General features: G+C 38.5%; 7 protein-coding genes across 7 annotated transcripts; 3 read left to right on the plus strand and 4 right to left on the minus strand.

Annotated features, from left to right (window-relative positions):
• Positions 1-223: 223 nt before the first annotated feature.
• Positions 224-7,090, minus strand: LOC149030364 (putative trehalase). The gene is made up of 11 exons (XM_089142660.1): positions 6,393-7,090; positions 5,695-5,814; positions 5,005-5,120; positions 4,757-4,857; positions 4,555-4,664; positions 3,801-3,873; positions 3,524-3,691; positions 3,347-3,434; positions 2,923-3,022; positions 2,622-2,835; positions 224-1,825 (listed from the first exon to the last, which is right to left on the minus strand). The coding sequence occupies exons 1-11, from the start codon at positions 6,926-6,928 to the stop codon at positions 1,739-1,741; spliced, it is 1,713 nt and encodes a 570-aa protein (XP_088998786.1). The 5' UTR covers positions 6,929-7,090; the 3' UTR covers positions 224-1,738.
• Positions 7,091-9,398: 2,308 nt separating this feature from the next.
• On the minus strand, positions 9,399-15,709 carry LOC149030365 (putative trehalase). Its single transcript, XM_089142659.1, has 12 exons — positions 14,930-15,709; positions 14,447-14,566; positions 13,757-13,872; positions 13,506-13,606; positions 13,305-13,414; positions 12,516-12,588; positions 12,243-12,410; positions 12,066-12,153; positions 11,639-11,738; positions 11,338-11,551; positions 10,432-10,519; positions 9,399-9,915 (listed from the first exon to the last, which is right to left on the minus strand). The coding sequence occupies exons 1-11, from the start codon at positions 15,541-15,543 to the stop codon at positions 10,433-10,435; spliced, it is 1,791 nt and encodes a 596-aa protein (XP_088998785.1). The 5' UTR covers positions 15,544-15,709; the 3' UTR covers positions 9,399-9,915; position 10,432.
• Positions 15,710-22,772: 7,063 nt separating this feature from the next.
• Positions 22,773-26,481, plus strand: LOC149030366 (uncharacterized). The gene has a single exon (XM_089142662.1). The coding sequence runs from the start codon at positions 23,008-23,010 to the stop codon at positions 23,236-23,238; it is 231 nt and encodes a 76-aa protein (XP_088998788.1). The 5' UTR covers positions 22,773-23,007; the 3' UTR covers positions 23,239-26,481.
• Positions 26,482-27,378: 897 nt separating this feature from the next.
• LOC149030367 (Tetratricopeptide repeat (TPR)-like superfamily protein) lies at positions 27,379-33,073 on the plus strand. The gene is made up of 4 exons (XM_089142661.1): positions 27,379-27,577; positions 28,002-28,126; positions 28,286-28,532; positions 32,429-33,073. The coding sequence occupies exons 1-4, from the start codon at positions 27,439-27,441 to the stop codon at positions 32,650-32,652; spliced, it is 735 nt and encodes a 244-aa protein (XP_088998787.1). The 5' UTR covers positions 27,379-27,438; the 3' UTR covers positions 32,653-33,073.
• Positions 33,074-34,639: 1,566 nt separating this feature from the next.
• LOC149030368 (putative alkaline/neutral invertase F) lies at positions 34,640-39,976 on the minus strand. The gene is made up of 4 exons (XM_089142663.1): positions 39,265-39,976; positions 37,492-37,929; positions 36,803-37,361; positions 34,640-35,684 (listed from the first exon to the last, which is right to left on the minus strand). Exons 1-4 carry the CDS (start codon positions 39,733-39,735, stop codon positions 35,386-35,388), a joined length of 1,767 nt encoding a protein of 588 aa, XP_088998789.1. The 5' UTR covers positions 39,736-39,976; the 3' UTR covers positions 34,640-35,385.
• A 6,369-nt stretch (positions 39,977-46,345) lies between these two features.
• LOC149030369 (acyl-CoA-binding domain-containing protein 1-like) lies at positions 46,346-60,816 on the plus strand. The gene is made up of 6 exons (XM_089142664.1): positions 46,346-47,179; positions 50,305-50,410; positions 50,512-50,621; positions 53,279-53,370; positions 57,164-57,261; positions 60,042-60,816. The coding sequence occupies exons 1-6, from the start codon at positions 46,674-46,676 to the stop codon at positions 60,222-60,224; spliced, it is 1,095 nt and encodes a 364-aa protein (XP_088998790.1). The 5' UTR covers positions 46,346-46,673; the 3' UTR covers positions 60,225-60,816.
• A 2,094-nt stretch (positions 60,817-62,910) lies between these two features.
• LOC149030370 (luminal-binding protein 5) lies at positions 62,911-67,300 on the minus strand. The gene is made up of 8 exons (XM_089142665.1): positions 67,110-67,300; positions 66,189-66,456; positions 65,832-66,046; positions 65,499-65,741; positions 64,472-64,951; positions 64,208-64,362; positions 63,884-63,966; positions 62,911-63,788 (listed from the first exon to the last, which is right to left on the minus strand). The coding sequence occupies exons 1-8, from the start codon at positions 67,165-67,167 to the stop codon at positions 63,284-63,286; spliced, it is 2,007 nt and encodes a 668-aa protein (XP_088998791.1). The 5' UTR covers positions 67,168-67,300; the 3' UTR covers positions 62,911-63,283.
• Positions 67,301-70,444: the final 3,144 nt, after the last annotated feature.

The raw sequence follows: 70,444 nt of genomic DNA on the forward strand, positions 1-70,444 counted from the left end.
CCAAAGAAAACATTCCATCTTGGAACATTAACTCCTCAATACGAGGATCTGCATTCTCTGGAGTCTTATTTAATCATTGGAGATGACTTCCTGTCCCCAAAAGTGGCCCACTCTCACATCTTTTTGATCCATAGGAATCTAGTTCGGTAGCAGTGGACCAAGTAGCACGCAAACAGATTTTGGAGTAACACCATTCCATATTTTATGAATAAACCATACATTCTGCATTCATCAAAGTAAGAAAGCCAATGGAAGCCCTTGGTGATAGACTTAAAAAAAAAACATTAGTAATTTTCATCTGGACCCTTGAGGTTTGATCTAGGTCGCTTTTAATCCAATTTGATTTTTCTTTTGCATATGGCTCCCCTGTGGTTTCAATAAATGATTAAATAAGACAAGCCTAACAGAAACTCTTGGTTTAATAATTTTTGTGATGAAAATACCCTTTAAGCTATTAGGCAAAATTTCAATTGATTATGTACATAAGGCAAAACTATGTCAGTAATTGGCTGTATCATTTCAATTGATTATGTAGTATGGTTCTATCATATTCATGTTTCGTAGTCGTAATGCTGCTTTTGTTCAGCTAACCTTCGATATCGATTGGCATGAATTTCTATTGAATTCTTGTCATTCTGAAGACGCTGGATCATAGCCATTGCTTCCCTGGCTGCAGTTGTTGCTTCTCTCCTTGCTTACTCCAGCCTCAAAGAAGCAGCACTGGCATGATCCTTTTCAATGCCCGTATGTCTTCTTCTACAGAAGCTCTGCCTCCTCCTGATTCAAATTCTGAAGATAACCCCCTTCTTGCTGAGCAAAACCCATAGACGAGAACAATTGATTTCTCCAAGATTTAAGAGAGAAATTTAATCAAGAAAGAATATCCGCATTGACCAAGTTGCAAAACCTTCACAGCCAAATCCAACATTGTAAACAAGGCCAACAAAATGCCTAAACTTGGATAAACCCAAGACCGGTTTTACGAGAATAATGATTAATAGACCACAGATTCTCCACCAGAAATCTGAAGATAATCCTCAATCTATTGAAAAGAATGAACGTATAAGACTTGGGCAGCAAAGAAATCCAAGTCACAACAAAGAAAAGCAAAGCCTCAAAAGAAGTTTATTTGAAATCCTCGAAAAAAAGGGTATCTTCAGAATATGAATTAGAGGAGGCAAAGCTTATGTAGTAGAAGAAGACATATTGGCATTGAAAAGGTTATTCAAGATTGAAAATGATCGTGCCAATGCTGCTTCTTTGGAGTTGGAGTAAGCAAGGACAGAAGCAGCAATTGCAGCCAGGGAAGCAATGGCTATAATCCAACGTCTTCAGAATGGCAAGAATTCAATAGGAATTCAGGCCAATCGATATCGAAGGTTAGTTGAAAAGAGGCAGCATTATGATCACGAAACATGAATATGATAGAACCGTACTACAAAATCAATTGAAATGCAACAGCCAATTACTGACGCAGTTATCGAGTTATTTACAGAATCAATTGAAATTTTGCCTAATAGCTTAAAGAGTATTTTTGTCACAATAATTATTAAATTAACGGTCTTTGTTAAGCTTGTCCTTATTTAATCATTTTTTAAACCCACACGGGAGCCATATGCAAAAAAAAACTTAAACTTGATTAAAAGTGACCTAGACCAAACCTCAGGGGGTCCAAATGAAAATTACCCAAAAAACATTTTAGATCTTATTCTTGTGCTAATAAATTGCATTTCGTAGCTCATTGCCAATCCATTTTTTGTTCTTCAGGCCATCCAAATTGTTCTAAAAATGCTAACACCACTCCATTGGTCCAGCCAAAGCCCGTCTGCAACATAAATAACCATTAAATATATCTTAGGCTCTTTTTGGTATCAATTCTCATTATCAATTATGCATATTTAAAGAAATATGTACAATCATTCATTATTGGTTAAGAAAGAAAAATGATTTGGTGAATTTTGTCAAAAATAAGTTATGGAATGAAAAATAAGTTTGGTGTAAAAAAAAAAAAATTTGTTAGGAAATGATAGTGAACTAGTTAGAAAAGAGGGAAAAAGTATGGCTTTTATTTAAAAAAATGTATATTAACTATTTTATCCTCATCTTGACTATAAAATTTGAAGTAAACCTAAGCACAAATGAAGAGAATGAAATTTTCACCATAATCCATAATAGACAAAAAAATCTATTATGGACTTTGGAGGTTTTTTTTTTTTAAATAATAAAAATAAAACTGATAATAGATGCCAAACAATTTAAAATAATGAAAATTTCTCATAAGTGAGAATGATAATTGATATAAAAACAGAGCCTTAATCAGTTCCAAGAATTTAGCACATAAATCCACTGATCTGGGGGAGGGAGAGAATTTTCTAAGAAGGAACCAATATCATAGCATCTTAAAACAAACTTTATATCGGACTCCCTATGTGAATTCCAAATTACACACACACAAAAAAAAAAATCTTTTAGAAATCAAATAATTTAGTGGTAATTGCTTTATAACTTGTAATTGATCATCAAAGCAGGATGACTACCGTTTACCTACAGATATACCCTTCAAGGTGTTTCTCTATAAAGCATGGATTTTCAAATGAACAGCAAAGTGAATGAATTGTTACCTGAGCTACGTATTCACCACCCCCTCCAATCTCACCACAGGTTTCCACATCATATTTTTCAATCATTTTGCCAGTTTTCTTGTAAGCAGCATAGTTTGTCCTGAGCCACCTAAGAGCAATGTCTTTTGCCATGGACCATGCTTCTTTTGATCCAGAATTTGCTAGACCTTCTACAATCATGTGTTGAGTTGGGGCCCAGCCATTTGGAAAATCCCTGTTGTTTTTACTTATATCAGAACAAAGAAAAGAAAGCTATCTCCGATCTATTCATGATTGAACGACACATCCAAAACCCACATACCATTGTTGTCCTGAATTTGTTAAGGAAGTAGCAATCCCAGCAGCACAAAGCAAACCGGAACTCTGGAGACTTTTCAGAACCCTTTCCACCAATTCTCCATCTTCACAATCAAGTAAGATATCACTCAAAAAGATCATGTAACAAATAAGTCACTATGTTGTTGGTCTGTATGTGACTTTTTTTCCTGGCATGTGGTAGGTTATGGAAAGAGGTATGTAGAAAAGGGTAAATTACTCTGCTGCATTCTGTTCTATGATCTCTGGCTTAATAAAAAGTTAGAATGAGCAACAGGAAAACAGAGCCGGGTTGTCTATAAGCCAACAATTATAAGATGATTACACAATATTCTGACAGGATGAAGTACTACTGCAAATAGCATATCTGGAAGTCAGTTGAAAATAGAGTAAACTAAGAGAAAGCGAACCTGAGTTAAATGATTCAATCCATATGGGAATGAAGTTTGAGACAAAGCTATTCTGATTCTGGTTCTGAATCTCCCATCCAGAAACCTCCTGAAAAAAGCATCAATACAAAGGAAATCAAGAGAAATAAAAAAATTGATTGTTTACAACTGTCTTAATCTCTTATTATGTTACTTTACTTCACAAGTTTGGTTGTTTATGAGCCAGTAATCAAGCCACTGGCCCTTCTCTTCATTCCAAAAGATGGACTTAATAGCCTTCTTTCTTGCTCGAGAAGCCTCCAAGAAGCGTTCCGCAGTTTGATTTTCCCCTAGTATCCTTGCCATAAAAGCTATGTCTAGCTCCATCTGAGATAAAGGGATATATCACTTCATGTCATGTTGAGGCCATGCTGCATCATAAAAACATTTAGCATTTCAAATTGAAGCACTTCTGACAAAGTTTTTTCAGGCATACCTTGAGTATGTACGCATTGAGATCAACAGGTATGATTGCTGTTGTAACCAACGTTGTGAAATCGGATGTGTTCCTGCAGTGAAAATCCATAGGGTAAAAATATCTCCATAAATATTGATTTCTGATGCTGTAAAAGTTCCAGCAGCAGATGTCAACTCTGGTTGCCCCAAATGATACTTAGCAAGTTTTACTATTTCAATCAAATTAATATAACTATTCCTTCTGGATGGTCCGAACTTTTCTGCTACACTGCATTTGTCTTGAAATTGTTTTTACATCCAAAAAGTTGTAAACAACATCATTTTCATTGGACCCCATGAGTGTATTTATAGTTTATATGTGTGCCAACTATTTTTAATGAAGAAGATGTTACAGCTTCTAATGTTACAGCTTCTAACAGAAAAATCCTCATACATATTCTTGGTCATGCTGTATGCATCCATGCATCTCAATGGGACTGTAAGATGGTAAACCGCTCCTTGATGATCTCATATCAAAATATTATACTGATAGGGGAATCATAACTAACCGTAGTATCAAGCGTAGAACCATCGGTGACCAGAGGTATGAACGTAAAAATGTTTATTGACTAATCGTTAGAACTTTTAGGCCATGGTTCATCATTCGGGTGGACTAAATTCCAATAGTTGGCATAATAAGATAAGCCCCAAAAGATAATGATAGATGAAAAATATACACATTAAGAATATAGTAGATCACTCCACAGCTGAAAGGACAATGTGAAAAACTTTACCTCATCCATCTTGTACTGAAATCCCATCCAGATTCAGCTGCAGTTGCTACTTGGCGGTAAAGTTGCTGTTTCTCAGAATCATGCAAAAACTTCGAGGCATTTCTTTTGTCCTAAAAAATCAGACAATTTTTTTGGAAAAATAAGTCAACATTAACATCAACTTGTTGGCAAACGGTTAAAGATTAAACTAAAAAGAACATACTATAGTTAAAGATTCTGGTCTAGGTTTGTTCCACATTGCATAGTATCGACTTAAAGTGTGATTGCATGCTTGATCATCTTGAATGGTCACCTTGTGGATGCCTATCAGAAATTATTTCCAAGTTTTAGCTTAAATCACAAATAAAATGGTTCTAAGTTAATGCTACCAAATACCTAATCCTGAAAAATTAGGCAATGGAGGCAGTAACCTGAAACTAGTATATCAAAGGGAAACCAATTTCCAGGTACCTGTATTCCAGAAATCATGTTCTTTGAGAAGTGAAGGAAGTGCTCTTTCCAGAAGGTCCAAATCATTAGTTCTCATGTATATCTCCATTATCATAGAACTCAGGAGTGGGGGCTGGCTGCAGGCAGTACCATAATGCTGATAACTAAATCTTGAAGAAATAATGAGCAGCAAACAGAGCAAAACTTGAAGTATATACAGTAAACAGGATCCAGCCCCCAAAAGAAAAAGAGACAAGAAGGTCCATAACAGAAATTTGATAAAATGTTAAAACAAATATTCATTAATGTTCATCCAAAAAATATTCATTAGTGCGATAATCCACTTTATAGCTCAGAAACAGAGATCTTATGTAGGTCTATCTTGTAATCAGATGTTATTAAGTAATTCAGTGAAATTATGCAGATGATGCATAGTAACATAGCTGATTGGGTAGGATAATCATGCCAGCTAGGAGATGGATCCAGCATAAGAGATCCCTATGCCAAATATTCACAAAATTGGAAGATTTAGTCCTCTGTTTACCAGTATGCTTCTCAATTTTCATGTAGGAATAAACAAAACAGAGTAGATGATCTACAAATTGATTATCAACTCCTGATTCAATCAACTAACAGATCCTGATTAGGATGTTTTCTTTTGGAGTTACAAAGCTGAGAAAATAGGTAGAAGAGGAAATTAGGAAATCTTACCTTCGATTAGTATAATAAGCCCTTGCACCATTCAGGACATAACCGTATTTATCTAGTAGATAAAGAAGATTCAATGCAATTGACTTCGCGGTGGCATACATTTTGCAGACCAACAGACCCCTGCAGAACCAATAGATTATTTCTAAAAGATAGTGAATAATCTTTGAAGAGCATCTCATAATAATGAGAATAAACCACCGAACCATTACTCAGTTTTAGCAGGATAAACTAATGATAACCTAAAAACACCCTTCTCCAGTTTCAATAATGTCGTTTGGGGAAGAGTCACTTAGAGAACAAAAGATGGTAGCCATGTTTCTAAATGTTTACTTTGATTTGACTAAGCAAGCATTTTGATTTGAGCATCTCCAAGTTCCAACAGCTTTTTAGGATCGAGCTGTGCTGAGGCTGCCTTACGTTCGCCCGCTCAAACGGGTGCTTGCTGGCTATGTATAAGGAAATATTAATCGCACCTATCCACAAGTCTGGACTTTTGGAGCAACAAAACTACAGACTAATGGACTGTTCTAAAACTCACAATTCACATTTTCTCCAACAGAATTGAAACCAGTGATTTGAAGTGCAGTTGGGATATTCTAGGTCATAATTATAGTAGTAAACCTCTCGGAATAGCGATCCAGGAATAATGAAACTGGATAAAATGAACATTAAGTATAATTTGTGAGGAAAAATCAAACCTAACAACCCAGTAAGAATCCCAGTAGTAAACCTCTCTGAATCGCGATCCAGCAATAATGAATGGTTCAGGCAAAGGCAGAAGCGTATGTAATTCAGGATGTTCTTTGACCCCATCAGCAACTTTTCCGCTCAAATTCTTCCACAGTGAATGCACTTCCAGGGCCCATTTCCTCACCTCTGGATTTTCCACTTTGGGCAAAAACCCAATTGGCTCCTCCACGAAATCTGGAGGCTCGAAGTACAACATGTCGCTTCCGGCACTGTCCATATACGTCTCTATAAACCTCTGAAGATCCTGAACAGGAACCGTTCCGTTCTCCGTCCTCGGAAGCTTGTTGTAAGCATCCTCTGTAGTGGAAAGATTGAATTTGAGTGGCATATCAATGTAAAGCTTGGGATCGAAATTCGAATCGCCAAATGAAAGAAGAGCATCCGATTGTAAACGTTCAAGAAAGGCGATTAGTGGAATAGTGGCTTTTACTGGACCTGAATCGGAGAGGTTGCAGAGAGGCAAAGCTTCTGAAACTGTAGTCATGGCTGTAAAGAAGAACAAGAGGTGCCAGAAGATTACACCAGAGCTTTTAAAAAAGTTTCAATCCGATTGTAGTAAGGACTGAAGGAGAAGACAGCAGTGCATATAAATGCTAAACAATAAGGTGAAATTTAAATCATGATTTCAAACTTAAAAAGTATAAAATAAGCTTATAATGTTTTTGCTTTTTCGTCCTATTGTTTGGCATCTATGCACTGCTGCACAACAGAAAACTGTGCACACCAAATGATGTTTTTGAAGATCATTAACCAACATATTTTCCACGTCAGCGACAATGGACATAGCGAAGTTTCCGCCATTGAAACGGGAAACCTTTATATTTTTATTATTATTGTAGGCCCAATGAATCTGATTCTTTTTTTTATTTTTTTTTCTTTTTCTTTCCCAACAATGAATCTGATTCTACAAGCACATAGTCCATACCTTCTGCTAATCGCATTGCTAGTGCTTCAGCCATCAAAACTGGTCCCGCAATGTCACACTCCAATACCGCCAACATGGGTAAACTCTTGAAATCTTTAAGGATAAACCCGAGACCTGCGGCCCCATTCTGAGCTTTATATGATGCATCTGGGAAAGTTAGAAAATGTAATAGTTGGACCCACCTATCCATTTCCACAAACTCTTTCCTTCCTTTCCTTCTCCCTCACTCCACTCACATGGACCCAGTTTTTTTTTCCCACCCCACCTCTGCAAACAAACGCAGCCTTAAGGATAAACCCAAGACCTGCGGCCCCATTCTAAGCTTTATATGATACATCTGAATTGGAAAATTAATTTGGACCATGTAGTCCTTATAGGATGTAAAACCCATCGAATGTGACAATCCATTTATAAGTCACATCATAGAGTTGTGATTAAATTTTAAAAAAAATGATGTGACTTGTAAGATGTAGACGTCGTCCTTTTGATGTGGTTTTGAAACATGTTACACATCTACAAGTCATAAATGGACAGGATAGTAGTCCATCTAAATTGAGTTTGACATATGGGCTTGGGGGAGGAGTCCAGAGAAATAGGCCCATTTGAAGATCCTTCACCTCTTTTTTTTTTTGTAATGAAATCATATTTATAACGGCTGAGCCGAGGAAACAAGAGAACAAAGTGCCTAAAATCCAAGGATCGGATATAGGCCATTCAGTCGTAACCGTAATTGACTGGTCCCTCCTTGCTAGTTGGTCAGCAACATGGTTGCACCTTCTAGAAACATAAAATTCCTTCACTTGTGTCTCGCACTCTTGTGTCCACTATGCCTTGGGCTTCTAGAAATTCAATTGTAAATTTTAGTGCATGAGTGCCCACCTGAACTAGATTCCATTGATGTCTCGAAAAGCTATAATCATTTTGTGCTAGCCATAATCCCTAGCAAACATTAAAGCTTAGTGCCACCTTAAACCGAATGTTTGATCTGGTGCAAGGCTAGATCGATAGGAGCTGAGAAATCCAGGAAGAAAGATTAAAAGACCCATCTTCAGGTTTTCAGTGGCACAATAGGCTTGCAAACCATGTGCTTCTAACAAAATTGCAGTCAAAAAGAAGATGTTCAATAGTTTCCTCTTCCTTCCCACATCTCATGCAACTTGGATCAACATTGAAATTCCCCCTCTTCATCGTCGCACTAGTAGCTAGCCCTTGCCATCACCCTCCACATAAAAAACTTGATTTTCAGCATGATTGGAGATTTCCATAGTCCTATCCATACCACTTCTGGAAGAGAACTCTATGTTTGATGGTGAGATGATGATGATGGTTTATGAGTTTGAAGCCAATCTCATTCATTACAGAGTGCATGACAAACAAATTTGACCGAGAGAGTTCCATTTTTCGAGCCCATCCATATCAGGTCCTCTCTTGGAAATAAGCTCAGCTGTATCTATAAGATAATTGTCACACCCCACCCAACCGATCTAGGTTTGCGCCTCAAAAATGACTTGGATGGACCCATTAAGATTGGCCTAATTTGAGGTTCTAAACCCTAAGTCGAGATTAGGGTGTTGTTTTACATGTAATTCTAGGAGTCTAGATTCTCCATTCTGTTAGGGTAGAGGTTTGTAGTTTCCGTCACACCTCTTCACCATACATTAGGAGGGAGATCCACATGACTCACTAGAGGTCACTTCTAATTTATTTCATTAGAATTTAGGGGTTGGGTCCGTCTGCTAATAATGGTGGAAAAGTGTGAAGAAAACACAAATGAATAAATGATCTATATTATAATTCAAGGGGTTTTGCATTGCACCAATGACATTGAATTAGAAGTTTTTTATTATTTTTCCTGTTCAGATTTAGTTTAAAAGACATATTTGTACACAAGTAACACAAACATGTAATATATGTTTTTAATAGGTTGGAGGTTGTTATAACTTATAAGTTTCTTGTCCAAGAAATCTGTTTTATTTTTTTTTTGGGGGTGGGGGGCGGGACAAAGTGTAAATTATATTAAATTCTCCCATCAAAGACCATAGGTTAAAATGCCAACATTGGTGAGGAAATGCGGTAGGAACAGCCACCAAATATGACTCAGAAAATTTTCTAACACCTCTAGCTAGAAAATCAACAAAACTATTGTTCGACCTATTTACATAATAATTGAAGAACACTAAAATGAGTTATTAAACTTATTACATCTCCCAAAAGACTTGAACTAACCCAATCAACTGACTGAGCAAGTTCACTAAGGGCAAAGACAACAACTAAGCTGTCAGAAAATATAATTACATGGGAGAGTTGAAGGGAAAGAACTAAATAAACCGAATCTCTAATAGCTCCAGACACAAGTGCTAAAGCTGAGAAACCAAAACTTGCAACATATTTTGCCATCACAAAGCCGCTGCCAGGATCCCATTCCAAGCTTCCTCATCCATCGGACTTTGTACTCGAGTCCCATGATCGATCACAATATATTTTGTAGCACACATCCAGAGAATGAGGAGGGGTAATGGACCCAGTGGCCTTTGATGAAGAAGTTCCTGCAAAGTAGAAGATTTAACATACTCAATATCTTCCAAAAGCTTTGAAACCTTAGACATAGAATTACTCATAGAAGGATAGGTAACTGGTCTTCCTAAGAAGCTTAATGCTCTAACTCTTGATGATTGTCAACTTATCAATTGATTCACAATTGCAATGGTACTATTCAAGTTATTTATCTCTTCTTCCATGACCTTGATGTGCTATATATAATTGCACTAAGGATGCACCAGTTTTTAGTAGGAATACTCCACCCGACTTGAAATTTCAAATCCATGGATGGTAGGGTGAAAATGTGGTAAAATATTCATATAGCTTCAACCATGTTTTGAAAGAGGCTATTTTAATATAAAAAAAAAATAAAAAAAAGTGAGGTGAGAATTCTCCAAAAAAATTTCCACTAGGATGATCAAATAGCTCTTCCATTTTTTATTTTTGATGTAGAAACCATACATTCTGGCTGCGTTCAAAACATTTTAGATCTTATTCTTGTGTTAATAAATTGCATTTTGTACCTCACTGGCAGTCTATATTTTGTTCTTCAGGCCATCCAAATTGTTCTAAAAATGCTAACAACACTCCATTGGTCCAGCCAAAGCCCGTCTGCAACAGAAATAACCATCAAATAGATCTTAATCATTTCCAAGAAATTAATAACACATAAATCTACTGAATTTGGGGAAGGGAGAGAAGTTTTCTAAGAAGGAACCAATATTAAAGTCACCGAAAAAAGAAAAAAAAGATGTTGAAACATGTTTAAAACTTATGTATGGTATTTTAATTTAAGATTTTAAATGTATGTTTTATTGATGTCATTTTATCTTATGATTTCCATTAGTCCCACATTGGACAGAAATGAGCTAGTTATTGGGTTTATATATAGTAAGGACATATGTAATATATCTTTGAGGTTAAGGATCGCACTCACGGTGCAAACCTATGTGCAACGCGAACCAAGCTAAAACCCTAGTGTGACCCAACCATGGTTATAGCTATATATTAATTAATATTAATATTTTTTACAATGAATTTCCTCTTCCTCTTTCTCTCTCTCTCCCTGTTGTTTTTCTGTTAAGCAATGAACATAACCTGATTACTTGAAATAACCTTTATGGGGTGCAACCTTAAAGGTTTAGCTGACTGATCTTGGGGTGAACACACATTTGGTACTTGTATTGCCCGAATCGGGGTGTCTAAATACCTTAAAGAAAGTACCTCTAGTACGTTTTAGCTCTGACAAATTTCATGATTACAACAATCTTTCAAGTGTTTGTGGGAATTCCTTAGCAAGTTCTCAACAAAAAATCTTTTAGAAACCAAATAATTTAGTGGCACTAGCTTTACCTCCAGTTATACCCTATAAGGTGTTTCTCTAGAAAACATGGATTTTCAAATGAGCGACAAAGTGAATAAATTATTACCTGAGGTATGTATTCACCACCCCCTCCAATCTCACCACAGGTTTCCACATCATATTTTTCAATCATTGTGCCAGTTTTCTTGTAAGCAGCATAGTTTGTTCTGATCCACCTGAGAACAATGTCTTTTGCCAAGGACCATGCTTCCTTTGATCCAGACTTTGCTAGACCTTCTACAATTATGTGTTGAGTTGGGGCCCATCCATTAGGAAAATCCCTGTTGTTTTTACTTACATCAGAACAAAGAAAAGAAAGCTATCTCTGATCTATTCATGAGTGAACAACACATCCAAAACCCACATACCATTGTTGTCCTGAATTTGTTAAGGAAGTAGCAATCCCAGCAGCTCCAAGCAAACCGGAACTCTGGAGACTTTTCATAATCCTTTCCACCAAGGCTCCATCTTCACAATCAAGTATGAAATCACTCAAAAAGATCATGTTACAAATAAATCATTATGTTGTTGGTCTATATGTGAGTTTTTTTTCTTCTTTCTGGCATGTGGTAGATTATGGAAAGAGGAATGTAGTAAGTGTAAATTACTCGGCTGCATTTTGTTGTATGATCTCTGGCTTAATAAACAGTTATAATAAGCAACAGGAAAACAGAGACGGTTTGTGTATAAGCCTACATTTCTAAGATGATTAACACAATATTCTGACAGGATGAAGTACTACTGCAAATAGCATATCTGGAAAGTCAGTTGAAAATAAACTAAGAGAAAGCGAACCTGAGTTAAATGATTCAATCCATATGGGAATGAAGTTTGAGACAAAGTTATTATGATTCTGGTTCTGAATCTCCCATCCAGAAACTTCCTGAAAAAAAACATCAATACAAAGGAAATCAAGAGAAATTAAAAATGGACTGTTTAGAACTGTCTTAATCTCTTATTATGTTACTTTACTTCACAAGTTTGGTTGTTTATGAGCCAGTAATCAAACCACTGGCCCATCTCTTTGTTCCAAAACACAGACTTAATAGCCTTCTTTCTTGCTTGAGAAGCCTCCAAGAAGTGTTTTGCAGTTTGATTCTCCCCGGTTATCCTTGCCATAAAAGCTATGTCTTGCTCCATCTGAGACAAAGGGATTTTTTGGTTCATGTCATATTGAGGCTATACTGCCTGATACATTTAGCATTTCAAATGAAGCTCTTCTGACAAAGGTTTTTTGGGGCATACCTTGAGTATGTACACATTGAGATCAACAGGTATGATTTCTGTTGTAACCAATGTTGTGAGATCAGATGTGTTCCTGTAGCGAGAATCCATAATGTGTAAAAATATTATCCTTAAATATTGATTTCTGATGCTGTAAGATTTCCGGCAGCAGATGTCAACTCTGGTTGCCCCAAATGATACTTTGCAAGTTCTACTATTTTGATCAAATTAATATAACTATCCCTTCTGGATTTGGTCCAAATCTTTCTGCTATACTGCGTCTGTCTTGAAATTGTTTTACATCCAAGAAGTTATAAAGAACATCATTTCATTTATAAGCACTAAATTACATGTGTGCTAACTATTTCTAATGAAGGAGATGTTGCAACTTCTAACAGAAAAATCCTCGTACATATTCTTGGTCATGCTGTATGCATCCATGCATCTCAATGGGACTTTTAACATGGTAGACCACTCCTTGATGATCTCATATCAATTTATTTGACTGATAGGGGAATCAAAACTCATCAAATCAAGTGCAAAGCCATGGGGTGACCAGGGTATGAAAATTAATATATTTATGCCTAATAGTTAGAACTTTTAGGCTATGGTTCATCATTTGGGTGGACTAACTTCCAATAGTCAGCAAAATAAAATAAGTCCCAAAAGATATGATAGATGAAATACATACATACATACATATATATATATATATATATATATATATATATATATATATATATATAAATATATAATACATTTATATATTTGCACACACACACTAGATCAGGACAATGTGAAAAACTTTACCTCATCCATCTTGTACTGAAATCCCATCCAGATTCAGCTGTAGTTGCTAGTTGGCGGTAAAGTTGCTGTTTTTCAGACTCAAGCAAAAGCTTCGAGGCAGTTTCTTTGTCCTAAAAGATAAGACAATTTTTTTAAAAAATAAGTCAACATTGACATCAACTTGTTGGCAAACAGTTAAAGATTAAAACAAAAAGGACATACTATAGTTGAAGATTCTGGTCTAGGTTTGTTCCACATTGCGTAATATCGACTTAAAGTGTGATTGCATGCTTGATCATCTTGAATGGTCACCTTATGGATGCCTATCAGATATTATTTCCAAGTTTTAGCTAGAATCACCAATAAAATGGTTCTAAGTTACTGCAACCAAATATCTAATCCTGAAAACTTAGGCAATGGAGGCAGTAAGCTAGCTCAAACTAGTATATCAAAGGAAACCAATTTCCAGGTACCCGTATTCCAGAAGTGATGTTCTTTAAGCAGTGAAGGAAGTGCTCTTCCCACAAGGTCTGAATCATTAGTTCTCATGTATATCTCCATTATCATAGAACTCAGGAGTGGAGGCTGGCTGCAGGCAGTATCATAACACTGATAACTAAATCTTCAAGAAATAATGAGCAGCAAACAGAGCAAAACTTAAAGTATATACAATAAACAGGATCAAGCCCCCAAAAGAAAAAGAGTCAAGAAAACCCCTAAAAGAATTTTATAAAAGGTTAAAACAAATATTCATTAATGTCAAAATCTACTTTATAGCTCAGAAACAGAGATCCGATGTAGGTCTATCTTGTAATTGGATGTTATTAAGTAAGTCAGTGACATTATGCAGATGATGCATAATAATATAGCTGATTGGGTAGGACAGTTGGCAAAGCAGTACCTGCCACATGCATGCCAGCTAGGAGATGGATCCAGCATAAGAGATCCCTATGCCAAATATTCACAAAATTGAAGATTTAATCTTCTGTTTACCAATATACTTCTCAATTTTCATCTAGGAATAAACCAAACAGAGTGGATGATCTAAAAATTGATTCTCACCTCTTGATTGAATGTAGTAGCAGATACTGGATAAGGCTGTTGTTGTTCTAGAGTTAAGAAACCGAAAATTTAAGTAAAAGAGGAGAATTATGAAATCTTACCTTCTATTAGTATAATAAGCTCTTGCACCATTCAAGACATAACCATATTCATCTAGTAGATAAAGAAGATTCAAAGCAATTGACTTTGCAGTGGCATACATTTTGCTGGCCAACAAACCCCTGCAGAACCAAATAGATTATTTTTAAAGGATAATGAATCATTAGAAGTAAATTTAGGATTAACCTTTGAACCCTTTTCGAGTTTTTGCAGGATAAACTAAGACTAACCTAAAGAACCCTTTTTCCAGTTTCAATAATGACATTTACTGTGCTTCAATTAAGGGACCATTTTGATGTGGGCATCTCAAAATTCCCAGACCCACTGCTTCAGCAGAACTGAAACCAATGATTTGGGTTGCGATTAGGGATAAGGAAGCATGATTACAGCATTCAATTTCAATGTTGGAGAAATTTTATTGTTGATGTAAGTATTAATGAAACATCGAGGTGAGCATTAAGTATGATAATGAGGAGAAATCGAACCTGATAATCCAGTAAGAATCCCAGTAATAAACCTCTCGGAATCGCGATCCAGGAATAATGAATGGTTCAGGCAAAGGCAGAAGCGTATGTAATTCAGGGTGTTCCTTAACCCCATCTGCAACTTTTCTGCTCAGATTCTTCCACAGTGAATGCACTTCCAAGGCCCACTTCCTCACCTCCGGATTGTCCACTTTGGGCAAAAACCCAATTGGCTCGGCGACGAAATCTGGAGGCTCGAAGTACAATATGTCGCTTCCGGCACTGTCGAAGTAGGTTTCTATAAACCTCTGTAGATCCTGAACAGGAACTGTTCCGTTCTTCGTTCTCTGAAGCTTGTTATAAGCATCTTCTGTAGTGGAAAGATTGAATTTGAGTGGCAAATCAATGTAAAGCTTGGGATCGAAATTCGAAGCACCAAATGAAAGAAGAGCGTCTGATTGTAAACGTTCAAGAAAGGCGATTAGTGGAATAGTGGGTTTAACTGGACCTGAATCGGAGAGGTTGCAAAGAGGTAAAGCTTCTGAAACAGTATTCATGGCTGTACAGAAGAAGAAGAACAAGAGGCGCAAGAAGATCAAATTGGGGCTTTTTAAGAACCTTATAATCCCTGCCATGTTGGCTTTAGGAGAATCTTCCTTTTTTATGGATTTTCCGTTTATGGTTAGAAGGAATGTAGGAGAAGATTGTCAGCAATGGTGGCTGCTTATAAGGATGATCATCACCGAACATATCTTCCAGGTAAGGCGATGGTGTCATACCGAAATTTTTGGCCGTTGAGAGTTCAAAACATATTATAGAATTTGTTTTTGTTTCCCTATCCTAAACGATCAATTCCGGCAACAGGGGTGTCACTGTGTCAGTTTGCTCTAACGGCTCTGTCGTTCTAACCGTCAAATATTTTATTAATTCTTTATTAAAAAATCTATTAATTAAGTTTTTTTTTTTTTTTTTTTCTGTTTATTTTTTTTCTTCTCTATTTAAATCTCTCATTGAGTAATGATGAACCTTTATATATTGGGGATCAGAGGTGTTAGATAAGGTGGTATGCCTGGTTCTCGAGGGGTTCAAATTCTAACCTTCTACCAAGATCCGAACTTAATCGTATAGAAAGACGATGAACCCCACCAAGATCCAAATTCAAGATCACCTCCCTGTGTGAGAGGAGAAAAGTGTGCTTCTCCCCTAATACTTTTCCAGCACAACAAATGTGGAATTTATGTGGGTCCACTAGGGGTTTTGCCTCTAATATATTTCGTTAGAATCTAAAGGTGAGTTGCACCCTTATTGTATATGGGAGAAGCATATAGGAAGCATCATGGGCGAATAGTATTTAGAGGTCTTTATGGATGCCTAATTAAGTTGAGACAAAACTCGTGTTGCTTCCCTTAAATTGCTAAATTCCGTCTAACCCACAATTTATTAGTTTGTCAATTTCAATTAGTGCCCAATTAACTCTTAATATGAAATGACTAAATACCCTCTCAATGTTAAATTACTCAACTAACCTTGTGTCTTATCCCATACCTAATCCTTAGTTGGTTAACCCATCTTCTTCTTACACTTTGTTGGAACTTACTCACCCCCCTCCACATCTTCCTCCTACTGGAAATGACATGGGTGAACTCTACTAGGGTTTCTACTCACAGAAAACCCACTTGGGTGTATTGGGGCACACTAGTGTTGGGCACATATATGCCCAACTACGAAGAATAACACAAACAAAAACACACAAGGAATTTAATGTGGTTTGACAAATCTGCCTACATCCACTAGAGAGAGAAAAAATTTCAAATAATCTTAACAACCTCATACCACTCTCACACTTCACAAAATGCTACCGTTTTGCTTGCCCTTCATCCCGTCTTAGAATGGATCTCCGAGATAGACTCCCCAATCCTCTGTAAGAATTGATTGATCTATGTCATCCCACAAAAATTCTAATCCCATATAATTACAACTTTATATCCTCATACAAGTAATTGACTTAAAATTCTATTTCAATTTCCAATTATAAATTCAACTAAACTATAATACAAGATAGTCAAACCCAACAACTAGGGTTTGTAAAAAAAAAAAACTGGTTCAAGTAAGTCTTGATCACCAGATAATCTCTACATTATCTGAATTTTTTATTATATGGTCTAATTCCAATTTTAATGCTCCTACGTCACATTCAACTATTAATTCTTTTTATTTTTTAAGACATGATATTAAGAGAGAGAAACACGCAAAATATTATAGTCTAAAGTATCTAAAAATAAAATTAGGAATAAGAAAAAAGAAAGATTCTTGTTGAATGTCAGAATATTTGACTATAGAATTTGCTGAAAATTTTTATTCTCGATGGATATGGCAAACTGAATTTGTGAAATAGACTAATGTTTTATTGCTTAATATCGTCAATGACATATGACAGATTTTCCACAGTGATTGAGATCCATTGTTAACAATGTTGATCAGAGACAGATTGTCGCTTTTAATCAAAAGCTGTGATATTTGCATTTTATTAGCTCCCTAATGTATGAACAATTGCTAAGGCTTCTGCTACTAGGGCTTTACACATTCAACTACTACTTTAAAATATATATATAGTATATATAGTGGTCCTTAGAATCGTTATCACCAGATAATCTCTACATCTCTCAATAATGTCAACGTGGTGTGTGACATAAATATTTATGTAACCAATGAATCATTTATATATGAGCAGGTCTCGTGAGTGGAAATTTTATTGTATTACCAAAAACCTGATGTGGAAATTTTAACTAATTTTAGTTTCTCTCTTGTATTAAAATGGTACACTTCCTTTTCTTCACAATTAAATCTCGTTTTCTACATTGGAATGCATCATGATGTGAGTCATAATAGAAGTGATGATCTTCACCTTCTACCCTCCATTGGTCAATTCCAATTTGTCAAAATCTTGGATAGGAATGGATGGAGAATCATGATAATTACTTAAATCTGCTAAAAGTAGGCTCAGTCAACAACTTCAGAGTAACCAAGTGACATAACAAGTCAACATCAGTATCGAAAAGAACCACTGCAACATAGGTTTATCTATTTGTGATTAGGAAATACAAAATCACATACTTCAATCAAAGTGGGTTGCAGGAAGTGCTCCACTCGTAGTCCTAACAGTCCTACTGCCCAAATGCGTCTGGTCCAATCACAATCAACAAAAAAAATGCCAACTTGATTCACTACTTTGACCACACAATATACATACAGGGTTAGCCAAGCTCCACCTAGCCAATTGCTCCTTAACTAGAATTCTTGTATTTATCAAACGCCAAGAAGAAAAAAAAAAACAACAAACAACATTTTATACTTTGGGTGTATGTTGAACGGTGCCAAAAGGAGGTTAGTTTCATTGCTGGTTGTAACAATGCTAGTTGCGAATAAAGCTTGGATTGCTTCACTCAGCATAGGGCGTTGCTCTACTACCTCAGCAAGGGTAACCTATCTTGGTTGAAATTGGGACTGAAACTCGCACATCCTATGATCCACGGTAGTTTTTACCCAAGGGTCAAACCAAACGGATGTTTTCTTTGCGATCCTTACTTCCCTTATCACCATATCTACAAAACATGGGACGATCTTTCTTAGGCTATTCCACACCAAAGACCTAGTCTTATTATAAATGTTTGGGTAAAAAATGAAGGTTTTGGGAAAGTATTTTGCCTTAAGGCATTTGACCCACATAGAGTCACCTTCATTTAGCAACTGCACCCTTGCTTTAATAATAGGCTTTCGTTGAAATGGTTCACCTCCCTGTTCTTTAGGATGATAGCATTTCCCAACCAATAAAGTTAAATGTTTACCTAAGTCTGTATTTTCTAGTCAAAAGCATTGGCACATTGAATCCAATTTCTTGCATTTAGTCTTATGGAACAAAGAGTATTGCATATGGAATAAAGGCAAAGCTTAAACAACAAACCACGATAGCTCTTCAACAGATTGCACAGGGATAGCTCCACTTGCATAAGACAAAGATCTAGCCTTCCACCCAACTAACTTCGCATTTATCTTACAAAGCCTAGGTTCAAACTCCTTGGTTCTAACTTTTGAATGGAAAATGTTTGTTCTGATCGAGGTACATTGCTTTAGGGCTTATCTCTTTGATCCCTAAGATGGATAGCATTTTAGCCTTTTGATTCTATGGGACATTCCTACTAAATGAAGCTCCACTCTTTTCCAAACTAATGACCTATCCCATGCTACAAGAGAAAATGTCCAATATAGTTTTTATTATACATATATCCTCGACCGATGCACAATGAAACAGAAAAGTATCATCAGCAAAGAACAAGTGTGAAATCTCAGGAGCATTACAAGCAATTATCCCTTTTAATGCCTCAACTCTTCTAAAGGCATCTAAGAGTCTTGACAGAACCTCCATAATCAATAAAAACAGATATGGGTTAATAGAGCACCATTGATCTTGACAGAGTACAAGGTAGTGGAGATGAAGCATTGGATAAGGTCACAGTATTAGGTGTCAAAACCTAAACATTTAAGAATCTTGGTGATAGTGGGCCATTCTATTCTGTCATATACTTTGGACGTATCTAGTTTTATGCCACAAAACCTTGTTTGGCTTTTGTCTGACCCATAAAATGAAAGATCTCCTGAGCTATAAATATATTATTAGTAATTTGCCTAGACGAGACAAAAGCAACTTGATAGGGAGTTATGACTCATAATATTAGGGGTTTAAGCCCAAAGGACAAGCAATTTGGCCAGAATTTTATATGAGACATTGCATAGACTGATGGGCCCATAGTCAATGACACAAACAACATTTTCTTTCTTAGGTGAAACACAATAATGTGTGATTAATTCCAAAAGGTAAATTACATTTCTAAGAAAATATTGAACAAACATCACAACATCATTTTGAATAACATTCCACATCTTTTGGAAGAAATACTTGAAACCCATCAAACCTTGGAGCCTTAGATGCACCAATCGAGGACATAACACTTTTTATTTCAGAAATATTAGGAACATGTGACAAGTAAGAGTTTTAAACAATACTATTTACTGTAGGAAATAAGTCATCAATCAAGTTGAGTATGCTAGTGCTAGAGGAAGTATATAATTCACTCGTAAAGGAAGCAAAGCAAACAACAATTTCATCCATACAATTATCCCCATCCCAAGTGAATTCAATCTTTCTTTTCTTGACATGAATTTTAGTGGCCAAGTGGTAGAACCTCGTATTTCTATCACCATCGTTCACATAAGTTATTCTAGACTTTTGAAATCATAACATTTCTTGTGCATTGTAAAGCAAAGTTAACCAAGATTCCTTTTTGATTATAGGCCAACCAATCAAGTTCCAAAGATTATCCATTTGCTGACAGTTCAAATTGAAAATGGGTCACCAGTAATTTTTCCCACTTAAGGAAAGAGATCGGAGTTTCACCCCCACTTAAGTGGGTCACTGATAAAAAGCTCAAAAAACTATTTTGAAGTGGTACACTTCCCTTTCTTTACAATCAGATCTCATTTTATACATTGGCATGCATCATGATTTACATCATAATAGAATAAGTGATGGTCTTCACATTTTATCCTCCATCGGTCAATTCCAATTTCTCAAAATCTTGGTTAGGAATGGATTGAAACTCTTAATAATTACTTAAATTTGATCAAACTAGGCCCACTTTAACACCTTCTGAGTAACCAAGCAAAATTAGTTCCTGATATCAGTTTATCTCCCTCACAGAAAAATAATCTTCTCATTAGCTCATTCAATTTTTAGTACAATTTCACTGGTCCAAATTCTTGTGCTTCAACTGTTATTCCCCAGATTTTAGCTCATTCAATTTTTACAATTTTGTCATTCCATAATGACCAGATTTTCAAGAAGAAGAATTGATCTAAGAATGAAGTTATTTGTGTTGCAAGGGAAAGCACTTGATGAATTCATTGTAGTTAATATAATTCACTATTTTTGGCCATTTAAAAATTTAATGGATGATCTGATTCCCTACTATTTTTTTGGGTTAAAAGTTCAAACATTTCATTCATAATTGAAATAAAATATAGACACAAACACCGAACAAAAAGAAAAACAAGAAACTAAGGGATGGGTCGAGCCCAATAAACCCTCATAAATCTGGTTGTGACAACCACAAAGCCATAAACAACCTAATGGATATGATAAACATAACCACCACCACCGCCTGCGAGACACACCACAAAGAGGCGGACACCAACGCAGACAGAACCACGCCCCAAGGGCATACATACCACACGTCCCAAGGGCGAAAACTGAGCACGCCACAAGGGCTAACAAACCACACTCCCCAAGGGCTTACAATACATCCTTTTGATTCCCTACTAGAGATTGAGCCCATCCTGCAATACATCCTTTTGATCATATGGAAGAGATTTACTCAATTTATTTTAGTTTTTTTTTTTTTAATTTTATTTTAGTTTTATTACAGCTTCAAAAATTGGAGAAGTCCCTAGTTTATCACCATTGACAATGGTGAACGAGAATAACTGGCATTTCTGTGGCCGGGACCACGGGCGCGCGGTGACCCTCTGCAGGATAAATAGATAGATCAAGAAATCCATCTTTTTTGTTTCCGCCGAGGGCGCGCTGGGGGCCTTGTCGCAAATATATATATATATTTATTTTTTAATTTTTTTTTTTTGTTGGGCGTAGAGTCAAACCCTTCATTCAAAAGTTCCTTTTTTTTTTTTTTCCTTCTTCTGGTATTTGAGGTTCATATAGGCCACCTTGTGCACCTTGAATACATTCTCAAGGGGAAGACTGTGTCTGCAATGATCAAACCTATGACCTCTCCACTGAAAGATACAAATTTAATCACTCTACCAATAACCCCGCATTGGGTTTACTTGAGAAGTTTTGGTCATTACCAAATAAATAACCTTTTGATGGTACAAAATTTTTTATTTTACTTTAATTTCGAAGTGTATTGACTTTGGATTTCGTTTCAAAAAGTAAATAACTTATCAAATTTGTCATATTTTTTGATAAATCATGTCATTAATGATTTTCTTTATTTTTTCTGGTGAAAATAAATCAAACTCTAATTATTATTTTTATCGGTAGGATCAAAAACCAAATAAAAAAAATAACACGCGATAAATGAATTTTTTCATGAAAAAGGAAATTAAGAATGTTGCGATATTTTGACAAAAAATCGATATGTTGCTCAAAGGTGAACAAAACCAAGCATCAAAACGATCGCAACCAAAAGTAGCCAAAAAATCCTCAAAAAGTTATCGGGAAAATTGCCGAACCTTCAAAAATCGAAGCTTTCACTGCCAGCAATATGAGTTCTACTGCTGCAGCCTGCAAGTTCTGTTGGATGCCCAAAGAAAGGAAGACCATGGTTCGAAGCTTCCTCCTTCACCTTATCTGACTTCAACAACGAAAACGCCTCACATGTCACAACCTTCACTTCTACAACTTTACAATACTTCTCTGCAAAACAGAAAATGGAGTCCTTTGAAGCTCGGTTTGATCTCTACAATATCTTTTAAAGTTGTTTTTTTATGTCCGTTACTTCTCAGATCTGATTTCTACAAAATCTCTGTGTAATACAAAAAATGGAGGAGATGATTTGATGGAGGTTACACCGCCAAAAGTTTCCGAAATGTTAGCAAAATGTTGTGTTGTTGGCAATTTTTGGCCGACATTTTGAACCATGGTTTGCAGGGTCCGACAACCGACACTGATACGTTCAACCGATTCCAAATGGATCGCTTGATTTATGGCCTGGTCTGATTAAATCGGTCCGACAAAAGAATCAAATGAGACACCGCTAATGAACCGGTCACCACGTCTTTGTTATCTTCCACGATTTTCGGCTTCAGCTGTGATTTTTTCGACCTTTTGCCTTCTGTTCTTGTCTGCGCTTTTGGGCAATTCGCCTAGGGCTACAAAGCCTTTCTTTCTCTTCCCTACCTCTAGGGTTGGAAGAGAACAACTACGTCTCTCCCCACCCTAGCTCCAAAATCTTTCCTCTGGTTACTGGTCAAATCTCAGTAGAGAAAGAAATAATCTTGAGATCAATCAATATTGTTGAAAAAAGATGGAGAATTGCAGCTTCATATCTTGTGAAAAGCTCGATCGGATGGCGAATTGGGTTGGTACGAATGTGGCGTCGGCGTTCTTCGCATCGCTGGAGCGTTGTGCTTGCATTAATCTTAGCACCACTGATATCGAAGACGAGGAAGAAGCTCATGATCGCCCATTGATGCTCACCAAGCCGGTCGTTCACGACTACCCTGAGACCAACGATGTCGATAAGTTTCCCGTTTGATCTTTACGTCCGCCGAATGGTGTTGGTACTTATCCCCCCGTTTCCGCTGTCATTTCGATGTGTCTCGTTGTGTTTTGTTTGGAAAACGATTATCTCTTGGTGATGCTAGTGTACCGTACTGTACTGTGTGGATCTTGTTCCTTCCGCCTTTTGTAGAAATTTGGGCTGTTAGTGTTTCGTAATTGTATGTTTCGTAATGGGTATTGGGGATTCGTATTCATAGCTAACGTGCTGAATTGACGAATTCCGTATCAATTTGTTTGTCGTGCTTTTGTAATTGATGGCGAATACCCTGAAATTTAAGCAAATCGTGTTGCATTTTGTTCATTGTTTAGCATTGCAGACGATGGATTCACGTGATCCTCTGATTCTTTGTGAGGTCATACTAAAGTCATTCTTGGTATCATTGTCTATATATTAGTTAGATGGTCGGAAAATCTCTTATGAGGACTTCACTTGTTTGGGTAGTAAGAGTTTAATTGTTTTCTTGCCTTTGCTCATGTGGATTTTTAAATATTCCTACCAGACTACCAGCTTCTAAGTTTTTCAAAATGATGAATCTGTTTAAATCATTATGTGCTTGCATTGATTTTGGTCATTCTTGCTTTGGTTGTCCACAGAAAGGTTAATAACTTAACAGCATCAGCATTAGGTAATTGAAACAGGTTAAACGTATGCTTTTGCCTCATTCCTCAGCATCTCTTTTTAGTTATGATTCATAGTTTTCTTCTTTTGATATCCAAGTATGATGTGCTCTTTGTTTCCTTTATTCACCCTCAAGTTTGAAGAATATTGGAAGATGGGATTAGTTGATAAAAAGAAGAAAAAAAATTGTTTGCTCCTTTTCAACGGAGGATCTGTTGTAGGCTTCCAGATTATTTCACTAAAGATCCCTTGGGGGTTTTTTGGGGATATGATTTTCGGAATGGTTTTGAAGTGAAAAAAATTGTTCGTGCTGGGTTGTGGCCATGATTAAAGCACAATACCAAGGGGTTCAGTGCTAGGAAGCATACTGCCTGCAGAAGTGGATGATAACTCAGGATCAAGACAGGAGGCCCTGAAATTGTCAATGATTTAGAAGTGGCAAGTGGGAAAAACATTACTCCTCTAGGGGTTGGATTTATCATATAAAGTATGTGAATATGGACGCTTTTCAAGCCCATATTTCTAGAAAAGCATGGATCAACTTGTAAGGGAGTGTCTTTCAATTTTTCGAATATTTGCAAAAGAGTGTGTGTTGTGTGTGTGTGTGTGTGTGTGTGTGTGTGTTTTCTTTTAATGAGTACACATTGTACATGCCATCTTTTTATAAATGCCTTTGGTTGGTTAACACAATGTTTGTTGAAACAATTACTCAAAACTCAATGCATTTAGATGGCTTCAGGAAGCATAGGTAGTTGGCCAGCCAAAATATCATGCTGCTGAATGTATTTCGAAAGCCTTATCCTAGTGATGTAGGATGGCGGAAGGTGGCAGCACTATCTACTTTTTTGGAACTTGCAAGATTGAGGATTTTTGTTAACGTTGTGTGAATTATATAAGACACATCCCTAATGCTATAAGTCCGAATGAAGCTGATGATGTATTAAAATGGGGCTCTGGCATGGAACGTTCAAATGCATTTTCTCCTAGTGTATTATGTTGTGTTTCTTCAAATTGAAGATTTTAGAATTAAGGATTGCTTGGTTAATGTTGTAAATGAGCTGGTGGAGTTCTTTGGCTTTAATACTTGATTTGGTTCGAGAAACATTTTGCTGTCTAAGATAATGACATCCTTACATCAAAAACCGACAATAGATCAGTCATTCATGGGCCTTTTAAATTTCCATTGGACTGGTGATCTAAATGATTATGAAAAGGAGTTAGAGCAGAGTAGTTTTGGGGACACTGTTGTATGGGAATAGTTTGATGATGCTATGGTATTAGCAGATCAGCTTGTTGGACTCTGGTATATGTAAGGGGGTGACAATGCAAAAATCATAACCGTGACTCGTAGTAGCTTGTAGAAGCTTAGTATAGGCTTCTCTACTGTATATGTTTCTTCCCCGTGTCCTACAAGTGATTGGACCATGTGAAGGGAAATTTGCCTCGTAGTTCAATTCTAAATATTACTCCAGCTTGTTTTTGCTTAAAAGCATTCCAGTTGTCTCATTAATTTCCTCTACTTGGAGAGTTTACTTGAGCACACCTGTTTTCTTGAATAATGTTTGGCCAGGGAAAGTTTTCTTTGTTTCTCATGTCCGCAAACTTTTATAATGCCATACCTTGGAATTGCAATTTTGTGTTATGTTCAGGTTCAACCAGTATGACACTTGATTGGAGGAACTCTGGGAGCAAGGGGAAGGCCAAATATGACAATATGAGAAGTTGTGAGAAACTTTATCCATCGTCTTTCTCTTCTACTTATTATGACCTTGGGTAGAACCCTGTTGGAGGCTAAGGATCCATGGAGCAGTCCCTAACTCCCTATTGTGCCAAAATTCTCTTGACTTGCTGGGCTACGCCTCCTCCAATAAACTTTCCTACATATCTATAGCCATTGCTAGTTTACCAGTTTGCATTTCTATCTCTTTTCCTACCTGATTTCCTCCTGTCTCCTCGTTACCCCCAATTCTTTTTGTTTTGAATCCGTGCAGCCAAACCCATTAAGTTGGGGTGATGCTGTATGGTGGTGTTGATGTTCAAATTCCCTGCCTCTCATGTGGTCATCTTGGGTTTTATGCAGGCACTTTTTACTGTAATGTATCTGCAACAGAGTATCTGTAGATTCAATAAAGAAGGTTCCTTCCTATTAGATGACCAAATAAGCAACTGGTGTTTTTCTTCCCTTGTATCGTGCGTGGAAGACCAGGTGACTGCAAAATTAGTAAAACTGGACTTGCACTAGTACCTCAATTCTGAAATGTTGCCATGTTACATTTCTTTCTGTCCTGCATTTTTCTAGCCTACCTAGTTAGGACTTAGAAGTGAGAACTTTAGCATAGAATATCACATGAATTAATGAAAAAGCCCCTGTGATGGCATAGATGTTTTGCTTAGAAACGCAACTAACTAATAACTGGAGTCAATCCAACAACCTTCGCGAGGACACACCTTGTAATGAGTCTAATGACTGATTGGCAGGTTTTACTTCAATTTTGGTTGGACAATTTCTTATGCAATCTTACTTAAATTTTGTGTCTTGTCTTCTGCCCAACTGTTATGCATTTATTGTGTTCAAACCTCCTATTGTAGGCGAGTCTTGGATGTTGCACATTAAATGCGCAATACCTGTTGCCAACAGTTGAGATCGGAATTGATCTCGGCCGTTTGTAGCACAGTGCTAGAGCATTGAATGCGCGACATTAAAGTTGAATTGCCTATTGCATTTGGATACATATTCAGCTATTCTCCAAGCCTTTGTGTGCCCTGAGCTTTTTTCAATAATATAGGAGCAAGGGTAAGTAAGCTCACCAGATTTTTTTTTTTTTTTTGGTACAAATGCGCTTTTTATATATAGAGATAGGGATATTACATATGCCGACGGTAGGAGTTGAACCCATGACCTCTCCACTGAGAAGCAGGTTTTTAACCATCCTACTACTCCATTAGCATAGCTCACCTGATATTGAGGCAAAGTCGCGACAAAGGAGTTGAGCAAGTGATACTTGTTATTCCGATCATCTGAGTAATTCATAAGAGTTGGAGATCATCTCCCCTAGAAGGATAGATGTATTCCACAAATAATTCTTTATCACACAATATAGGTGAAATTCCCGTGAAATCTTATATTTAGTTTATTTTGTCAATATTTAAAGGTGACTTTTACTTTTTGTTGTGTAGTGAAAAAATATCAGGAGAATACATACCATTTTCCTAATGGGATGGTGATTAGAATTAAATTCACATCATCCTAAAAAAGCAAATCCATTTCTTCTCTCCACAATTCACAAATTGGCTTAAGCTTACATATTATTATGATGTTTATATTTCAACAAAGTTCCTCGTCACCTGAAAAATAATAAAATAAATATTTAATTAAAATAAAATGAAAATATGTCGCCTGAATTGAAATATCCGCGATTGTCTTTATCAGTGAAATATCCAAGTGTACTGCCACGTGGATGGATAATGATAAGGAGCTTACCGACGTTGTGAAAGCAGACGGACAGATTAGTAATTCGGTTGATTAAAACTGAATTAGAATTTAGAAAAGCTGAAATGGCGACCGTTTCCGTCTCCGATTCCTTTACGCGCAGTTGTTCTTCCCTTCATCACTTAACTCATGCTTCTTCTTCGTCAGGGCTTTGTAGATTCTCGAAGCGGAAACCCCCGTCACAGCTCCGTGTCAGATGTTCCGGTAAGGTTACGCTCATTTCAATCTCTTTCTTACTTTTCCAATACAGGAATCTCGTTGTTCCTCTTTTTCATATTAAAAATTCGTCAATTAGACTTCTGAACTGAAACCTTGAATCAATAACAGCATAACGTTGTACCATGTCTGAGTTCCCAATAGATAAATTTCGGTCATGTATCACGTAATCATTCGGATATGAAATGCCCGTAAAAATTCCTATTCTTAGGTTTGTTAATTTTTGTTCTGAGTTTTGACCTTGGGTGCCCTTTTGTCCATTGTTCTGTTTAGTCAGTTGTTCACTTGATCTCTGACTCTATGCCTGATTTATCTGGAAGTTCTGATGAAGTTGTTAATCCAATTTGTCTACACCACCCTTGAACCAATCTGTGTTGCAATTATGATTTATGCCAATTTTACTTGCATACAGATTTCGATGATAAGTGTACACACCAGGGAAGCTTATTACCACTCCAGAACCTTAAGAACGTTGCATGCAGCTTGTTTGCTGTTTGGGCCGTGACTGGTGCTTCACCTGCTATCGCTGCCAATCAGGTCTCTGCCGAAAAACATTTCTTCTTTTTCGCTACCCAAAAACGATTTTACTTATTCTCTGCAATTGCCACTTCAAAGCTCATTAGTAGACACGATTTTTAGTTCCCAATTACTAGTGTGTTCTAGCCCAACTTGCTCATGTTGAGTTTGGATTTCCAGAGATTGCCACCATTATCAACAGATCCGGACCGCTGTGAACGTGCATTTGTGGGGAACACCATTGGTCAAGCAAATGGTGTCTATGATAAACCAATTGACATTAGGTTTTGTGATTATTCAAATGATAAATCAAATTTGAAGGGAAAGTCACTCGCAGCTGCCCTCATGTCGGATGCTAAGTTTGATGGCGCAGATATGTCAGAGGTGGTGATGTCAAAAGCTTATGCTGTCGGAGCAAGTTTTAAAGGTAAATTCTTCATTTTAACTCTACTTATCTTCCACTGCTGGTTGGTTTTGCTAGGCGTTCTTTTGAATGCAGTTATAGGTTTTAACACGATAGAGTGGAATTATCTACCTATACTTTAAAATGGTAACCCTTGGAGAAGGCCCTGTTAATTTGTTATTATGCTCATCCACTACTTACACTGTTGATATTACACAAACAACGAATTACAACGAACCAAACTGGGAAGGATCAGGGAGAAGGGAGGATTTGGGAGTTGAGACCCAGGAGACAACAATGAGCTTGTTCCTTAGGGAATCAACAACCGGGGGATGGGGAATACACATGAGTCTCGCTGATATATCAAAATAAATCGAATTCCAAATCGAATCAAGAAAGCATGATTTAGAAGTCTAGTGCTTGAGATTCCGCCCCCACCAGAGATGGTGGATCGTGGCACCAAAGACAAGCTTACCTATCTGGTCACAAATTGAGGAACCTGGGAATTTACTTAAAATCCAAGACCAGTCACGATCAAACCCAAATGAGTGGCGGGAGTGGGGCCAAATGAAAGCAAGTGCTTTCCTCCAGAGGGAACTGGAGGAGGGGCAGGAGAAAAATAAATGCTCAATGTCCTCAGTACCAGTCTTAGCAAGGGATACAATTGGTGTTCGCAAGGATATGGCGGGAGATAAGGAAAGCCTAGGTTGGGAGAGCATGATTTAGGGCTCTCCAAAGGGTGAAGGCGTGTCGGGGGATGTGACCTGTGAACCAAACAAGGGGGGCCAAGTGAGGGAAGAGGAGGGGGACCGAACCAAATTCCGAGCAAAAGACAAGGTGAAGGATTTAGAGGGGGAGGGGAGCCAAACTAAAGTATCATGGACGGTGGGGATAATATGAGGGAGGGAATTCCAGACTTGTGTGAGGCAAGGGTTAATTCTTGGTAAAATGTCATAGTGTACTCCATGAACATTAATGGAATTATGTACCTGTACAAAGTGGTGAACCCTTGAAGGAGTCCCAGTCAATCTATTATTTTCTTATGCACTTATCACACTGATAATTCTTGGTAAAATGTGTTAAGTCTACTCTATAATATTTATATATATATTTTTCTGGATTAATAAAGAATTCATTGACCAAAGGAGAGGGGGAGGGGGAGAAAAAGAATACAAGAGCAATAAATGCCGAGCCTACAGAAACCAAAAAGTCTCAAAACTGAAAGACAAACCAAAGGGCAAAAAAGGAATTAAGCACGAAAAGCCAAAGACCTAGCTGAAACCAACATGACGGGCCTAAACTAATTTTTCCCTCTGTTGTTCTTCTTCTTCTTCCTTCTATTCAACTTGAGATCCATGATGAAGTCACCATCAACATGGTGGCACCCTTTTGTATAGCAGTTACTTCTTCTTCATCATCGAGATCCGAAATGACGGGAGGGCGAGATAGCACCCTTTTGTATAGCGCATTCGCATCATCGAGATCCGAAATGAACGAAGGATTTGGAGGTCTAGAAATGATAGCATCCTCCAAATCTTTCTCACAATCGATGTTACCCAGTATGGTCCTCTTTAACCAAGATCAAGGCGGGATGTATGGCGATAAAGCAACAATCACAAGAGAAGGGACTTGTCCAAGGATTTAAGGAAATTGGAAATTACCACAATAGGATGAGGAGAGGGGAAGGGGATTGCGAAGCGGGAGGAGAGAGGGAATAGAAGTTGGGTGTGGCCCACTAGGGATTAGGGGGGCCGTAGGGAAAGAAGGAGAAAGGGGGAACTGAAGTAGGGAAATCGAGAGAGGGAGGTGACAGAGGCTGAGGGTTAGAAGCGGAATCAGAGGAGAGCTGCAATGGGGAAGGAGAGAAGGCGAGAGAGGGGAGACGGGGAAGGAATAACTCGTTGATGGAGGAGTCTAGGATAAACTGGGTTTGGAATACGGTAGAAGAAGGCATAGGGGAAGGGAGATAAGGTTTTGTAGAAAACATTGTCAGGGTTGTAGAATCGTAGGATAGGGGCATTATTGAAGGGATTAGAATTCGACAAGATTGTGGTTAGAGGTACGGGATTTTGTAAGGGGGGACTGCAGGGAAAGGATGATAAAGGGGGCAGTAAAGTGGGGAAATCGAGAGAGGGAGGTGACAGAGGCTAGCGGTTGGAAGCGGGATCAGAGGAGAGCTGCGAAGGGGAAGGAAAGAAGGCGAGAGAGGGGAGACTGGGAAAGAATAACACGTTGATGGAGGAGTCAAGGATAGGCTGGGTTTGGATACGGTAGAAGAAGGGAGAATAGGGTTGCGTAGAGAAACAATGTCACAGGGTTGTAGAATCGTAGGATAAGGGCATTACGGAAGGGATTAGAATTCAACAAGATTGTGGCCAAAGATATGGGATTTTGCAGGGAGAGGGTCCGGTTGGCCTCCACATCACCAGACAAGGTTGAAAAACAATTCAAGCCATTGAGAAGAGGGTAGATTGACGGTGGAACCGTAAAAATTTGGATCTTCACCGAAGTGGAAGAGGAGACCTGTTCCTAAATGGGGCACAGGGATGTTGCTTTCTCAAGTAAGCATTGTTTGAAGAATCAGGGAGAGAAGCAGGGGCCTTGGGGTGTGTCTTCTTTGCAGAGGGGTGGTATCCAAAAAATTTGCAGGTCATGCATTGAGGCAGTTTCCAATGAAACCCCACCACTTGGTTGAAGGGGAACCTTGATTCCTCTTAAATGGATATTGAAGGAGGGAGGGGTATCACTGCTGAAAGATTTATATAAATTCGAACAAACATGGTATGGTCCTTCGTCATTGTTACTTATGTTGGAGGAGAGGAGTTCCAAGAGCAAAGCCGACGATGCTCTACTGTTCAGCGCACCAATAATGGAAAGGGAAGCCCAAGAGACCCATAGGGAAGAGATGAGTGGTTCTTACTTCTCACGAGTGAGCTGTGGGTCACGTCTCTGTTGCCGTAGAAATAGAGGTCTTCTGCCTATCATACGCGGCCCCCTCCGAGTAGTCTTCACTGAGAATTTGAAGACTAAAAAGCCATGGTTTAGGAGGAATGATTCCATGGTACTAGAGGGCTTCCACTGCTTGGGCATAGAAGCTTGGACAATGTGGAAGGGAGGTCTCGGGCCAAGAAAATCTCCCAACTGACAACTCCTCCGATTGGAAGCGTTGTTGTCAAGGACTCTGGCTGGACAGAAGGCAATGACTCAACTATCTACAATAGGAGGAGGAATATGATGCCAGGGGGTAGCGAGTTCTGGGGAGGTTGGGGGATGAGGTGAAAAAATCAAGGGGGTTGGAGGAAGTGTGGGAGTGGTTGGAGGGTTGGAGGTAGATGGTAGTGCGGTTGAGGAGGTGGCTGGAGGGGCTGAGGGTGCCGGAAACAGGGGATCATGCATTACATCTCCCTGTTTATTCCATGAATATTTGGTATACATATTTAAAACATGCTTATGATTTTATAACACACAGAGATGAAAACCTGATTAGGCATATGTTATTAGAAGAACATTAATGAGCCAAGAATGAGAATTATAAGTTTCTGATATTTGATTTACATCTCATTCCCATATTGAAGACATAAACCATGGATGTCTCTTTAAACCTCAATTGAAGTGTCGGTTCCCCAAGTAACTTTCATGATACCAATTAATTTTAGGCTGTTTACCGATCTGGATCAGCTGACTGAAGAAACACATCCACTTGAGGAAACAATCTAATGGAATTCCTAGTAAGTTTAAGGCTTTTTTTCTTTTCCCTTGAACAGATGTTCTTGCTTCCTTATATCACAATTGTGGCATCTGTTTCATCAAGGAAATAACTGTTGCAAAACGATCCAATGTCATTAGTGGTTCAATTGCTTTTGTGAAAAGGTCCAGTGTCCTTACCAGTTTGAGAGAGCACACTCGTTTGATATTTGCAGGTGTTGACTTCTCCAATGCAGTTCTGGACCGGGTTAATTTTCAGAAAGCTAATCTAAAAGGAGCTGTCTTTAAGAACACTTTATTGTCAGGTTCCGTGTTTGGTGAAGCTCAACTAGAGGATGCCGTGTTTGAGGACACTATTATTGGCTACATCGATCTTCAGAAGCTATGTACAAATACAACCGTCAGTGATGAAGGAAGAATGGAATTGGGATGTCGATAGCTTTTCATGTCATCTCATCCCCTGTTCTAAAAAAGGTCATAGGACTTATTTCTACCAAGCTCGTATTGCAGGATTCATGCTGGATTTTGTCAATCCGACACCCAAGTAACTAATCCAGTAACATACTTAAGCTTGTAAAAACAAAATTTTGTTATTTTATCCTATAACACAACAATTTTAAGGGATTGTGGATGTCCTGTTCTTGTGATAGTGTTTATTAGCAGGTCTTTCAGTCTGAAAATTGCACCCAGGATCCGAGGTTAACAGATTAATAACAGCTCGATCTGATCATCCGTTCTGGAAACCAGGTAATCTGAGATCGAACCTCTCTCTGTGGATCTCAGTCATTGGGATCTGTGGGAATTAATCCAGAGAATTTTAGAATAGGCCTTCAAACTAGGGCTGTGAATGAATAATGGAATTTGCATCCGCATACATTCAAGGGTATTCAAATTCATTCAATTACTTTACCAAAAAAAAAATCATTCAATTACTAATAAGATGTGGATATGGTGTATCCCTTTCTGACTGGTTATTATCTGTCTGATAGAACTATCCAATTAAGTTGTTTATTTGGATTTTTTTTTTTTTTTATATATTTTTTACTTGAGATATGTGAAGATTTTTTTTGATTTTCTTAAATTTCCCATTTAGAAGAATTTATCAAGAAAATAACTATCTGATTTTATCTTCTGAATCCGACATCCGAAATTCGATAGGATGTTACTCAAATAAATAGGATGTGGATATGGTATTACCACTATTTGATCCAAATCCATTCTGTTTACACCCCTACTTCAAACCCTATAACACAACAATTGTAAGGCTTCTTCATGGTTGACATGCATAGGGCCAATATTCTGTTGCCAAATTCAGTTTTTTTTGCACAACCTCCATTACCAAATTGAGATGGAATCTGGATCATCACCCCCTCAGGGTAACACTTTGTGCTTCTCGACTACCACCACAAAATCGGTGGACCCCACAGGTAAAAAATATATATAAAAAAATCCCATCACCCAACCCCTGGCCCCCCTTGTACTTTGGAGCACAAAATGGGTTGAGGATCAGGACTCAGTGAGATGATCTTAGAATACTCCGATATGAAACAACTGATTTCTATCACATTTCAAAAACCTTATTCTTGCTTTTTCTAAGGGTAAAATTGGTCCGGTTGGGTTGGATTTCTTTAAATTCAAATCCAACCGTCGCCCTAACCATGACTCAGTCAAAATATTTCTCCACTCAGGGCTATATCCTGTAGGGTTTAGTCCAGCCTAGATCCATCTTGATCGAGCCACATTGGGTCGGGTGGTCTTGATCAACCCTGCATTTAAGAAAAATATTGAAAACCCCTTTCAGGAATTTCAAAACCAAATGAATTATATAAAGATAAAAATTTTCATGTGATCAAAAACAACTCGAGAGTTTCAACCGTCCAAAATGAATCAGACACTCACTGCTGCTGTCGCTTTCAGCCACTCTTCGCACCTCGCGGTCTCGTCTGTCTCCATCTGTCAAAATTGCATTTGCAGCTGCGAGGAAATATTTTGAGCTGCCATTCAATCAATACCCATACCCGCAATTCCGGGTAGCTAGCCACAGAAGTCAACTCAACTCTCCATTTCCCATTTCCCATTTCCCATTTCTCATCTCCATGTCAAGTCGTCAACTAACACTTTGTGATCGTTTGCCTTTATGCTTTTATAACCACAAATTACATGTGACCTACAATAAAAATAATAAAATATTTTTCAAAAAACCTCATCAACTAAGTTGGTAGCTCCTGCAATTTGTGGTCAACCGCCGTTAAAAGAATATAGAGTGTTTCCCGTCTCAATTGGTTGACCCATTCGAATCAAGAATTACAACCTCATGATTCCCCCATGGGTCATGCATGTTATGCCAATGTTTCTCTTTTTGGTAAATAATCAAATGTTTCTTGAAGACAATCGATTGAAAGAAAGGAATGGCAATTTCATAGGCTATTATTGGCAAACGTCATTGTGTCTGTGATAATAATGTGAAACATAGTTTGGTAGACACCACCACTAACCAATTCCCTGCCCCGCTTCTATGAATGGGGTTTGGGTTTTTCTTTCTCTTGCTTTGTTTTTTTCTGCCCTTTTTTTTTTTCTTCTTTCCCCCTTACTCCTGCCTACCAAATCTAGGTGCGCTACCGCTAGTGAGCCTCATATATACTAGTGCACAAGCACAACACCAAGTGAGCGATGGAAGTGATAGGTTTGTGCACCATGGGTGCGTGAATCGCTCGAGAGAATTTGGAAGAGCTGTTGAAGCCTCCAATCCCCAAGTCTCGGCCAGAGTTGCGAGTGCAGCCACGGGAGTTACTCCAGGCGAGTATTTGCTTAGGCTTTTTCCCTCCCTTCTAATGTTTCTTGCTCAAATGAGTATTCCAAAGGCCACAGCCTTTAATTTGCATGTTCGTCTTCCCAAATTCTCCCTCTGGTTGCTGCGATACTCATTTGAGCAGGCAGCGTTAGACAGGAGGTTGGTTGTTCTGGATTAGTAATCAGCCTTCCACCCCCAAACAAAAGTAGTACTATTATTATTCTCTCTGTGGTGTGTGTGTGTGTTTGGTTCAACAACCAGTCTCCAAGTGTGTTACTTTTAACTAATTAAAACTATAGCTAATATTCATTGTATTCGTTTCTAGCTAGCTTCCAGTTTGGTTCGATTCATGCAGGTTTTGTTCCGAGGACTATATGATGATCAGCAAGCCCAGGAGACTGAGCGAGTGAGCCTAGGCTTGGCTATCTTCTTGTCTTCCTCAAGAGCGATGATTAGGAGATTTGATGGATTCTCTATCATCATCTTGGCCACCAGGTAGCCTGCAATGCTCCAAGTCTGGAATTTCCTAGCTTGCTTCCCAATATAACGCCCAGTCTTCCCGTCATAATACTCTGGCCATCCATCCTTCGAGATCCGCTGCTCCACCAAATCTATGGCTCTCTTGGCGATCTGAGGCCTTCCGCTCTTGATGCATGCTGCTGTCAACAGCCATAACAGTACTACATCCACCACAGGAAATTATATCAGTGAGGAGTTCATAGAGGGGTTCTTAATTTCCATTTTCTGTACAGGGAGGGGTGGGATGTTCTGGATTGGATTTCATCCTTTACAATCAGCAATACTGTAATTACCTTCACCTAATTATTTATCCGACGAATCACAATTTAAAACCCATTTACCCGTATTAGTAACTACCTCTAGTAAATTCCTAGAATCTCTCCCAAACCAAGTCCTTCTCCTTTCCTTTCTTTATTTACTTATTTATTTCACGTGAAACCAGATCCACTGTGAAGCCTGTGTAAACTCTATTTTTTACATGTTAAAATAAGGTTATTCTCATTATTATTTTTGATAGCTTGAGGATATAAAGGTTCAGAAGCGGCAGAATCTGCAGGATAGAGAAGAGATGTGTAAGAGATAATGGCTAGATTAAAGAAAGAAGATGAAAGACATTGGGGAAAGGGAGTAATGGTAGAAATCTTTCTTTCACACTGGAGGAAAAATAGTAGAGAAATTGTAGATCAGTTTTTTTTCCTAATATAGATTTTCATATTGATCAGATACTTTAAAGCCATATGCCACAATCATAAAGACTAATTATAGAGGATTATAATTAAGACAAATAAATGGTAATGGTAAGTTTACTGTCACAACAGTAAGGTAAGGATTGAAGAGATTAGGAAACGGAGGTTATCAGAGCTTTGTGATTAATTACCACATAATTAACCGTCCCATTGAATTACTTTTGACTTGCTTGGATTTCCATTGCCAACGGTTACCATTTTTTATGTCTTCCCTAAGGAAAAGAAACCTTTGTTTTTGTGAAACAGACTCAGAAAAATACGAAGTTGAACAGTAACAAAATTGCTTCAGTAGTTAAATGCACATGATCAAGCAAGATTTCGGTCCATTGGATACAAAATCTCAACCGTTGAATTTCAATGGTCGAGACCGTGATTTCGATACGACGGACCAAAGTCATTCACTTGACGATCCTGCACCTTAAATGTCCAAAATCTAGAAAAACAGCAACTGTAATCAAGAAATCGAGATTGAGAGATCAAATCAAATCAAGTCAGAGAAAAAGTAAGAAACTAAAAGGCATCCAACTACTTACCTGGCCATGAACCCCCATTGTGATAACTCCAACGAGTGTTCTTCGGATCACATCCAGTTACGGTTCTCCAATGGTGCCCCTCCAGTGCTGGATAGGCAATCTTTAGAGGCATCTCACCGATCAAGTCCTCCCACCGCTCTTCCAAAAGATCCATTATGGCCGTGGCCTGCTCAGGTGTAGCAAGGGAACTCAGGATTGCAATGCAATTGCCCACCAAGAACCAACGGAAGTCCATCCGCGCAGGGCTGACGTTACCAATGAAATAGCCACCTCGAAGGGGCATGAAATCAAACACCCATTCCGGAATTGATTCAGGATTGACGTTGAATTTGTTGACAGCGGTGTGGGAGTACTCCTCAGTGCGATAACAATAAATGTTGTTCAGCTGGGTGTGATCGAGCCAAAAATAGGTGCGGATGTGGTAACTCAGCGCCGTTAATCGCTTGTCTATTCTGTCCATCAATTCCTTTCCTCCACATTCTGGCTTTAACATCTGCCTTGCGCACCTCAATGCCATGAAGAAAAGTGCCTGGATCTCTATTGGGTATCCATACACTCCCTGCAGTGCACCATTAAGATAACGATTTAAAAACCCAAAGAAAATGCTCAAATGTGATTGGAATACAAGGTTCACAATCACATAAATCTGTAAGTTTGGTTACTGTTGTGATTGTTAATTAAAGACTTACCATCCTCCTGTCTACCATAGAACAACCATCTGCACAGAGTAAGGTGGGAAAGGTATTGAAGCCGTCAGAGAGGCAAAGGTTGAGTATCAACTTCATGCCCCTTTGCATCTCGGGCATCTCTGAAAGGGTATGATCCCGTGTACACCTGGTATACGCCCTGAGAAGTATAATCCACCAGAATCCCGAATCCACTGGTGCCACTCTCCCTATTGCGCTCCCACCGAAATCCGCTATCAAGGTTTCTCTCCCACGCTCTGAGTCGTATAGTACCTTGAAGCTTGCAGGCATTACACCTTCTCCAAGAGTGAAGTTGTCTATCCGCTTCTCCCAACCTTGGAGGTGGAGGGTCTTTACCAGGAAGTTCTTTACGATCTCCGGCTCTGGCACCTGTTTCATCAGATAGGCCAAGCCGCTTGGCACAAAATCTCTTACGAAAACCTGTAGAGCACATCAACTCTTGATAAAGTCAGCAGCTTATGTAGCTTCAACAGTAAAAAAAAGATTCGAGAGGGAAGATCAGGGATCTCGAGTGGATTTTCCCCCAGAAGTAGACATGTTGGATCGAAGAGACTACTGATAAACCCACAATTTCTAATCCAGAATTTCTGAAAGGAAAAGGCTATTATAATTTTAGAAAAAACCTGCACTTTCTTTTATCTCTTTTAATTTAGAGAGGGGATACATGTAAAGGGTTCGAATTGTTGGCCACTAACGATGGGAGCCACGTGTCCTGCAATAAATCACAATCGCTCAAGCATAGAATATTTTATTGTACCGTCGGTTAGGATTTTTTCTCTCCAGTATCACTCCAGTGAGAAATTCTTCTTTCCTCTCTAGTTCTTCATTGTTTTTCCAAAAGTGGGTTTTGCGTTTTCTTTCTGTGTTTCTGTTTCTCCGCTAAATGTAGTAAATAGAAAGAGAACAACTCTTCCTTCTGAAATAATCCTTCTGTAAATAATCCTTCTGTAATCCATAGATGTGGAAGCAATAAGCTTGTGATTGAAAATCTAAAGGAAATAAAAACTTCCAAAGAGGACAAAGCCTTATCACAAACATCTTCAAGCTGGAGAGTTTATGCAAGTTAGACATGAGGTTGAAACTGGTCTCGATATCGGATTTGTGAAGAAGCCAGTTTTGTTTCAGTGCCACTAGTATTAGAAGTTTTGCAATAATTGATGATCACTAAACAATAGACGAGAACCTGTGCAGATTGCAGAGATACAGAGAAAAACTAGAGAAAGAGACAAGAAATCACGGCTTCTGAGAACGGCTTCGCTGAGGAATCAAATGGTGTGAGACTTTAGAGGACACTGCTAATTAATTTTCTCAGTCAGAGGGAACGCATAGGGATATTTCAAACAGGACAGGAGAATCAGTTGCAGTGTCGCTAACTGAAATCAAATCTGATTTTGCTTACTGGTATTCAGTATTTCGATTCAGAATCTGAGCAAACATGATATGAACTGAAGGCTTCCGATGTCCACTAATTAACAGATAAACAAGAATAATATGAATCACACGCAGAGAAAACTAGTAATAACCGCAAACAGAAGGGGAAAACCATGTATCATTCATGACAGAAATTAATGGTACGGAAATAACAAAATGCTCAATATGGGAGGAGACAATCCACCAGAAGCAAAACTCAATGCCGGAAGAGAATACTCAGGCGAATTTTCCGTTAATCAAGAATGACTCAAAATAACGGCGATTATTCTAGTTCTAGCTAGTTCAATGACAAAATAACGAAAGGAGAGATTGAAGTACATATACCTGGTTGTAGTTCAGGTCGTCGGCGCCCGGATCCAATGCGGCAAGAGTTCCGACTGGCATTCCTTTGTAAAACACGACTGATTTCGTCAGATTTTCCCAAGCTTCCTCGAGCAAGGAATTATGATCATAACTCAAGGTAGATCCATTTGACCACTCTCGTGGAGAAGATATATTTTCCAGGTTACCATGAACACTAGGCGATGGCTTCAAAATCGCCGTATTCTTGAGACACACGGAATGCATAATGTCCTCAGGGATCGGCATTGACACAGTCTTCCTCGGCTTGGTCAGAAGTCCGTCAACGTCTTCCGTTGAAGTTAAAGCTTTTTCGGATTCAGATGAATCGGAAGCTTTGTCTTGTACAGACGCGATTGCGACATCAGTGCTATTTACAGCATTTTCAGGTAGTTTATCTACTTTCTCCGGCGAAGAACCATAGTTTTCAGGCGAAATCAGTTGGCTAGAAACCATATTGATGCCCGCAGCTGGGCGAAGAGTCGGCGAAACTCACTCACTGTGCGCGCTTACTAAATAAGCAGCGAAGGAACGCAGTGAAAAGGTCGCTTCCATATTTATAGATGCCTGGAGAGTAATGCAATGCATAGAAAACTCAAACGACAGTGGGTGAGTGCACTGTGTACGAAATAGTCTAACGAACAGACAACACGTTCTTCGTGAAGATTCGAAGCATGCGCGTTCACAGCCCTGTTCGATCGTTTGGCAGTGGAAGCGTATGAGGCTCATTCCGTTATTTGGTTTGGGACATCAAGAGCTTAAAGAGGGTTTAAACATGCAGATCATATGCCCCCAACCGAATCGTCACTCTGTGAGGGGTAAAAAATAATAAATAAAAAAATACCATCACCCAACCCCTGAGTCCCCCTGTATTTATGGTGGTAAAGTTGTCGGGTAGCTGATCCGGACTCCCCCAACCAACCCTTGCCTGCTCCGAGACTAACATAAGGTAGTGGATCCCACTATCACAGGACGTGGATCCCACAGTCACACGACTGTCTGTGTCAGACGCAATGTAGGACCAACACTCGTGTAAGTGTGGAATCATGGGGGCACGGGCATGTTGGAGGTATCGAGCCTGGACTCTGGGTTTAATGAGCTTCTCTTCTTCTTTTTTTTTTTATATTGGGATGAAAAGAGGAGCTTTGAGCTCATGATCTTGTAATCAAGGTTTAAAGTATCCCACAATACCATGCGATACTAGCCAATATGTATCCATATTTGATCAAACTAATACGATACATCTCTATACGTCTCTCCATTGAGTTATACTAAAATACATTAATTAGAACGATACAATACTTGATAAAGGACGATACATCTCTTAAAATCTTCTAATCGATACGATACTTGATATCGATATTTATAAACATTGCTTGTAATTATCAACGGAGCTAATTCCATCTTTGACATGGCCCACTTGAGATATGCATTAGTCTTGCATATCCCACTTTTCTTGTGGTGGGGAACTTCATCATCATGTGCCGAGAGGACACCATTGCCTTTAAAGCACTGAGGGTTGGCCTTCCCAGAATAATGTTGTAAGTTGTAACATTCCGAACCACCATGAACATGGTGGGTAAAGTGATGTGTCGGGGATACGTCCCAACTATAAGATCTAGCTGAATGTTGCCTTCCATTATTGTTGAGCTTCTGACGAAGCCATATAAGAGAGTTCCATTTGGCATCAATGCTTCTAAATCTATTTTTAGATGACAGAATGCTTCTAGTGACAGGATGTCGGGTGATGGGCCAGTATCTACCAACACTCTGTAGACTAAGTGATTGATTAGTTTTACCTTGATCACAATGACATCGTCATGAGGGGTACTTATGTCTACCAACTCTTCCTTTGTGAAAGATATAGGTTCCCTACCAGCAAATTTGGCGTTGTCGGAAGGATCCACTGCTCCCACGACGTGTGCATTTCTTTTGGCTTGTCAGAGTGATTCTAAAGTTGATATCTCGAAGATAGTGTTGATCTTTGGGAGGTCTTCGTCCTAGCAAGTTACTGGAGCCTTCCCTCTGGACTCGTCCCTCTCTCTTGGTGGTGATCTGCTCCGCCTTCTAGTTGGTGATCTCGATGTGCCCCCTCCAGACTCCACATATTGGTTTAATTTACTGCCAGTTATCAATTTTTCAATTTCGTTTTTAACATCCAGCAATCATTGGTGTGATGGCCTTTGTCTTTGTGATAAAGACAGATTTTGGACATGTTGGATCGATTATCTGGCTTAGATTGTAACTTGCCAAGTCTTCAAAGCATCCCAGAGTCTCGGATCTACGTTAGGATGGCAGATCGAGATTTGTCAAAGGGGTGAATGCCTCTTCATCCTCATCCTCCGCTTGATGACTCTTCCACTCCTATTTTCCTTTATGGTCCCTCCTAGGAGGTCTTGTCCTTAACATCTTCATACTATGGTTAGGGTATAGGTCACCACTCTCTCACATCACCGTTTGGTATGAGATTTGACGCTTGTCAAGGATAATCCTAAGCCCAGTGCAAGATCATTGTCTTGTACTACATATGGTCTGGATATCTCCCCTCATGCCTATTGCCCTTTTGGTTTGATACCTTCCCACCTATGAATGAAATCCTCAACGGGAGGCATCTGTTGGAAACCATACCTTAACCCAGTGGTCATCTACATATAATGGACATGATGCTCTCTATGTCCTCTCAAGGGTTGGTTACCGGTCTTGAGCGCTCAGGAGCCCTTATCTATTCTATATAACCCTACCTCTCTATGATGATAGTGGGCCTGTTCGACATTCAGGAACAAGCCATTAACATCATGGGTTAACCGGCTACAATACCGCTACCAGAAGGGTAGTAGTACTCTTAAGGATTCCTAGCCCAACACTTTTAGACACTTATCAATCATGTATTTTAATCTAGATGCAATCACATAGAGTCACTAGGGTAATGGGCGAACTCACAATCCTAGTTGATAATACAAGGTAAGAAGAATAATCATTCATCTTCTTTCATCTCATACATTGTCATACCATTTCATATCAATAATATAAGATTCAAAAGTAAAGATTAATACCCCAACAATAAACCTTACCTTTCGTTCTTGCAAAGTCACACACAAGCATATCATGATAAATAGAAATTTACAACAATTTATATCAACAATAGAATTTAAAATAACGACCATTAATTAGATAAAACATGGTTAGTCATTCCTCACCTTCAATTTGATCCTTTCTCCAAAGTCCCAAAATTCACTCCAACAAGTTGGTGACTAAAAGATAAATAAACCTATTCATGCAAGAGGATTAATAAATCTAAAGTAGAAGTCAATTTGGGTTCAAAAGCTATCCCAAAATCTTCACACCAAAACACAATCCTGACCACTAGTTTAAAAAGGGTAGTTCTCAACCTCATTCGTGAATGGTCACTATTTCGCCATCGATTTGAAGTCGAAACAAAACGAAACTTTGATAAAGTCTAATTGGCAGCAAAAGGGTCCTACGGCCTACGGGTACCTTCAATTTGATCTCATTCGATCTAGATCAAAAAGCCCCAAATTTGGCTCTCCTAAATCGCTGCGAGTGTCTCCAGAGAGTCAAAACGCAAAATATTTTGCAAGGATTCGCACCAACAACTCTCATACTAAAGAGAAATTTCAACACAAGAATTCGAGAGCATCCAATAAACCTAACATGCTTCCACTACTGCAATCCCACAATCAGAGAGGAAAGAAACCTCACAATTAAAACTATGTTTAAAGAGAAGGGTTTAAGAATTCTCACCTTTCTTAACATCCCTGCAACAATTCGAATCACAAAGCACCTTTGGTTGGATGAGATATACTCTTCTCCTTGGTTTATTCTCTTCCCAAAGCCTTAGCCCCACTCTAGCATTAGAAAATGCGTTTAGAGGTGAGTTAAAACATAAAATAGGGTTTTAAAACCCGAAATCTCGATTCTGTCTCGTAACTGGGAAGGGGCGGGGGGTTGGGTCACCTAACCGGCCACTCAACCGATCCATGTTTGGACCCCCATCTGGAATCCGATTTCAGTGGTTTTTGCTTGAAAGAAAGGTCTTTTGATTATCTACGTTTGGATACCTTAATCTCGTCAATTGGACACTCCATCGCTAGTCTATGGACATGCCAAAATCGCTTTTTAACGTCATCATGATTAATCTTCTCTCTTATCTTAAACTCTAGGAGAGTTGTCAAGTCATCACAAGGGTCATCCACAATCATTGGATCCACTGTTGGACTTTCGGGCTCGACTTGAATGGCCCATAGTTGTCATCGACTCAAGGCCCGAGTTTGCGGTCCTGGAAACATGGGTCAACAGGTTAGAAATTAGGGGGATTTCACATCCTCCACGATAGCCATTTCGTACCCGAGATCTAAAAACTCGGCCAATGTTTTGGGCTTTCTCTCCACTATGAATGTCACCAGCTTTTTGTTGGTGATTGCCCGCTAAAAGGCAGTGAAGGCCACCATGTTGTCTAGGTCTTTGATCAAGATGGAGATGTTATTGAAACGAGTTATGAAGTCTCGAATTGACTCAGATCATCCCTACTTTAGGTCCAGGAGATTGTCCTCCATCTTGTCCTTCTTAATTCCGCTCTTAAAACATGCGGTGAAGGCATACCCTAACTCCGTGAAGTTATGGATGAAGTGTCTCGGTAGTCAAGAATACCATGTGGTGGTTGGTCCCATTAAGGAAGCCGGGAAGCACCTACATTTAATGGCATCGCCTTTTCCACACATAGTCATAATGGAGTTGAAATGACTGATATGTGCCATCGTAAACCGTGAAAGAGGGAGTCCGAAAACCCAAAGGTAGAGGGGCCTGCATAATTTCGGGAACAAAAGGGTCTTGGTTAAGGACCAATTGGATATTGTCAAGGACTTTCTTATCCAACAGATATAACTGATCATTTATGTCTTTAGTTTGCTGATAAAGGTTCTCATCCCTGTGAACTATGGGAGCTTTATGGCCACCCTGCCGACATGGAATCATTGGATTCCGCAATGTGCTCTCTAGGAGCCTTCTTGGCTTTGGGGGTTGGATGACTCCTGGGCATGGATGCTTGTCGTTTTGTGCTCCCAACCTATAAAAAACAAAACGATGGACTCCTTCGTGAAGATGATCTCGGTTTCTATTCCCATGATGTCTTGCCGAGTCGGTGAGGAGTATAGCTGCTCCATTTCCTTGGGCTCTATCTTGTTGATCGACAGGGGAAGGAACCACCATTTCGGGTAAGATTATGGTAGGGCCTTTTGGTGGCACGAATTGGCTCCACTGGTTCACCATAGTTTGGAATGAACCCATAATCTCCAACATCCTTCTTTCCACAGCCTAAGCCTGGGCTGGCTCATATGTGGGAGTGGGAACTGCCCCTTGTAGGGGGAGACCAACATTTAACGTTGCCCCTGTGTCTAGGACTTGGGGCCTCTTTTGTGGGCAAATTTGATGTTTCTTTTGATGCTCTAACATCTCTACGGGGGTTTACTTTTCTTTTGCTGTGGAGGTGCCACTGGGATTTTGAACCATTATTATCTGAATGATCACCCGTCATTACCTTAGTGAGGTAAAGCACTTGGGAAAGTTGTCCTTTCCCACAGACGGCACCAAATGTCGTCTCATAATCTCCACTTTCCGATTCAACCACTCTTGTTGCTAAACCAATAGCTTGTAGATAATCAAACACATGAGAGTGGGCTGGGAAGCCACCTTCAAAAAGCAAGTTAGATTCCGGACCACACAAACCCTTCCAGGGAAGGGGAAGTTAATGAACTTTTGAATGATACCAAGATGTTTGGTGAAGAAGTTAGTGTCCTCGTTGGTTCCCCTTTACTGTTTTCATAGAGGAAGTTGGATGTAGAATATCTAACTCCTTTCCTCCTTTTCTGCAAACTTCCTCAAGAAGCTTGATACTGGAGGGCTCCAATTATGAGGGTGATAGGAGATTGTGCCAGGTGTGACCCTTGGACATGACCTGTCTCCTTTTGGGAAATGACAAAAAGCCATATCCGGAGATCTTATATAATGCGCATATCTTTTGATAAGTATTGCTCATTAAACACATATGTACGATGTATTAAATGTCGTATTTAATGTCTTGGCATGCGTGATTTTCTTGGAGATGAATCAGGACTTGGCATGTCCCATCCGTGAAGTAGATGCCGACAAGGCGACAAGTGCTCCGTAGATTTATGTGAGGTTTATACCCACCAAGACATACCCGCCAATTGTCTTGGCGTACTCTAGTGGGTCCCTCCTTAACTCAGGGAATTCTATTGAACCGCATATCTTGGTCTTCCTTTGGTCCAATCGATTTGGGATTCTGGTATGGATACATAGGGAATTTTTTGACGTAACAATTATGAACCAATGATCTAGAAACTGTTAACCACCGGAATGGGAAGAAATGAATGAAATTGCTTTGACATCTGATTCGAATTTGATGGCTTCATCTTTTCTATTCTTCCCTTGTAATGATTGCTTGTTGAATAGACATATGCTCCATTTCGATGCAGAAAATAGAGGTTGACATTGGTGGTGATAATAGTGGTGAATGCTTCCCTAAAAAAAAGAAAAGAAAAGATAATAGGGGTGAATGTAAATCTATAAATGCTTATTTACGCATATACCTTACTTTTTTATTTTCACCCTTGAACGATTAACCTTAGAATAAATGTAACGATATTTTGGTCATAAAAATAACAATTTGTCATTAATTGATCTTTTTGAATACCTCAAGCTAGCCAAATGCAAAGTTTTATTTTATTTGAAATAAAAATGAGTTGAACTAAATCCCAAAAGGTTCAAATGAAAATTATCTTATGATTTAATATAAGATATAAATAAGTAATATGACATTTCAGGGTTATTTTAGAATTTTTGAATAAATCAACGATCTGGTATGGAGTATTATATCAATCGAGTAAGACATATTATCTTATATCAAGTAATGTATAATACTGATTAATGTATTTTAGCATAATAATTACAATTCAATAGAGAGACGATATAAATGTATTGTATCGGTTATGTTCAAAGGTTGAGAAGAAAATTTTTGGTTCCGGAATCTGTTTTTCTCCCGCTAAACCCCTCAATTCGTTTAGCTTTTCCATATTTTTTGTTTTTGTTTTTCTTTTCCTCGCAAAAGCTTAAACTTTTATTGGTTTCCTGTATTTTTTGTTTTGCCTTTTCACCGCTGGTTTCTATACATTTATGCAAACTTATAGATTGTTCTTAGGTGGCTGCGCAACACTCTGTATTTTTATTTTTAGTTTTTTTTTTGGTCAAACCGCAACACTCTGTCATTGGTATGTTACGGGTCTAGGGTTTCTACTCTCTGGTCAGTCTTTGAAGATTTCTACTGGTATCCTATCCGATTTCTTCAAAGTCCTGTGATCATGGGGGACTGGCAAGATCTTGCTCAATCAGTAATAATCGGTCTCGTTTTCTCATTCCTTGTTGCAAAGCTTATATCCATGGTCATTTCATTCAGAGATGACAACCTTAGGTTGACACGCGAAGAGCATACTCCGTCCATACCATTTGAAGCTGAATCGGAGAAGACTGATGCTGTCTTGGAAAATCCTAGTGCCGTCGCAGAAGAGAAGCTCTGTGCTGGTGAAGAAAATCAGGATGTTACCGAGAACCCGAGCAAGGACAGCGAGAGTTATTTGGAAGAGGATGACGATGATGATGACGATTGGGAAGGAGTTGAGACTACGGAGCTTGATGAAGCATTTAGTGCTGCTTCGACTTTTGTGGCTGCTGCTGCTGCTGATCGTTTATCACAGAAGGTCTCTACCGAGGTTCAATTGCAGCTTTATGGTCTCTATAAGATCGCCACCGAGGGCCCTTGCAGCACACCACAACCCTCAGCCCTCAAAATGTCAGCTCGTGCTAAGTGGTATTTCTCTATGCTTGCGATTAGGTTTTCATTTTCAAGCATTCAACAACAGTAAAAACAACATAGCTTTATACAACACAGTCTTATCCCAATTAAATGGGGTCAGCGACATGGATCCCTACTCTCCAATCAGCGAAATCATGCAAGATACGACGTCTGTTTTCACTCACTACTTATCGATGAATCATTTTAGGCTTCCCCTGCCTATTTTAGTTCCTTTCAACTTGATTCGAAGCACTCCTCTGCACTACCCAAAAAGTTTAAAGGATAGAAGTACACAAACAAAAATAAAAAGCTCTTCTTTGTGCTGGAGATCCGTAAAGGCCTTGAAAAAAATTTGGCATGCCACTTCAAACAATTCTATGACTTGTCATGTATTAGAACTATTACTCCCAACCCTTAACTCTAATATGGTCATTCATAACTTTATCCTCCTTGGAGTTATATACATCCCTCTTATCTTCTTCAGTTATGCATAGTGTATCTATATATTGTATATAGGTATCAGCTAGATGACCAAGTTCGGTGGTTGGCTTGCAGCTTTCTTTTTAGACCTCTCCAATGCCATGGTCCCCTTGCTGACTAGGTAATTTGCAGATCAATGCCAATTAAGGTTGTGATGGGCTTGGGGGTGAGGCTATGTTAGGCCTTTGCTAGGCGAGGCTGGGCTTGGGTTTAGTTAAGCCTGGCCATTTGACACCTCACTTTATCTTACAAATAATTTCCTCCCTTATCTTGGGTTAATGTTATGAAGATTTTTATAGTTGTTCACCTGTGCTTTCCCCACAATTCTCTTTGCTTTCTTTTGGCAAATTTTACATTTTTGGTCCTCTACCTCCTTAGTTCTTGGCCATGCCCTAAGCCTAGGTTTCTTGGTCTTAATGACAACTTCAACCTCAACAACATCAACAAGCCTCATTATCTGACTGCAAATCTCTTTACGGGCATGATGGTTACTTTCCAATACTCTTCGAAAACCTTTAGCTACTTTTTAATAAGTTGTCCCATTAGACATTTTATTGGTGTCTTCCTGAAAGAGCAATAGTTGTAGACTAGTCACATTGGATAACCAGTCCATCATAAACTTCAAGTCCAGCAATGATAATTTTTTTTTATTAGTTATGAAATTTGTTAGAAATCTCGGAGTGATAAAATGAAAACAAGCAATCTACTAAGGGAAGAAGAAGATAAATATACTCTCTCATTTACTAGCTTTCACTGTATTCTGATCTCTTACTGATGGCATCTCACCGTACTTTCTCACAGAGCAAAGCATAGAGCTATGTTTGTGCCTTTTTTTCTTCCAAATATTAACATGGAGTCCCTTACAGACTTGCATTGAAGGCTACAAAAAAAGTCAAAACAATAGCGAGGAAAGGCCTAGTTCCATCCTTAACTAATAAGGTGACACAAACTGACTATGAAACTAATATTACGAAAGAGAAACATAAAAGAACAGAACAGAAGGTATATGTCCAATAACTAAGCTTTGTCTGACTCATTGCATCACATACTTTCCTTGTTCAGCCATTATCAGAATGAATGAATTCAAGGGATCTCCTTTAAGCTTCACCTCCTTTCTAAGGCCAATATCTCCCCTTTGTTTACAAAATTTTAATTGATTAATTAATTTATCATTTTTAGGTACATATGTAGGACCACAAGTCTATGTTAAGCGGTTAGGCGCTTCCCTGGTATAATCTTACAGTTCTTATAGAGCAATCTGTTGGGCTTACTTGTTAGAAAGAAATGTATTTAGTTGATTTTTTTTTTGGTAGAAAAATGTATTTAGTTGATAGAGTCCACACATTTTTTGTTTAATAAATGCTCCTCTTTATATTTTCAAGAGAAGCATTCAACATTGTCTGATTTTAATGATTCAATTTCATTTTTCTTTATATCTTGGTGATTGAGTTTCTCTCAGTTGGATGTCTTTTTTGGTGATTGTTACTTGTTAGGATTTCAGAATTTGAAAGCGCTAGCTTCATCGAGTAATTTGATCTCTACAAATTCAAGATGTGATAGTTTTGAAACTTAAATTATCTTTAGAGTAAATTGACATGTGCTGTATCTTGTCTATTCTATTTTGGGTTTAACTTGATTTTTATTTTGTTGTCAAAGATGGACTGTATAATCAGAATTTTGAAACCAAGTATATTGGTTTCGTGATATATAGGCATATCCAAAGTGGCTGGTACTGTAGTAAACCTCTGCATTAGACTCAAACCTTGCAAACCTTTTACATAAATAGTTAGCTGTTCAGTGGTCCTAATTCGTTTTTTTGGGTAAGCAGAGCGCAATAGATTAAATTGAGAATCCAGGGCTGTCCATCTAGAGGAGGCTAAAATGTTTTGGGCCTTATGGAAGTAATACTGAAATAGATTGGGTTGAAATGCAATTTAGCTTACCTAATATGTTGTAGATGCGGACAAACTTGCATTGCCATTTATGTTGAAAAGCCATAGTCCCCATTTTAGCTAAAAATGGACCTTTTAATCTTTCTTAAGACCAATAGACTTTGGACATGGTTTCCCTTTCTAATGCATCCTTTATAAAGAAACTTGCTGTGAACTTGCTGGAGTGGTTCTCTGGGAATTTTATATGTTTTGTTGCATTATCAGGGAATCAGGAGAACCTTTTTCAGATCCCTGTGTTTTCCAGTTAAATGTCTCTGGTTACTTCTATTCAAGGTTTAAGGGATGGTAATGGACCTGGATCATTCTCAGGTGATACAGATCCTGATTAGTGTAGCTACCTGTTCCAGGTTTCCGGAAAACTGGTATCTGAACTGGTAGTGGATTGTCTAATCCACACTTCTTTTTTTTTTTCTCCCCTTCTCCAGTTTGCATCGGTCCGTCCAGGCTTGGTCTGTATAGGGTGATCAAGACTGGGCATCCTTCAAAACATGCTGGTTTGTCTCTGTGTTCTGGTGAGCGTATTTGCTATTTACTTATAAAAATAGAAGAAGATGGCAGATGTATGTGGAAATTTGATTGCTTGAATGGTTCTGTAGTCATTTCCTTCTAATCCTTTTGCATTGTATTAATTAACCAATGTTTTATTTTTATTATTAAGCTTACATGCTGAGTGACAGAGAAAAATGAATTTCTGGTGACATGTGCAAGGAATGCATGGCAGAGGTTGGGTGCTATGCCTCCAGAAGAAGCAATGCAGAAGTATATAATGATAGTTAGCGAGCTATATCCTTCTTGGGCAGCTGGATCTTCTGTTGTGGGTATCTGACAATTTAAATTTTAATTTATGTGGTGTCCTCTTTTTCAATACTTGTCTAAATTTTTAATTTTTCCTCCCATATGGCTGTGGATAAAAAGAAACATAAAGATGGAGGTGATGATGAATCTATTTCGGACACTAAAGGAGCAAGAACAATGGGCCCAGTTTTCAGCAGCTTTGTTCATGAGGAGGAGTCTGGAGTTGAATTGTAAGGTTCTTTAGCTCTTTTTTTTTTTTTTGGGGGGGGGGGGGGATGAATAGGTTTCTTCTCTATTGGTTGTATGCTTGTTTAATTTTTAGTTATTTTGCATGTAAAGGTTGGCTTGTGCAACTTCAGGGGGTTGTGTTATGTGCATATGGATCAATATTTTTTTTCTTCTATAAATGCCAGTGCTCAAGTTTACAACATTGGGTTCCCCAAAAGATATGGTTATTATATTTATTCATTTACATACCTTAGCACCAATGGTTGGTGGACCACATTTGTAGCCCAAAGTCAAGGCATTGATACAGCCTTTCAGCAAAAATTGCTGGTCTAGATTGCATAGGAAAATTGCCCCTCTAAGCTCTGCTTGTGCAGAAGCCTTTGGTACCAAGTTCGGCTGTTAGAGCCCGGGATGCAGGACGCGGGGAGGAAATAGAGTGGGGTAGTTACCATAACTGACTCATTGTGGGTGATAAATAAGGGTAAATAGTGAGAAGAGGGCATCAGTTATCTTGTGGATGTTTTGGGCAGCCCTTGGCAGAGGGCAGCATATGCTGCATGGGAGTACCATCAAAACCAGAGTTATCTTTTGTATTTTTTTGTATCTTTCATATATTGTTAGTCCAGAGAGGAGGCTTTTCCTATCAATGCCCTTTTTACATATCTTGATATATCTCTGGCACCAAATTTACTTACGCTTATATTGTATAAAATAGAGTTTAGGATCGTTGTTATGCTTGTATTGTTTTGGAAATAGAGTTTAAGGTCATTATTAGGTACACAGAATAAAAGCTTTCTTTTTATGTGCCATAGTATTTGTTTGATGAGAAGTATATCCTTTGTAACCTATCAATTTCATGTGGCTTTTCTGATTGTCCCCAACAGAAACGGGAATGTCTGTTGACTCTATTCACGCTTTTAAATTTGAGTACTCTTTTATTTATTTGGGGAGGTGTGAATATTTTTGGCATTGTTTGATGAAGGGTGACATTGACTTGCATTTTTTGGTTGGAGTTGAAAATGATTTTATGGAGATTGACTCCCAGTATGGTACTTGCTAATTTCTTCTGGTTGTTTAATTTTTTTTTTTTGGTCATCATCAAACCAGTTATAAGTACTGGGGCCCAAAGGGCGGGGGGGAAGGTGTGGAGGGATGGAGATTCGAACAATGACCTCCTTGGACTTACTGCCTCTACATAGGAGGCTGCCACCACTGTGCTAGAAGCAAATCCACTTAGTGGTTGTTTAAATTGAATAATGCATGATAAATTTTAATATTTCCTATTGTTTTGTTTTCTCAAACTCCAAACTGCTGCATAGCTACTAATAACTTTTTTGGGTTTTTTATTCATTGCACACAAAAATATTGGTGAATGAACTTATGAACCACAATTCCTGTATACAACTCTTCCCTGTTTGCATCATTCTCATACTTCTTATGATGCAGTTAGGATTGTAATTTGAGTCTTGGAAATTTATCTTGGCCATGGGTGGGTTCTCTGGACCTTGTTCTTGTTACCTGTGTGTATTGATGTACTAGGGCTAATTTATGAATCCATAAAATAGGGATAATGCTAGTGAAATAGATTATTATTTAAATTGAGTTTTGTGAATTAGATTAGTTTGATAGCTAGATATAATTATGTTTCAACTTTATTTACATTATTGAATGCATTTGAGTGATTATGATTCCCTTTATGAGTCAAATTAGGAATTTTAGAGTGCTTATGCCCCATCAGTTAGAGATGATTTGAGCAAAGAATATTAATTTTTCTAGACTTCTTGTTGCTGTTGGGCAGTTCTTGTGGTTGGTATCCAACATGTGAGTTTCCCTCTTCTCTTCTGTTATCTCGTTCTCTTGTCTTCCTCCCATGAAGATTGTTCTCATCTCTCATGTCTCCCCTTCTATTAATCTGATTTCTTTCCTTTTAACAATGCAGTTGCTTCCTTTACCTCAGATCTAATCACACATTTGATTATTAGGCCTGCTGGCATCTGAGATCCTTCATCTGGAATTTCAGATTGCATCAATTCAATCTTTGACTTTTGACCTATCTGCCCTCATGCATCAATAGAAGGTGAAATTGCTTGAATAATGGAATAGCCTTGAAATTTTATTACACATCTACTTCTGATTGCATACACATTGGTATTTGGAGAAATGTTCTCTGTGGTTCTGAACTTGTATTCTTTGTGAGGATCCACCGAAAGGTGATCCATGGATCACCTTTTCTATGTTGAATCACATGTGGACACGCTGAATATGCTACATTTCCATTTCTCTGCTCATCCTTTTCCCCCCTCCACGTATATTGAACTTTCCTGCTACTAATACCAGTCATTAAATTCTTGTTTATGCTTCTTTTAGTTAAATATCCAGAAAGAAGGGATCTATTTCCCACAATGCTTTTTAGGCTTCAACTTATGATAACTGTCCACATTTGACGTCATGAACAGATTCAGCACATAGATTCCTAGGTTCTTTCCTTGCATGACTCTTCTAGCAAATCCATCTCATTTATTATTTTAGTAGCCAATATATTATATTCATGCTTTCGGTGGAGTCAGTAGGAATCTTTTGGAAATTTATCGATGCTTGTGTGCATGTGAAAAGTTATATTTGACAAAAGATATTAATGGCAATCTTCTTAAATTCTCAGGAAGATGGAAGCAGTACATGTGAGTGCAAGGGAAGGAGAGATGAGTAGCTTGCTTAAACATATTGATGGTGGTGTTTCAGTTAATCTTAAAGGTCTGAACTTAATAATCTTCTTAGTCAGTCATCAGATTCTCTCTCTTGATATGCTGTTGTTCTATCCCATGGGTTCTTTTATATATTTATATGGCTAATGAGAATCTTTAAGTGTCAGATATTAATTCATATCCCTGTGATATCTACATTTGTGGACACAAATTTGTCCTTGTACATGATATTTTAATTCTCAGATTTTGCTTCTTTCTCTTGCATGGCTGGATGTAGCATCAAACTCATATCCCCATGATATCTACATTTGAGGACATGATTTCTCTTTGTGCATGTCATTTTAAAATGGTTCTGCTTCTTTCTCTTGCATGGTTGGATGTACAAAGGTAAGTGGTAAAATTTATGTGTGAACTGGGATTACTTGAAGTTACCTGGTGGCAACATTCTGAAAATTGCATGAAACTGAAATTCAATGTTTAATTTGATTCCCTGCTAGAAATGCTTGTCCTTGTTTATGTTTGTTGTGTGCATGTCTGATATTGGTGTAGCTGAAGTGAGGATGTCTAGATTGATGAGTAAAAAAATAAAAATATATTATATTAGTACTGAACACATTGGATGCTTTTTTTAATGAAACAGTTAAAATATGTGATAAGTTGAGAGATATTTGAGATGTCATGGGCATGACATGACCAACAATAGTCTCTGAAATGTGCTAGCTTGGTATAAAATAACTCAATTTGGAAGCAGGCCTACATACTTCGGGAGAAGTGGGGAGAAAAGGCACATGTGGCCTATGGGTAAAGGCTCATAGTCGAGTCTATTGGTGGAACAGGATTTATGTATCTGACAACATTTAGATGATGTTGACAGATACATCTTAGCATGGCCAAGATGTCGTGAATCTTGGCCATGTGCAGTTCTGAAGTTGCCTAGTGTAGTTTATTCCTATTTTCATTGTTGCTTGGTTGACAAGTTGTCTACCTAGGATAGTTTCATTTTTAGTAGATTTGGGAGATCCTATGTATTCTATGCATATTTACTTTTTCTTTTTGCTATAAGTTAGTTTAGGAAACTTTTTTCTAAACTAAGGGTAGTATGTAATCTATAAGTAAAGCATGATAGGGGAGAGTCTCATACATTGAGTTCTCGCCCTCTTTCTCCCTTTTGCCTTCTCCTTCTTCTCTTCTTCTCTTCTTCTTCTCCCAAAATTTGTTTTTGATCCCTACGCTGATTACAGGCACTGAAATTCTAACAGATGTGATAAAGCTTGCTGAGTTGAGCTGAATGAACATGAGTGGTAAAGTTCAAAATTAAACCAGTGTGTTCAATCCCCTCCCTCCACCCCTGTACTCACCAGAAGAGAAATCTACAGTGACTGATATGTGAAGATGGATCCTTTTCGTCTCCTGATGGGTCTAACATGGCAAGTTGGCAACCATGAATCACACATGTTCTCAGTTAATACTAAACCCGACCCTGGAATACCTTGATAAACTGAGTGGCAATTAGAACCTTTGACATCTTATTTTTCTCTTCATAGTAAATTGATCGAAAACTCTTACAGTTTTCACATACAACCACAAGAAGTCAGCCTTATCCCAAGTAATGGGGTTGGCTACATGGATTGTTGCTCTCAATCTGCCCCTTTTGAGGTCAAAAAAAGGGAAAATTACATGATTAGTTACTTTTGGGTTCCCCTTTACAAAAGTAGCCACTCAATGCTTCAATTAACAAAACTAGCTAAAACTGACTTTGGGTTTACTAAACTAAGACAGTGATCTTTCATCGCCTTTGGATATTTTACCCCTAAGACTAACGATATTAACACATTAGACAACCATGAAAGGGGGGGGGGGGGGGAGGTTGGGGTTTTAGAAAGAAGATGATGGTTGCCGAATATGTTGGTATGGTTAGTTTTAATGGTAAAAATATCCAAGGGGATAAAGAATCATTGTTTTGGTTAGTCTTGTAAACCCAAAGTCAGTTTTAGCTAGTTTTGTTAATTGAAACATTAAGTGGCCACTTTTGTACAGGGATTCTTGAAGTAGCTAGTCATGTAATTTTCTCCACTTGATGCAAGTATTGTAAAGATCTATAGAATACTTGTCTTTCATCACTGTTTCAACTATGGTTGATTTTGATGTAAGTCTCCATTTACCATGGCTTCTTTGCAACGCATGGGACCCCAGGTTGGAAATTGAGTGTGGGAATATGGGAATTAAGTCTAAGAACTTGGACTTGGTATGTTGCCCTATAATGTGCTGCAGCTCTGCCTGATGCAAAGGCGGTTTTGGCCCAAGACTCAAAACTTTGGCCAAGAGTGTATGACAGGAGAGCCCAGACCCAGCATTGCCAGCTGAGCACCAGCCAGCCTCATTACATGGCCAGGTTCACTCCCCTGCATTGTGGAGAAGTAGATCCCACATGGCCCTTTGAGTTCTCTAGAATAATAAGTTAGACTAGGTCTTTAATTTTTCTTCTTTAGTCTTTTCGTATTCTTTGGTGTCTTTAGTGTCTTTTTTAACTTATTAGATTAGGACAGTCCAAGACTAATGTCTTAAGTAGTTATTTTTCTAGGATTTGTTATCTGTCACTTACTGTTTATGAATTTTAGGTTTGTGGAAGTTCTAAGTCTTCATATCATTTCACGGGAAGTCATAACTTCAACGGTCCTTTTTCCTTTTTTAAAAACCATCAAACACAATGACATAAGGATGAATTTGACTTATCATTGGATTACAAATAAATTGATTCTTATGGAATTTTCCGATAATAGTTGTGTGAGCAACTATGCTCAATGTGGGAGCCTTGTGCCCTGGGTACAGCCTTCCTTTTTATGTCGTGTAAGCGACTTCCTTATACGTGGAGTCTTTGTTCCCCTTTCCCTAGCTTTTCTCCCTCTTCTACGCTCTTTTTCTCCCATATCTTCTTTTCCTGTCAACTGAACTTCTTGTCAACTTACACCATCATCCATTAAACTGTCTTAACAATTCATCATCTCCATCACTCTGTGGTTACCTTTTTCCCTTCTTTGTTTCTATTTTTTAACCCCCTTATACGTAATAAGTCTGTTGGCAACTTGGTATCCATTATTTTTCAGATCTGATGCACTGGGTGGGATTGTAATATCGATGCCTTGGTGGCCAGATCTATGTTGAAGCAGTCCTCTTCCCCTCTCCTTTTTTACATCTTCTCTTCTTCCTCTCCCTCTCAATCTCATTCCTTTCATGATGCCTCCTCACATACTTGTCTCTTCTATTTTCTTCTGCAAGACTACAACCCTCCTATCTATCTCCTCTGCATCTTCTTCAACCTCCTGCCCCTCTCCATTACACCTGCAACTCAAACTTAATATTTCATATTCCATTCTTATAGATTGCTTTACAGCCCTTAAACCTAGCCTCTTCTATTCCCCATCTTTTGAACAACAGTCACTAGCCCCTTCCTTGTCCCTCAAAATCATGATCAGTTTTGAACTCAGCTGTTCACCTCCCAATGGCCTGCAACTACTCTCTTCATCCAAGATTACAATGTGATATTGAAATCTTGTCTTCCACTTATATCCTATTCTTAACCTCACTAGAAATTAGATCCGATCTTTCTATTACATATCTGAACTTTCTGCTTGAACCATTTTGGTCATGGGCCTAGTACTACACCAATGTCTCTTCTAAATGCTCTTGTACCAAGTTTGCTTCTTAGTACTTTTTATTGACATACTACATTCAAGATGCTTCTCAAGTATCCATTAGAGACAAGAATCTGAGAAGTGATTAAACATTTATATTCATCCAAATTTTCATTTTTCCTTGACATGTCCCAATTGATCTGCTTGCAGATAGTGAAGGCCGGACCCCTCTGCATTGGGCTGTTGATCGGGGGCATCACAACATTGTGGAGCTACTTGTTAGCAAGAATGCTGATGTAAATATGAAGGTAAAAGTCAATGACACTTCTACGTAGTTTAGATATTATTATTTTTTTTCTTAACGTGCAGTGTTTTACTGTTTACATTCTCTGAATTGTTGTCCCCCCAACCCCACCTATTCCCCCCACCCCAAAAAAAAAAGAAAGTGATTCTAGATTTTTTTTTTTTGGATGAATAAATAAATAATTAAGGGGAAACCCGGGGGGGGGGGGGAGCAACCAGTCAAGGAGACGGCTGGATAGAGGAATTGAGACTCCAGGAACTAACAATCAGCCTATTCCTTGGAGAATCAAAGACAGGGGGATGGGGCATAGAGATAAGCCTAGAAGAAACATAAAAATAGATGTCTTTCCAAATCGAGCTACAGGAACGGGATTTGGAAGTTCATCTTCTCATGTTGCGCTCCCACCATAAATGATGAACAGTTGCAGCAAAGACAAGCTTACCTACTAGATCGCAAATCGTGGAGCCAGAGAACATTCTTAGGATCCACTTCCAATCTCGAGCAAAACCAAAAGACCGTCTTGATCTAGGTCAAATGGAAGCAAGGGCTAAAGTTCAGATGGAACTAGAGAAGGGGCAAGTGAAGAAAGGGTGGTCAATGTCCTCAATACCGTTCCAACAAAGGGTACAATTGGGGTTGGCGGGGATGTGGCAGCTAATAAGAAAAGCTTGTGTGGGAAGGGCCAAGTTGAGGGATCTCCAAAGGTGTTGAGGGAGTGGCGAGGGGATCTAATGAGATTCCAAGCAGAGGCGATAGAAAAGGTTTTGGTATGGGAGGGGGTCCACTAGGTTATGTCGGAGGGGGAGAGGGGAGGGAGGGAGCGCCAGATTTGTGTGAGACGGGTGGGGAGAAGGGGACCAAGAGCCATTTGAAATGAAAGAGGAAAGGTTTTTTTGTTTACATTTGCATTTTGGCAATTTCTTTACCTTCTTGGGGTTCATTATTAGGTTTTAACTTTATCACAAGCATGGTTTAAGCAAAAACGTGATGTGGGATTTGGCTGGGTTTCAATAAACTCGTTGTGTTGGCATCATATTGCTCCTCTTATTTTGGTGTCCTTAGCCCTTCTTTGAATATGACCATACCACCTTAAAGGTCTTTCTCAAAGTTAATCATTAAGGGCAACTCCAGCTCTTATATGTTAGCTTTTGTTTTTGTTTTGTTGTTGTTATTTATTTTTCTTTCTTTCTTTCTCTTCCTATTTTATAATCTTGTTTTCCCATATCATTTTAACGTCCTCATTGTTGTACTCAAAGCTTATCGATATGACACTTCTTGCTCAACAGTCTGCTTGATACCCCATGGTCAGTCAAACAGCAGTACTTTCCTTTGAGCTTTAGAGGAATATAGCAATTCTTTTTGAAACACCTGCCGCTGTCAGCTTCTTATTTATGATTGACCCAAGTATCTAAAGTATTTACTTTGCGGTATTTCTCATTCCTTAATCTGTGCCATATTAATATTCTCGGAGTGTGACTAAAATTACACATCTTATGCTCCTTTTTTCTATTTGTCTCCAAGCATTGTTTCCAAGGTTCATCTCCAAAGTTCTCATTTAGGGCTAGTCCTTTCTTTTGTCTTATCTACCAAAGCAATATCATTTGGTTAAGAGCATAAACCTTGGAACATCATCCTCAATTCTCTTGGTTAAATCATCTTGAAGTACAAAAATGTAAGTGCTTAAGGCTGAATCTTGGTGTAATCCAATTGTATTTGGAAGTGTCTTGTCCCGATCTCCAACTGATCTCACACCAGTTACCACATTCTCATGCATATCTTTAATGACATCCACATAATTGACATCCCTTTCTTCACAAGGACTTGTTGAATTAGATCTCCAGGGACGCCATTAGATTAAACAATTCTATATAATTTTATTTGTGAGACTTTGTGAACGATAAGCTGCGCCCTACCCTTTTTGTGTTTCTGCTTCTCCCCCCCCCCCCGCCTTGTCGGTTTAGTCCCAAAGCAACCGGTTTCTGTTCTCTTTCTTCCACCACAAGCTCAGCTGAAATCAGCATCAATATCTACTGTGGTTTTCGAGAAATAATTTGGATGTGTCTATAAAGCTTCAGAAGACTGCAGTAGCAGTTAAGAAATGATTCAAAGCTATGCAAAATTACTGGAGGCAAAAACTTTTGTTTACTCTTAACTCAATTATTTGCTGTTTTTTTGTAAAAGAATCAGTTCAGATGCAAGCTTGTGTCTTGGAGTTGGATCCAGTTGGATCTTAGGATTGAGGTACTCTTGTATGGATCCACCTACTAGCAGGGGTATGTAGGCAGATATATGTAGAAAAGTTAGTTATCTGGAAGCAGCTTGCATCTAATTATTCGCACCTGGTTTTGAAAGTAGCAGTCAAAGTCATCTTGGTAGTAACCCTACCTTCCTTCCGGCTCTCTCTCAGTCTTGTTCTGTGTAGGAGATCTTGGACGCTTCCAACTTTGGGGCACCATTTCATTATGTTCTTTCCTTCATCTGGTTGTCCTTGCTATCTCCTATTACACGGTGTTTGGGCACCACTAGGGAGCAAGGGTAAAAAAGGAATATCTGCCAGTACCCCAAAGGGTGAAAAAGATTAGAAGCAGTAGAATAACATTTAATGGGGAAGGCTGACCTGCTATATGTAAAATCCTCTGCCTTTTTAATGATATGCATTTTTCAGGTTGCAGTTTTTCACCTTTTATGTTCATTATGTTATATTTTTATGTTAGTAACTTAAAAGCAAACTTTGCAAATATTATGGTTCTTATTGCTTTTGGTTCTGTTTTCATTTCATTCTAGGATGATGAGGGTCAAACTCCATTGCATTATGCGGCAGTTTGTGACCGAGAAGCAATTGCCGAGTATCTGGTGAAGCATAATGCAGACATCAATGTGAAAGACAATGATGGCTGCTCCCCTTGTGATCTATGTGATTCAAACTGGCCTTGGATGCCCTCTTCATCTGGGAAAAAAATTGGTTGATGGGTTCCTTTTTTTATCTCAATCCTGGAAAATTTTTCAGCAAAACCTGCTGTATGTATATAACCCAGGGACATACTGTGTTAATACAGGTGCAGCCTGCTTTTTATATCCTCTTCCCTTCCAACACCCCCTCTCCCCTTAAAAAAAAAAAACTCAAAATAGAAGGAAAAGAGAACCGAAGTCTCTTTGCCTCTCTCTCTTTTAGAATTTAGGTCTAAAATGTAATGCGTATTCATTTGTTAATTTGCATGCATTGGGAATTCTGACATTACCTTTATTGACTATAAAACCAAGGTTTGAACAATGTTAGACATGTTTGAAGTGGCGAATATGGGGTCCATCATCAATTTCATAACATGAATGTGCAACGAATAATTTTGTGGACAATCAACTTCTCCCATTCAGCAAGTGGATTAATTGTATCTCAGCCTTGCTGTATTGGGTCTAAGGAATTTTAGTGTACTAAGAAATGGTAAGGGATGACATTGGCCCTAAGGTTACTGTATAAAAGAGGAGTGGAAAAAAGTAATTTTTTTTATACAATTTCAAATTCTGGTTTGTTTAGTTCAGTGGGGGTTTTATCAGTGTACCGTGTGTCCGTGTGTCGGCGACATATCGTGGTGTCACTGGGGGTGACACAAAAGTCTCCAGCCACACAATACCTAGTTTTTATCGGCAATATATTGCCGAAAAATCGGGGTTGACTTTTTACCCGGAAATCGTGGATGCTTCCCTAACGACAGTAAATTCATCTGCAAGCAAAGAGACAAGCACCTGAACCGCTTCTGTAAACAGAGACAAAGTGGCAAAAATGAGTATTACACAGAAAATGAAGAAGCAAGGAATTGATCAACTTTGGCCAATCATTTTCTCTCTCTAGATTATGTATATCATTGCAACTAGAGAACACCTGGAGCAGCAACCGTGCTTCCAGAACTTGAAGAAGCCATCAGTCGTCGAACAAATTCAGACAACAACGAGATGAGGAAGTGGAATAAACAGGAAAGAAAGTGATGAAGGCAGAGGGAGGGAGCTTTAAGCCTTTAACAACCAAAAAACAAGGGACAGCACACACTGCCTTCTGGGACAAGAATAGCACCAGTAGCAGAAGATTAATAAGAGACCATGTCTTTGAGAGTGACCTCTGAAATGCTTAGGGATGTAGAAGCCCTTCCGTGGAAGCCCTTCATCCCCTGTACTGTGCATTTCATCAAACCCTTGTCCTTGGAGAATTGACAAGGGTAAGTGCAACAATAGTTACAACAACAACTACTTTCTTTCTTCTTCTCTTTGCAACTCTCTCTTTTCGGCCAAAACCCACAATGCCCAGTTCCTCTTCCACCTCCGCATATTTCCAACTGCTTCTATACTTAAAAAGTCGGGCGACATGTCGCCCGTGTCGCCAGGAACCTACATGGCCTCACCAAGTGACATGTCGGACATTGGGTTTTATAAAGCAAGACTTGAAAATGACATAAGTCATATTTTTAACTTTTTCGCATAACTCTTTCTTTTCTTTTTATTTTATTTTTAATTCCCATTCCACTATTTAGTGGATTTCACCAGTTAATTTTTCCATCTCCTTTTATCTTACAAACGAATGAAGGGTTAGTAATATGAAAGAGAGGTATTCGTGTAATTGGAAAGTTTTGACGTAGTCCATCTCCAAACGAAATTGATGACATCAATGACAACGACAAGGGCATTCTTCCACGGGTTAAGGGGATTTATTATTTTGGACCTGAGTTTCATTAAGTTAGTTTATATACACCTTGGCTAAATTCTTAGGTAGCTAACTTCATATAATTTAGATATATGATCAAAAAATTATCAAAAAAAAATATATGATCAGAGAAAATTGAACCCATAACCTCTTCACTAGGTGGATTTTTTTTTAAATAAAAAATAAACTTTCATTGATTAATCATAGCAGATACCTATATCCTACATGCTTACTTTAAACCAAGTTTTTGTACCACTAGAACCTGGAACCTGGGTGCTTACTGTCAGACCATTAAAGGTAAATCAAATGGGTTGAGACATAAAAGGAGAAAAAGCAGTGTCCATGGTGTTATAGATGGTTACAAAGGTTAAATCTGAAGGCAAGTGTGCTTTGCTTTAGATAATAGATCAAGTAAGTATATTTTCTTTGCACCAAACTTATGGTATTACCATTGGGGGTGGTGGTCTAATGGTCCCAAGCTCACTCCCAAGTGGTTTGGTAAATCTATGTCCCAAGTTCAAATCTCCTCTGCTCCTCTGTTTATTGTATTGGACAGTTATGTGTTCTTTGGCCTAGGCATGAGTGCTACCGACTTCTGTGGATTATACTAGGCCTCCGGTGGGGCTCCACTGACGGGGCCTATGCTTGTGCTGGTAGTGCACAGGGCTCATGCTTGCATAGGTCACACTCGATAAAAAGTCCAAACATTGCATAGTGGGGGGAGGGCGCTAGGTCGCCGCTACTGCATCCCCTATTTTTTTCTACCAAAAAAAAAAAACTCTTAAGGTATTGGGTGTTGATAAAGCTGCGCCTGATCTACTCCAAATTGCAAGCAATCTATCATGCCACCCAAAATGGACAGAACAACCCTTTGATAGTCCTACGAGTGATGACATTTACTCCCAGTAAATCTGTTGCTTTAGACAAGATTAAAAATTCTACCGAAAAAAACAGAAGACAAGATTAAGAATTTGGGATGTACTCTTTTAATAATATATATATTTCAAACAAATATAAACTAAAGGCGAATTAAATAAACAAGTCAGAATTAGTTTCCCACCGAGGCAACAAAATTTAAGGGGGTTAATCATGAAATCGGAAGATACAAGAAAGAAAATATAAGTCCCCTCCTCCCCACCACACATGTATTCTGAAACGGAAGGAAGAGGAGGAAACCTCAGTAAAGAGATGAAGTATTTTTCTTGGTGCCCCTGATTTCTCCTCCGTTCTTCTGACCATCAGTTTTACCACTTAAATGGCAAGAAGAACCTCCCTTGGATCTACTTTACCTCTTCTCACTTTCCTCTAGAGCAGTCGAGAAAACTCAGATGACCTCCTAGAGTTCATCATGGGAATCTTCATCATCATCACCTGATGCAGATGCACCACCGGGAGATCCTCCAGACCTCTGATAGACAGCAGAAATGATAGGGCTGCATACAGCCTCTACTTCCTTGAGCTTCTCATCATAGTCTTCTTTCTCAGCACTCTGGTTTTCATCAAGCCATTCAAGGGCCTCTTTCACAGCTGTCTCAATCTTTTCCTTCTCCTCTGATTCCAATTTATCAGCAAGCTTGTCCTTGTCATTGACCTGGTTCTTCATGTTGTACACGTAAGTCTCCAAGCTGTTACGTGCATCAATCTTCTCCTTCACTTTCTTATCTTCGTCAGCAAACTCCTCTGCCTCCTGGACCATTCGATCAATCTCCTCCTGGCTCAGCCGCCCCTTGTCATTGGTGATGGTAATCTTCTCGGACCGGCCTGTGCCCTTGTCTTCAGCCTTGACATTAAGGATACCATTGGCATCGACTTCAAATGTTACTTCAATCTGTGGGGATCCCCTGTTCACAAAAGATGGATTCTCATTTTATATCTGTAAGAATATTTAACAGAATAATTTGAAAAGAGAGCAGTTTCCCATTAAATTATGTCGAACCTTGGAGCAGGGGCAATGCCGGAGAGATCAAATTTTCCCAGCTCCCTACAGTCTTTTGTCAGACTTCTTTCACCTTCAAAAACCTGTCATATCATAAGATACACATCAGAATAGGGCATAGACCTTGATTGCATTCCAATGTCAAAATCCATCATTCCACCAATGGATCAAAGATGAGAACAACATTGCTTCTTGTACTCTTAACACACGGAACGTTGGGGGAGGGGGTATATTCAGGATCCAGAATTCCAATGGTGTGTGAGAAACAGTAACAGTGGATGCTTCTTTTTATGCTGCATCAAAAGTAGCAGAACCAATAGTTACCTGAATGGAGACAGTTGTCTGCTGATCTTGGTAAGTTGTGAAAACCTGAGATTTCTTGGTTGGGATAACAGTATTTCTTGGAATCAACTTGGTCATCACTCCACCAACGGTTTCAATACCAAGGGTAAGAGGAGCCACATCCAATAGAAGAATGTCTGCATATCAAAAGTTATTTGACCAAGTTCAGCTCATTTAAAAAGCTCTTCTTTTATCTTTTCTGTGTAACCAGAATAGTAAATGGTTATCTTGTGTCGGAAATAATACCTTTCGTTTCATCACCACCCTCTCCACTCAAGATGCTTCCTTGTACAGCAGCCCCAAAAGCAACAGCCTCATCTGGGTTGACACCCTTGTTAGGTTCCTTTCCATCAAAGTAGTCCTTGAGAAGTTGTTGAACCTTGGGAATCCTGGTACTTCCTCCTACAAGAACAATCTCATCAATCTGATTCTTTTGCAATCCAGCATCTTCCATTGCCTTCTTTACTGGTCCCATGGTCTTTCGGAACAAATCATTGTTCAATTCCTCAAAACGAGCTCTGGTCAGTGGTTCAGAAAAATCCATGCCATCATAGAGAGACTCAATCTCCACGCGGACCTGATGCTGACTACTTAAAGCCCTCTTGGCACGCTCAGCCTCCCTCCTGAGCTTTCCAATAGCTCTATTGTCTTTGCTGATGTCTTTTCCATGCTTCTTCTTGATCAACTTGATGAAGTATTCCATAATTCTCTGGTCAAAATCCTCACCTGCCAGAATAATTTTAGTATTTCATTACAAAATGTCCTGATGATGCAACAAATCCACTTAGGCTTATACATAGTGGTCAAAGATACGTCTAAAGCAAACCGAACTAAAAATATTTACAAATCTAAACCAGCTGCATTAACCCGGGTTAACTAACTGATGTAATCAAATCGTTCTAAGATCTCACCAACAATCTAGTTACTTCAATAAGCCTCACCATTCTTGAGAATTTAACAAAACAAAATAACCAATGATATTTATGACCATGAAGATTGCAAGAAATATTAGTTTGTGACTAAAAGGAACCTCAAATTGGAGATAAATTCAGTCTGTTATAGTGATGTTCTACAAAGAAATAACCTATTTTAGTGATCTTCTATGGAGATATAGCATAAGATATTTTCAACCATTGAAGGAGATACGGCATAAGATATATTCGGCCATTGAAGCAAATACATAATCGCCAATAATTCTAGTCATGCAGTGGGCTAAAAAAAAAAAGAAATTATCTATCAACCATTACATATACATAATGGGCAATATTCATACCTCCAAGATGAGTATCTCCATTGGTGGCAAGAACCTCAAAGACTCCATTATCAATTGTCAAGATACTGACATCAAATGTACCACCACCAAGGTCGAATACAAGGATGTTCTTTTCACCACCTTTCTTGTCTAAGCCATAGGCAATAGCTGCCGCAGTTGGTTCGTTGATAATTCTTGCAACATTCAGACCAGCGATAACTCCAGCATCCTTGGTAGCCTGCCTCTGTGCATCATTAAAGTAGGCTGCAAAATGCATGTGATGGGATAAGTAACATTCTATATTTTTTCACCCAAATGCATATTTACTTAAAAGCTCATAAAATACTTCCATACCAGGAACTGTAACAACAGCATCCTTGATTTTCTTTCCAAGGAATGCTTCAGCAGTCTCCTTCATCTTAAGTAGAATCATAGCACTGACTTCCTCGGGACTAAAGACCTTACTTTCCCCATCTTTAATGGCGACTTGAATATAAGGCTTGCCATCCTTGTTCACGATCTTGTATGGCATAAGCTTCATGTCCCTCTGCACCTCTTTGTCATCAAACCTGTGGTCATAGAGGTTAGCACTCTCCATATATACTTTCGAAGAATTATAAAAATACCATAGGATTATTTTTTTTGGGGGGGGGGGGGGGTTGGGGGAGGGTGCGTTGGGGTTTTGGGGAAGAGAAAGATTAGAGTTTATACTTTCTTCCAATAAGCCTTTTGACATCAAAAACAGTTCTGGAAGGATTGACGGCTGCCTGATTCTTTGCAGCCTCACCAATCAATCTTTCACCATCAGTAAATGCTACCCAGGATGGGGTAATACGGTTTCCTTGGTCATTTGCTATAATTTCAACATGGCCATTCTTGTAGACACCAACACACGAGTAGGTTGTCCCAAGGTCTATCCCGATAACTGTTCCTAACTTAGAAGCTTCTTCTTTTGCGATAGCAAATGCAGAAAGGCATCCTGCAATGAGTTCCACAGATTTGGTTAGCTTCCAAGACTCAATATTTGGTCCCAAAAAAATATATTTAAGTGCATGTAGACAAGCATTGAATTGTTTCAGTGCAACTGTACAACGGAAATGTACTTTTGGTGCATTAAAAAATATTAAAAGAAGAAAACATAAATACAAAAACACGAACATTTACACATTTCCAAGGGAAGCTAGATTAAAACCATATGCGTCGTGTAAACAGAAACTGAGTACAGAATCATCTGAAAGCTCTTTCTACTCTAACGCATCTCAAGAATTCCTCTCAAAACCCCTATAAAGGGCTATGACCTTTTCAACTGAACTTATGTTTCTTGTGCAACAGAAACTCTAATTTATCAGATCAATGTTAGATCAATGCATCGGACAAGAATAGCGATCTCTAAGACACCAACAGATATATCAAACATGGGAGACATAATGCTATCACTTGTACAACAAAGAAACCCAAAGTTTGTATCTTGATCGTGAAGGAAAATCCGATGTTAATCAATAAAAAACAAGAAGCTGATACCGTCAACCAGAGGAAGCGCTACGATGCCGTAAATGATGCTAGTAGAATTGAATGAAGCACATCAATGGAAGCAAATGTAGAGAAACTAATTGGATCTAGAACGACACTTACCGAGGAAAACGATGCCAAGCACGATCAGAGAACCAGGCTTCTTCCACAAGCCATCCATGGCGAAACCGCTTAGGGTTTAATCTCCACCAGATGCGAAACGAAGCTGAGCAGATCTCAGAAACGAAATGCGTCGCTGCAGAAACGTTGAGGGCTTTCTCTGTCTGTGTCAGTTAACAAAAAAAGCTCGGGATTTTGAAGTTTATAAATTCAATAGGCCCGTACAACACGGTAACACGTTAGGAATATTAAAAGTAATCGATATTTAAAGGACGTGTCATAGCAGATGACGTGGGCCAATAAAATTTCGAGTAAAGATATATCAACCAATGGCATTGTAGTTTGCGTTGGGGCTATCGTCACCGTTTGTTCGCAGACGATCAAACAGAATCAAAAGCAAATTATGACGTGTTCGCCTCTTATTTTTGGGGTAAGATATCGAAAGTTCTCGCGATGGTCTACGGTTAAGGCCTTTGACCCAAACTCAGCCATTAATTACCGAGTTTTAATTACCCGCAGTGAAAACTACTTACTTTTTAGTTTTTAGTTTTTATCAAGAAAAAACAGCCAATAGGCAGTTGTATGGCAATGATTCTTTGTTAATTTTCTTAATTTGGCATCCAATACATTTTTATGCTTTTGTGTCGAAATGAATAAATTGATCAATAGAATTTATACTGAAATCTTATATGGTTGGGTATAGATGGGCACAATTCTATAGTAAAATTAGTACAAAATCTTATATGATATGTATAAAGTTGGGGTATCAAATAGATTTTTTTTTAAATAATTAAAAAAAGGTAAATACACATTAGTTGATATACAGTTGTTCACATAAAATCAATGGTATAATTACAGGGGCGGAGCCAGGATTGAACATTGGGGGGGCGGAATGTATGTGGGCCAATGTGGGACCCACTGTAAGGTCCCATCTCAGAATATATTATTATATTTTAATGTGGAGTCTGCATTAAAAATTAGGTAAATTAATAGAAAATTCGTGAGTGTGAGAGAGAAAAAGGAATAATTTGAGAAAAAGAGAATGAATACCTGATGTGGAGAAGATTTAGGAAAATTCCAAAGTTTGTTAACTACTTCAATATTTTGTGAGACGTGTGAGAAAAAAAAAAAGAGAAAAAATAGGAATAAAAGAGGAGATTCATGAGAAAATAAATAGAAATGAAAATAGGAGAGAATATATAAGGAGAAATTCATGGATCGTGAGTTAGTTTTTAATTAGAATTTAACTTTTTATTCCTTAAAATTAGGGATTTAATGATAACCATTAAATAAAGATTATGAATGACATTTGTACCCATCATCTTTATCTTAAATTTTTTTTTTTAATTTTTGGAGGGAGACCAAATAGTGGTATTTCACATTTAAAGATAGAGAAATAAGGAGAAAAACAAGGATATTTACAATTTCATAAAATGCGGGGGCCATGGCCCCCTCCGGTCCCAACGTGGCTCCGCCACTGGGTATAATGTCTCAAGTGATTAGTAGCAGTCTTGTTGTTGTTGCTGTCAATTGATTTGCAATTGTTTTTTTTTTTGCTTTTCCATTTATCTTGCTTCATTTGGGTTATTTTCAGGGGGGAACATAAGGATTCAAGTTTTTCAAATATCCAATGCGGGTCTTCGTACTCTTTAAATTTTTTGTCAGTAAATTGCTCGTCACGAATGTAGTTATGGACAACACAACAAACAATGACAATTTTGGCTTAAGTACGTAAGGTTTACGAAGCTGAAGTTAGCACCTTAACTAATCCTCAAAGTGGTAATTTTATACACATTGTCACTGCCACCAATAGGTTTCAAGGATTTTCGAACTCTTGATTTTTTACTATGAAGCATTGGTATTTAACATCTAACTAATTCCTTAAGGTTGTTAGTGGCGAACACCGGAGCGGTATGTCCCATCAATCTCTCTTTGATTTTACGAGGCATGCCTGGGTTTTCCATTTTGTCAACGGATTGTTCTAAGGGATTGGTGTACTTGAGCGAGCGGAAATTTCTAAGAATGCAGTCAGCAATTTAGCTTGTCACCTCTATATCATCCTTCGAAGCTCATCATACCAACATGGTCTACAACACTCTCTCCGGCGGCTTGCTATGTGGTTATTAGCTTGCTTTTCTGATATCTTTGACCATGCATGAACATGAAATTGTCACTTGGCAATTTTTCAATGGGATTCTTCCGTTTCTCCTCTCTATTTATCCTCATCAGATATATGCTTCTGGTCCACATCCATACGGTAGTATTGAAGTTGGGGAGAACTGGCTCTCAGCTCTCATCCTTTTACAACAGATTACTCCATTGTCTTGTGCTCTCCTTTTGAAAATGTATTCTTCCCGTTGCCCTTCCTCTTCCTCTACCCCACTCTCAGCTGAAAAATTAGCCACTGACTTTGCCAAACTTGACCTTCCCATTCGTCCTCTGGAGCAAATCTCTTTACCTACCAACAAGCTGGAAGACATCCGAGACAATACATGTTTTACTTTGTTGGGTTGGGTTGTTGATGGATTAGTGGTCACCATGTATAATCTTAATCATTTTATAGCCAAAACCTTCAACCCTAATCACTTTGAAATTGAAGGCAAGCACCTTGTTGATGGAGCTCAGGACTGTTTTACTCTGAAGTGCAAGAATGAGAAAACAATGAACTTGCTCTTATTTGCTCAACCATGGGCTTATAAGAATCATCTTCAGCCTTCCAGCCATGGGATCACTTTATTCCAGCTACTATTATCCCATTCAGGTATGTTATAATATGGGTCCAAATTGTCAAGTTGCACTGGAGGTATCATGATCATGACATCCTCAACTTAATCTTCAACAAAGTGGGGTACGTCATTGAGATAGAGTGTCCTAAAGGTGATGGATCTCATCCTCTTACCCCTGCTGCTCGGGTTATAATTCCACTTCACCAGGACCTGGTTTCTTTTGTCTTATTTGATATTGCTGAAAATGAATCCATCCAAATCAAGTTTGCCTATGAGATGCGACCTTCAATCATATGTTCCTACTATATCAGAATTGGTCACAAACACTCTGAATGCCAATATCGCAAATTTTGCCTCTTCTCATACTAGTTTGGTGGACATCACTCCTATGCCTCATGCAAACATCCCTCTGGCAACTATTCCACCAAAGAGAAATGGCTACCTTAGTCGCGTATTGGATCTATATGATGAAGCTTTCATCAGAAGCTATAGAAATGAATCATCTCTATTTGAAGGCTCAGTTCCACGTGCTATAGAAGATGCTATTAAAAGAAGTTTTTTGAAGTTTGCAACTATTTATGATTTGTGTTCTCCCCTTCCACAGGAAATCCT

This window comes from Hakea prostrata, chromosome 1 (assembly GCF_041222555.1).
Source record: "Hakea prostrata isolate BN-2017 chromosome 1, UWA_Hpros_2, whole genome shotgun sequence".
NCBI lineage: Eukaryota > Viridiplantae > Streptophyta > Magnoliopsida > Proteales > Proteaceae > Hakea > Hakea prostrata.

Coding starts and splice junctions, on each gene's coding strand:
- LOC149030364 (XM_089142660.1), bottom strand. CDS start 6,928: ATGACTACAGTTTCAGAAGCTTTGCCTCTCTGCAACCTCTCCGATTCA. Junction 5,121..5,694: donor GCTTATTATACTAATCGAAG/GTAAGATTTCCT, acceptor TACTGCCTGCAG/CCAGCCCCCACTCCTGAGTT. Junction 3,874..4,554: donor TTCAGTACAAGATGGATGAG/GTAAAGTTTTTC, acceptor TTTTCACTGCAG/GAACACATCCGATTTCACAA.
- LOC149030365 (XM_089142659.1), bottom strand. CDS start 15,543: ATGGCAGGGATTATAAGGTTCTTAAAAAGCCCCAATTTGATCTTCTTG. Junction 13,607..13,756: donor ACATCACTTCTGGAATACGG/GTACCTGGAAAT, acceptor AATATCTGATAG/GCATCCATAAGGTGACCATT. Junction 12,589..13,304: donor TTCAGTACAAGATGGATGAG/GTAAAGTTTTTC, acceptor TTCTCGCTACAG/GAACACATCTGATCTCACAA.
- LOC149030366 (XM_089142662.1), top strand. CDS start 23,008: ATGGAGAATTGCAGCTTCATATCTTGTGAAAAGCTCGATCGGATGGCG.
- LOC149030367 (XM_089142661.1), top strand. CDS start 27,439: ATGGCGACCGTTTCCGTCTCCGATTCCTTTACGCGCAGTTGTTCTTCC. Junction 27,578..28,001: donor GCTCCGTGTCAGATGTTCCG/GTAAGGTTACGC, acceptor ACTTGCATACAG/ATTTCGATGATAAGTGTACA. Junction 28,533..32,428: donor TGTCGGAGCAAGTTTTAAAG/GTAAATTCTTCA, acceptor TGATATTTGCAG/GTGTTGACTTCTCCAATGCA.
- LOC149030368 (XM_089142663.1), bottom strand. CDS start 39,735: ATGGTTTCTAGCCAACTGATTTCGCCTGAAAACTATGGTTCTTCGCCG. Junction 37,930..39,264: donor ACGACCTGAACTACAACCAG/GTATATGTACTT, acceptor TGTGCTCTACAG/GTTTTCGTAAGAGATTTTGT. Junction 37,362..37,491: donor CTATGGTAGACAGGAGGATG/GTAAGTCTTTAA, acceptor GGTGCACTGCAG/GGAGTGTATGGATACCCAAT.
- LOC149030369 (XM_089142664.1), top strand. CDS start 46,674: ATGGGGGACTGGCAAGATCTTGCTCAATCAGTAATAATCGGTCTCGTT. Junction 50,411..50,511: donor GGGCAGCTGGATCTTCTGTT/GTGGGTATCTGA, acceptor GTGGATAAAAAG/AAACATAAAGATGGAGGTGA. Junction 53,371..57,163: donor TGTTTCAGTTAATCTTAAAG/GTCTGAACTTAA, acceptor ATCTGCTTGCAG/ATAGTGAAGGCCGGACCCCT.
- LOC149030370 (XM_089142665.1), bottom strand. CDS start 67,167: ATGGATGGCTTGTGGAAGAAGCCTGGTTCTCTGATCGTGCTTGGCATC. Junction 66,457..67,109: donor GCTTGGCATCGTTTTCCTCG/GTAAGTGTCGTT, acceptor AACTCATTGCAG/GATGCCTTTCTGCATTTGCT. Junction 65,742..65,831: donor TGCTGTTGTTACAGTTCCTG/GTATGGAAGTAT, acceptor TGCATTTTGCAG/CCTACTTTAATGATGCACAG.